A 72,089-nucleotide genomic window follows, 5' to 3' on the forward strand; every position below is an offset into this window, starting at 1 on the left:
AGTGTAGTAATTACGATGTAAACTTAAAATAATTGAAGTGGACTAAAAGGCATCGCTTCAGTTGGTGGGATGCGAACCCACAACCATGTGCTGGAGCTTATATTTCAACAAAAAATACCTATGGAGATAATGTTTAAACTGAACCATAAAGGTGGTAACTTCGATGGAAGGCAAAGTAATACTGATCATACAGTTCAGTATATATGTTTTCAGAGCTTCTAAAATCTGGCGTCAAAGCTAAAGCGTTAAAGCATAATACTGTCCAGCGAAATTCTGCGTATGAGATATGACAGTATGAATTGCAAGTTCTCAATAACTTGTACTAGTTTCATCAAGGCGTCTTTAGCTGCCCACTGCGAAGTGCCCTTGAAGGCGATCTACATAGAAAATTCCCACACAGAAGCTAAACCAGGGTTGATACTATCACGTAGCAGTGACGGCAGTTCGGAAGACAGGAGACTGAAATGCTTGCAAAAAAAAAAAGAACTCACAGGGTTCCTTATGCTTTAGCTTAAGACGACTGGAACGCGTGATTGGACCACCTTTGACCAAGCTACGATGTCATGTGGTGGCGCATCGTGCGACACTGCGTCACGTTATGTCAGTGACCTCATAATGACCTTCTTAAACACTTCGCAGCGCAGGAAAAACAGACACAAAGAAGACGACACCAGACAACATACGAGCGCTAACTACCAACAAAAGTTTATTGAACATCACATGCGTATATATACCATGCTCACACACCGTCGCACATGCGCACGCTACTTTCTTAGAAAGTACAACTCTTTATCTGAAAGGTGTACAGAGGGGGTGCTGACACATGCTGAACCCAAAGAAGATATTTTTTCAGCTTCTATAATCTCGCGAGTGAGCCTATCACTACTTTTGCTGACAACAGTACACTGTGCGAAAAGAGGTTCACAGCCACAAGATCCACAATGCATGGCCAACCAGCCGTCACGTGCCGTTTTCTTTATATTTAGCGCATGCTCTTTCAGACGTTCGTTTAGACATCGCCCTGTCTGCCCTATGTATTGTTTACCACAAGACAGCGGAATACTGTAAACTGCATTAGTAGCGCAGGCGACAAATGAACCTTTGTGCTGTTTTTTGCAGCCTCGCTGAACCCAACAGGCCCAATTCGCCACAATTCTGAAGCTCATAATGACGCCACACAATTCTTGCGATCTGTGACGTCATTGTGACGTCATCACGTGATGATGATTTTTTGCATCACTCGTCCGCGACGCTGCGCGACGCCGACGGTCAAATCCGGTGTTTAACGAGCCTTTCAAGGCTTTCGCCTTAATAAGAGAAGAGAATCCGTTTATTAGGCTGGCTTGCGCCCACTAAAAGAAACTGTACAACTTTGATGCGGCGGCAGCCAACGACGTGCACAGCTGTCGTCGAAGAACAGAGAATGCCCGCTGCAGTCGCACGCGCTCAATTTAAAGGCGGCAGAGAACATTCGAGATACGCCCCCCAAAACAGCTACTACATTCGGCAACGATCTGGAAGCAACGCGAAGCCAATGCGTGGGGCCGCGATCGCTATCACTCGTATCACGAACACGGATGATAAAGCCGCGGGCTGGCAGTTATTAGCATGCATAAAACGAACAGTGAAATGGTTCGCGGCACTACAAACGCTAAAATATTACGCAGACAGCACAGATCTTTTCTTGAGCCTTGACGTGGACGTCGCGCAGGTATGCGTACTATTTGAAGGAAGTCATCGCGTCCACACCAGCGCCCGCTCCCTTCGTTATGTGGTACTTGTGGCGCCACCGTATCTGCCACTTCGGTGTCGTCGACACTCCTACAAGGGACTTGAATGAATCGTCTGTCACGGCTGCCTTGGAAAGCCTAATGGTACGCGCAGTGATAGCGATCTAATTGAAGCAAATGTCGCAAATGTACTCTTGCCAAATGACTCATAGGTCCGGTGATAATAATTGTTGGGTTTGACGTCCCAAAACCGCGATATGATTGTGAGGGACGTCGTAGAGGAGGGCTCCGGCAATTTTGACCATCTGGTGTTCCTTAACGTGCACCTAAATACAGCTTAGAATAACAGAAGCTGAGCTAGTTGCTAAGTATTCATTGGATAAGACAGGGCGTGCAAACACGGACAGTTCTTTCTTGTGTCTGTGTTTGCACGCCCTGTCATTTAGAATGAACCTAAATCTAAGTACACGGTCTTCTAGCATTTCGCCTCATTCGAAATGTGGCCGCCGCGGGCGGGATCGAACCCATGACCCTCGGGACAGCAGCCAAGCACCGTAACCGCTGTACCGCCGCGGTGGAAAACAATTTCCTTGCGACGCGTTTGAGTGGCAGTGTTCTCACACCAGCCGGCAGCAGTCCGTCCGCAGGCCCCACTACTCTCCCACGGAGTTGAAGAACTCTGGCGAGAGTTGCGCAGTCTCTCTGCTCTAGGCAGTACTGCCTCTACATTTGTGATTGCATATAACTAGATAAAGCTAATGGCCCATGGCAGAGAGCGAAAATATTTGGGCATTCTGCCCTGATTTTGAAAGGGACAATTGACCACTGACCAACCGTTTGTAGCACGAAACCACAAGGAAATCCAATTACAACCCTTCCGTAAGCTTGCGGGATTCCGCATAACTCATTTGCTATATTTTGTGCACATGTGATTCGAGTTGTTGGCTGATTCGTCCTCGCGCTGCCTTTTGCTGGTATCCTAGTTAACTCTCTTGGTCGAGAGACCGCACCGGAAAGACGTTGGTTCTGGGTTCGATCCTCGGACCACGACGCATTTTTCTTCAAGACGCTTGCGTTTCTGAGAAATCCGTTTGGATTTCCTTGTGGTTTCCTGCTACAACGGGTGGTTGTCCAATCAATCAATCAATCAATCAATCAATCAATCAATCAGTCAATCAATCAATCAATCAATCAATCAATCAATCAATCAATCAATCAATCAATCAATCAATCAATCAATCAATGTCAATAAAAGTTATATTTCACCAGGAAAATTCTGGATGGTCTTCAGAGCTAAAAGCGGCTGAGGCAGCTTGACCCTGAAGACCCTTACATTTGATAATCCTTCCGCCGCATTGCTGGATTCGGCATAATTCATTTGCTGCCTCTGGTTTTGTTGCAGATTGCGGATAAAGTCACGGACCAGCACAGAGCTAAAGGTTACGTGTGCATCACCGTTTTTGCGGCAGTCATTCCGGATGACACGTGGGAAAACTACTACCTCGACGCATTTCCGTAGGTTCCACTGTCATCGTGAAACAGATCCGGTCGCAATAAAGAGAGCAAACGATTGTCTTTAGAGGGAGGCTTTATATGGGCAAAAGAAAAGTAGAACAACAATTTTCGGCCGAACCGATTACCTCGACTAATCGAGCGTTTCTGCGTCAAAAAATGCACATGACGTAGGAGTAAACATAAAGGTGTATGATTTAGGCGACATGGCAGGAGGACGTGAGCAGTTTTGCCTCAAAATCATTACAACGTGCGTAAGAAACGAACGTCATGGCACATTTTTTTTTTACTTTCGCAACAACTGGGTTTCCTATGTACTACAGGATTTCATTTTGAAACCGCCGTTGATGAGATAATGTTTCGCATGCGCAAGAGAAACGCCGGTATCTTTGAACGTAAATCTGTTTACTCGGTCAGTACAGTAAACAATGATAGTATATAAATAGACTGAGGCAACATGCAATATACCAGACCCACCATAGTCACAGTTTAACTGGCTTCAGAGTATTGGAAGGGCTCTGAATTTTCTCATGGTAATTCTGAAGTTAAAATATCTTATCTTGGAACACGACTGGAGTTTACGTGCGACCAGAGAATCCACCGTAAGCATTCGGCGCAACAATTACACGACCTCAGTCGATCAAAAAGAGTAACGAAAGAAAATTAAGCAACATACAATTGTAGACATTTTACATTTCTGCGCGGTGCGCTACCGTTGGGAGGAGCCAGGAACCTTGCACTATGATCATATACTGCATTTCACAATGCGAATTTATTTACAATACCTCAAAGACCCTAGTGACGGCTTTTTACATCAAGGGTGGGCTATTACAACGTTTAAATGTGTAGATGCTCGATTGCTGCTTTGAAGTTGATGATGCTGGTGTGGTGCACAACTTCGGGAGGGAGGTCATCACACTGTTGCGCTGTCTTGACAAAAAAAAAGAGATGAAAGGTGTGCGGGGGGGTGGGGGGAGCAGTAGGCAGGTACACAGATTTGTCGTGGTTGATGTGGTCTGAAGGACGATCGGTGGGCATCGGTGGCATGGGTACAAGGTGGTGCGTGATAGAACTTGAAGGATTGTTGTTTCATTGCTGCATTTAATGTTTAAATACCACAAAAACTTGCCGTACTTGCAATTTTTCCGGAACGAAATCTATCGTTTACTCTGAGGAGCGCCGTCTTTTATTAGATGCGAAGTATCTTAAGGCCGAGCTCAGTCCGGTGGTGGTGGTGTGCGGCGTGACCACCCTTACTGCGCATGCGCATACCGTCTCCACACACCTCCTCTCCACTCCCCCTCACCATTCCACATGTCATCTACCCCTCTCCCTTCCCCTCTCCACTTCCCCTCTCCCTTCCCCTCTCCACTTCCCCTCTCCCCTCCCCCTTTCCACTCTTCCTCTGAAACGCGGGCTAGACATGCCGAAATTCTCTCCTGCGCAACGCCGCGATGAGCTCGAGCGCATGCGCGTCCCCTCCCCTTCTCTCTCCTCTCCTACGCTGCCCCCCTCTCGCCCGCCTGTCGACCGCGTTCCCCGCTCGCCCTGTGAGAATTGACGGCCAGGCTAGATGGAAGATACGACGCGCGTAGCGTCCCTCTTCGCGTTCCACGACGCGAGGTCGGTAGTATGCCCAACGAACGCCAACGGAACGCGATCATGCAAGTGCTCCGGCTTCGCATCGCCTCATGGTCCCCTTTAGCGGGAGATGGTGTAATTTTTTTTATACTTTGAATGCAAACGAATTCGACAAAATGGTAGTACACTATGATCTCATTATAACAAAGTCACATCTGACGCAAGAAAATAGCTTCGTTATATCCAAAAATTCGTCATAAACATGCATTCACAACACTGTATGTAATGAGAGCACTATTTTTCATTTACTTCGCTCTAAACGATAATTCGTTATATCCGTGTTCGTTATATCGAGGTTTGATTGTATTGTGATTTGGCATAAGCCAGTGCAGAACACGGAGTAGAAGGTTAATGGCATCGACTCTCAGAGCAAATGAGTATAGTCATCGGAGCGTTTCGACGCAGTCGGTGGGTAAGGTTGGAATACTTTCGCACCCCATTGTTAAGCCTCTTTTGTTCCGCTTTGCAGGAATATCTTCACACCGCAACTGTTTATTGCTCTGGGACATTACGAATGTGGCGACAATACGTTCCGAGACTGTCACGTCGTTCCCCCGACGCTTCTGAGCAGGCCTGCGCAGCTCTCTGCAGCGAATAGCAGCTACCAGCACGACATGGTACGAATAAGGGCGAATTTACATGCGTTAAAGACCATCTGTACCATAGAACATTGCTTATTGGTAGATATTCGTTCGCCGCGGTGGAGCAGCGTTTATGGCGCTCGACTGCTGCAACGAAGGTCGCGGGTTTGATCGCGGCCGCGGCGGTGCCATTTTGATGGAGGCGAAATGCTAGTGGCCCGTGTACTGTGCGATGTCAGTGCACGTTAAAGAACACAAGACGGTCGAAATTTCGGGAGCCCTCTACTACGGAGTCTCTGATAGTTATATCGTGGTTTTGGGAGATGAAACTTATAATAGTGCAAGCTCTACTCGTTATCGAATAAAATAATAGTACAATAGCAACTCGCTGTACAATGATAGCGGCGAGTACGGATGTCGGACGTCAACTGATCTGATCATCGGCGGAACGCGTCGTCGCTTTTACATGAATGATCGAAAATTCCAGCGTTCTCGCTGGGGCTCGTGTTAGCTCCTGAATATACTGGACTATTGGTGTAGTGTGCGCAATCTTAATAGAGTCGTCTAAAGCAGTCTCGAAATTTCCGAAACATTGTGACGGGGCCGGTGCCGAGCGGTGGTAACAGTTTCTTGAGGGTGAAGTCCGATTACGTAACAATTAAGAAGTAAGTGCGCGTGGCAGTGCGCAGTCAATTCATAGATTTATGACACGTAGGGCCGGGGCAGGCACTGTGATCTTTTTTATTTGCTTTCTTGCTATCTGTGCAAATCAGCCACATTTTAAAATAAACCTACAGATCGTGACAGCCGACAGCGTAGACGAGATGGCTGCCCGAGGTGTGAAGGCGGTCTGGGCGATTTCCGTGACCATGAAAGGCCGCTGGACGGTGCCTGAAGAAAGGGAGACGCCTGGTTTCCTCTCTCGTTGTGCGTACGACCCCGAAGCCAAATCCTTCGGCAGCTACGCAGAGGTGAGTGACTCTGTCAACAGCCCACGCTGAAAGTTGCCTGGTCTCTTGCTGCGCCTGAAGAGTGCTGCGCATGAATGAAGACTCCTTGTCTCGTGCACGCTCCTAAACAATAGACAGAACATGCATAGAAATCTATCACTGCCTCTTTTAACAGGGTGCTCTTCTAGGGCTGGGCCGGACGACAGATGAGTGTCCGCGGTAGTCACGCTCCTGTTCCCAGATACACTTATAGATGGCGTAACCACCTCGGTCGCGGACGGAGCGGTGGCCGAAGAGTGAGATGGGGAAGGGCGGCTCGAGAGTGATTAGGGCGTGAAGTTACTCTAGCCGGGACGGGTGTGGCAGGGATTGCCACACGTCCTTTCCCGTGCATCCCTACTCTCCAAATAACGTAATCGCAAATACCCAAGCAAAATCACGAAGCGTCACCGAAAATCACTAGGGAAACAAAGGAGAGCCGCAGATCCGCTCTTTTTGCAGATTTCACGCTTGGTAGAACTACGGTAAGCTTCTTTTACATGCTGCCAGAAAACGTTTTAGGGAAACTGCTTGGAGGAATTTTCCAATAGTGCCTCAGCACTTAGGTAGAATCCTCATAGAAATTTTTTAAACTTTTTTTTGCTGCTTTCGCACTGTAGTGGCGCGATGAACACATGTGTTATGATGATCACTGAAGGTATTCACCTTGGTCATTGCATACGTCTTGTGTTGCGGACGAAGCTTAAGGCACAGCGTCTGAAGGCGCTGTGCATCATTTTCCGAGAAAAATAGCCCTAATAAAGGTTCAGTTTCCTTAGAGGCAATTCAATCAGGCCAATGGAATACCTCAGCGCTGGGTGCGCCAATACTTGAGAGCTTTAACTCTTTGTCAAGGAACGGTTTCATCATTAAATAAGCAGCATCTCTATGAATAGCCATGGGAAAATAGCCCAAGACAACTGGTAATAACGCCGGTAGAGTGTGAATGTCATTTTTGTGTATTTCTTGAAGTCCAATTACTAACACAAACTGCGCACTATGACGTCCAAATATATAAGTGGGAAATAATTTATGTGGCCCAGCCATCTGCGACAAAATGGTAATAAAAGCGACTTACCTGCTTTCAATTATTGCACTTGCTCCCATAGCCGACGTATAAGAAGTATTGCTCTCAAAGGCTACTCGAGAGCCAAATTTATAAGGCACAGTACTTAATGCGCAGTACTCTAATGTGTAGCAGTTTAATGGTTGCTCTCGAATAGTTGTACTCCACTCTAGCCGTAGCACTCTAATGACAGCACTCCAATGCTGGGGTGTAAATATGTCCTTGAACGAGAGACGAATTTAACTTCGCATTTAATAACGCTATAGCATTACCTGCCTCAGACAATCATTTTGGTGACTCGCTCTTCTGAACATGGCGCCTTCTAAACTTTTCGCATACCAGGTGTGCAATGACCCGAAATTCGGGCAGGAGTACAACTACAGCCTAGAACTACACGCGGCCCAATACTACAGCGCAACGGACCACCGGCTTTTCTCCTTCGACGACGAAGTGGGACTCGGGCAAAAGGTGCGCTAAAAATTGCCGAAGCTTGCAGTAGGCCGCGCAAGGCTTGAAATGGCGGAACTGGACGATTCTGGTTGCTTGTAGGTTGTTTCTAGGCCTTAGCAAGGTGATGCTAGGTTGTTTCTACGTTAATTCTCAGCGCAGAGAAGTTCGAGTTAAACCAAAAGACAGTCACAGACACGACACGGATATCCAAACTCCTGAGACAGAAACTCGCGCTGTCACCAAGCGTTCGCACCTTTAATAAATCTACGGCGCGTTGTCGCTGGCGTATAGGCCTTCCGTCCCTTTGGGGTCTTCTCGCAGCCGCCATTGCCTTTCCCGTTACCTAGCGCTTTCTCGTTGTTCGTATTCGGGCGTCTTCGGCTCGCCGCCGTCGGTTCGCAGCCATTTGTTACTGGGCGAACTAATGCCTTCTTCATTTTTAGTGGACCAGTGCTGAGTATTGGAATGTACCCAATTGGCTCAGTTGTTGGGCTAACTGTTGCGTTCTGCATTTTTATAGGACCAGTGGTGAGTTTTGGGATTTAACCAATTTCTTCGGCACATACCCGTTTATAATAATGATAGCGTTTGCTTTCTTCCTTTTTAGTAGACCAGTGGTGAGTAGTGGGAAATGCCCGATTTCTGTGACACATACCCGTTTATGAATCTTGATACGACATATAACTTACGGCTAGATTAAATAGCTTCGCTGTTAAAAGGGTTGCGCTAATGTTTTTCTTGCGTAGATCTTGGAGTAGTTCCAAATACCGCGCTTAATGCAGCTCCACTACCGTGAAAACCGAGGAAGTGCGAAGCACGGGCAACCCAGCGATTCCTTTGAGAATCGCGTGCTTGCCGGAGTGGTGGCGCCCCCTCTTGCGCGGTGCGGGTATCAGTCAAATCTTTCAGAATTGCTTGTCGCAATGTTAGGTAAATTATAGCAATTAATTCTTGCTTATTTTAGTAGTTTGTATTATTTTAGACCTTGTTAGTTTTTGAGCCAATGTTATTGAACTGGTGTTGAGCATTGTTAGCCTTGTTTTAGGTTTGTACTTATTGCACTGAGTCCTGCGTGACCACGGGGCATGAGGTGGTGGATCGACGACAAGCCGGGACCCCAAAGCGCTTAGTATTTTTAACATCGTTCCCGAATTCAACAGACATGCCTGTTAGCTGCCCTTGTAACTGTCGCTCTTCTCTCGTAGCCTACGGCGTATGTAAGGCATTGAGTGCATACGGGCTGGCGCCAACGCATGTGCAACTGAAATTATACGAACTCGAGCACATAGGATGTTGAGATGAAATCACAATCTCTGATGAACAATATCCATAGACGGAAACTTAGTTCTTAACAACGTACGCAGCTTAGAACAACACACCAAGGTGTTCGTATTAATAAGGCAGAAGGTAAATAACACCCATGGCAGCCTTAATTTGCAAGTTAAGGGCACACACTGCTAAAATATGTGCAGTATATTGCATGTCTGTAGTTGTTGGGAGTTCGCTATGACACGCGCTGAAGTTGCATGAAACACATCATGGGATCATTGATGGCATCAAAAAAAGACAATGTTTCCATCTCCACTAACCAATTCTTGCATCACATCAACACCAACACATCAACATGAGGAGTGGCCCCGCCACGGTGGTCTAGTGGTTATGGCGCTCGACTGCTGACCCGAAGGTCGCGGGATCGAATCCCGGCCGCGGCGGATGCATTTTCGATGGAGGCGAAAATGTCTGAGGCCCGTGTACTTAGATTTAGGTGCACGTTAAAGAACCCCAGGTGGTCGAAATTTCCGCAGCCCTCCACTACGGCGTCTCTCATAATCATATCGTGGTTTTGGGACGTTAAACCCTAGATATTATTATTATTAACATGAGGAGTGGTGAAAAAAAAACTATATGGTATCTATAAATTACCATTTACGAACGAACGCCAGTGAACTGCGGTGAAAAATACTTGAACAACGAACGTCGCTGGAGGCAATTATAAACAAGGGGACTTGAATTTCTGAGGGAAGCAACCGACAAAGACAAGTCCACATGTCGAACTGCTGGCTCCAGCGACATTTGCTGTTAACGACCTTTAATCACTGAAGGCCTCCATCTTGTCCTGCACATCTGTCTTGTCTGGATCGCTAGTGAACTGTGCAATTCTGCAAACCACGCCCGGATACACGTTAAGGAACGCTTGCTAAAGAAAGCTGCTCCACCGGTCGCGTGATGCCCATCTTAGGACAGGCAATTATCCTGCCACTCATGGCCACTTTTTGTTTCTGTGTCCACAAAGGTTGATTTGATTTGATTTATTTGTTTATGAGAACATATGTGATAGGAGTTGATGGTTAAATCCATTAAAGGATTACTTGAAGGAATCCTTCACCCCCGTATTGGGAAATACAGCAGCAATGGCACGGGTATTTTGTTTACATTGTGGCTTACTTTGACATACCATATTTGTAAACACAACGTTCATACGCATACGCTTTGACGAAACCAACAAATTGATAAAACACATCATTAATGCTTTAGCATGCATAATACACAACGTCATGCATTAGCATACATCCCTTCTGCATCATACACCAGCACAGCACCTGTGGCGTTTTCTTTTCCAAAAGAGTCAAGTCCACTTTAAATGAAACTGAGAAAAATGCAGTTTTTTGCTACTGAAAATATCGTCGGGCCTGCTCCAACAATTTTAGACCGCGTGCGCATGTCACAAAAATACTTCAAATCTGTATTGCGGCTATAATCTACGCAGCCCACTATCGTTGGCATTCAGGAGCAAAATTTAAATTTGGCTCTTATAGATTGGAACATCTCGGCTTGAATTAGCTCGTAAAAGTCTGAATCGCAGCGAATGAACGATATATCAATATTTTGCGACAATGATAAAACCATCCTTGTGCTTCCATCAGTGCCATCCCTTGTTGCATGGGCGTAATCGCCATGACTAGACTTCCAGGCAAAAGGCGCACCATTCTGGATTGTCGACAGCGTTTGCTTGTTCTTGTCATCTGCCGAAGCTCTTCAAAAAAATGTTTCAGCTCTTCTGCTTCTTCTTAGCTCGTTTTATATCGCGCCGTTTCGGATCGCTTCTGCTTCATCAGGAAATAGATAGGTGCCCAATATCTTCATTTGAGTTGTATTTCAAAATATATATACCGTCCGGGAGCGAACGAAGGACATGATACTATAGCGCTTTACGCTCCCGTGAAACTTAGCGAAGTTGCGGTTTCTGGATTTGGCGCTTTTAGAAAAAAAAACGCCACATTTCATTTCGGATTTCACATTGCAATATTGGCAATTTAAGCATTAAATGCAAATCAAAGCGGGCTTTAGAGGTCAATTTTAGGCTAGGAAGAAGCCATGCAGAAAAATCTATCAAATTTACTTCGCGGATATCGGTTTGTTTTTATAGCACTCACTGAGTAAACGTGGAAGTTTGTTGTGGAGCATTTTCCTACCGTGCTCTTCACATCCTCACCAGTCCTCTTCATTTCTACTGCAGCTGTGCACGGTCAAAGCGCGGCACACGTCCATCGACATCGGCATCGCTGTTTTCGATGTCGACTACGAAGACTTCGACAACGTGTGCGCTAGAACGAACTGGGGAGGAAAATTCTCCAGACTGAGAGCGGTCCAGCTGCTGCTAAACTTCTTCAGGACAAAGTTCAGTGACCCTTCGGCCAGTGACACCTGTCTGGGCCTCATTACGTGACGGGGGCCTGACCTATGTTCGCAAACACGCGTTATTTCTGAGATAATACAATGAATGTTTGAGCGAAGCGGGATTAAGAAAACAATAATAGCGAAATGAACTAGCACGTTTGGGACATTATGGCTTTTAGAATATGTAATAAAACTGATTGTTATTATCAGCTTGTTCAACTTTACCGCGGCCAAAAGCAGGTAGTTTAGAAGAAATTCATCTTAGAGAAAGTTAGACATGCATACACATATAATAATTTTGGGGTTTAACATACATGCATACAAAGGCACAAAAGAAAGGAAAAAGAGAAAATGAGACGTGTTGTCTCCTTCCATTCTATTTTGTCCGTGTGTGCATGCTTAACCATCAGTAGCGTTAATAGGGTGTCATCATATTGTGTTCAGTTTTCTTTTGCGTCGGGTACTTGGCAATCGTCGTGAACCTTAATCTGCCATATTTCGGTCAGGTCATGGGAGCGAGTTGTTAAACGGAGCAAAAATTTGCGATAACCTCGGAAGAGTGTAGAAAAAAGAGACTTTCGAAGGACATGGTAGTTATGTTATATCACATGCTGTAGTCCACAAGTAAATACGCCTATCTATGCTTAAGCAATTTATACAGTCACTACGTGGCAGGTTTGACGCCTTTGTGTAGCATGCGAGAGTTTATTGGTCACCTGCCTTTTCGTAAGTAATCGCGTGCTACGCAACGTTACTACAGAGAAGACTGATGTTTCACATTCGCTGCCATAGTGAAAGTGGCACTGACTAGCACGCTCAAAATTACGCTGTGGCTGCTGCCACTGCTGGTGATGCTGAATTACTGCTGTATCCTTTGTAATGGGTGAGAAGCTTTAAACTACTTACACGTTCCGCATACTCGTATGTTGTGAGGTCTGGTGCGATTGTGTGCTTCTGCCACATATTACTACGTCTGTTAACGTCACTTCTCACCCGACATAACGACTGTAGTGTCTTTTAACAGCGAAACTGTTTAAGCTAGCCGCCGTTTGTGCAGCCTAGGGTACGTGTCGTGCGGCCTACGCGAAAATTATCGTCATCATGAAAGGGTATGTGGCACAGAAATTGGGTAAATTCCACTACTGACCACTGGTCCACTAAAACAAATTCACAGCATATCCACGGGTGAATTATGAAGAGCTTGGGCGAAGCTCCTGAGAGAGAGAGAGAGAGAAAAACTTTATTAGCAAGTGTGTTTGGACCCCCCGGGTCCCTGGACCACTGCGCGGTCCTACGCCACGTCTACACGGTCATGCCTCTCACCGCGATGACATCGGCAGCCCGAGTCACCGCAGCAAGTAGCAACGCCGGGTCCCCAGACGAGAGCAGGACCTCCCAGTCCTCCCAGCTGGAGATGGCAGGCTGTCCCTGCGGGGGAGGATCAGCAGGGCAGCCGAAAAGAAGATGAGCAGTCATGGTTAGACCGTGAAATCTGCAGTGGTTTCGCCCAGCAGTAATCAAAGCGATAGCCCAGTACATCATCAAAGACGTGACAAACACTGTATATATTTATACAAGAAATTTTAGTAATCGTAAGTGGTAGCTAGACGTGGCTTCCGTTCCCCCTTCATTATAACGGCATTATGGTCGGTGAAGTGATGAATCGGTGATGGGTCGTAGGGGGATGTTTGCAATGACGAAGTAGTGGGCAGTTTGCAAAGGTGGCTTCCGTTCCCCCTCCATTATAACGGCTTTATGGTCGGTGAAGTAATGGATCGGTGATGGATAGTAGTGCGATGTTTGCAAAGACGAAGTAGTGGGCAGTTTGCAAAGGATCGGTGATGGGTCGTAGAGGGATGTTTGCAAAGACGAAGTAGTGGGCAGTTTGCAAAGGTGGTTACGCCGGACAACGGAGACGTGACAAGGTTAGACTAAGAGGAGCTTCGCCCTTAAAATTCGGCAGATCCCACGCCTTGTGGCGTGGGATCTGCCGAATTGCCGTGGCAGATCTGTCGGCAGATCCCACAGCAGATCTGTCGAATCTGCCGTGGGATGTGCCGAAGAAAGCGCGTGGTGCGTCCGTCTGCTGCGTGAGGAGGGGTACGAAAGGGGTAGAAACGTTGCGCCACCTACACAGGGTGGCCCGCATTTAAAGGCGTCATTCCGGAATTGGCCACCAGTTTATACATTCGTTTTCTAAAAAAAGTAAATGACTTACGGTAGTATAATTCGGCACATATCATCAGGGTAATAAAAAGAACAAATGTTGAAAATTTCCTTAAAATTGGTGAATAATAAAAAATCACCTTCTAAGGGCCCACCCATTACAAAGCGCTCAGGCATATCTAATCATCAGCATCATGAGCAAAAGCCTCAACAAAGTGAGCAACTGGTGGTTCGCGCGTTGTCTTACGGACGCGTAGTGGGTACTTCGCTGATTCGCAAAAGGAAGAATTATGGCGTAGTGCGCACTTCGCAACCGCACTTGCAGTAGGCATTTTAAGATAGTTTTAAACGGCCGATGTTACTCGCACAGACGTTCGTTTCCTCGAGACACGGTTGAGGTGTCCACCAAGAAGCGAAGTGAGGCTACCGATTCAGAGGGTGATGCGAACGGGGCCCGATTACGCTATCGCGGTCTACTCTTCAGGCGAAGCTAAAGCCTCCTCCAAGTTTTTGAATTTCATATCATTCATGTTTGTCGTACCTTTTCGAAGGGAATATTTCTGGGAATGTTTCTTGCTGTTCTTTTTATCCTGCCACTAAGTTTCATAGATGAGAAAAGCATGACCTTCACCAGACATTCCATCCCTCTGGGCGTATTCGCTGAGAATCTCCGAGATGATTTTCTTGCACATCGCAGCTTTATTAAACACACAAATTGGTTACCTTGTGAAATTTTCAATATAATATATTGGTCATTCAGTTTATGGTCTACTATTATTCATTATCTCAAAAGTGGGCACACCTTTATGTTGTTTGTAACATTCGTTTCTTGCACCCAGGCTGCGCCAGCACCTTAGCCACAGGGGTTTATCCAGCATTTCGATATTGGCGGGGTGAGTGCGTCTGTAAGGTGGGAGCGGGGAGTGGTTTGTCTGGAATAACTAGCTTTTTTCTTTGGGGGGGGGGGGGGGGGAGGTGTTGTCAAGATACTCCTGGGGCTGTTAGAAGAGTGTTAAGGGGATGTTGGGAATGGGCGTATAAGAACCTGCTTAATCCTGTTTATGAGCCTATTGAAAATGCATCAAACATTGCCTGCTTCTAGGACGATCTTCCGTAGTGGGTACGGGCCAGTGATAGGGAAGAAGAAGAAAATCGATATGGAACCCATGCCTGCCCCGACTCCAGGTCGAGTTGTTAACCAACAGGTATGACAAATATATCACCTGATTTATCTTGCCTAATATTGTCGACTAGTTCCCTATGACTAGCTGGGTTCCTTATTATCGGAGATTTGTTTCAGTCCGTTCTATGCACAAGCTAAAAGAATTGCACATGGAGGCCATGACTGATTGCTTTAAGGCATCACATTATGTGACCGTGTTACACGACTAGTGTTGTATGGCGACATTACCAATTTGGAAGCGATGAGAAATCGTTGAATAGGGAAGGTCACTGTAGCCAACACTTCAACAAGAGCTATTGTGTTCTACGAACTTGTCCTAGCGCGGGAATTATGAAGACACAGATACACAACATACACAGGCGCGTCTCTGTCCTTGTTGGAATTTCTGCGCTAAAGAAGTTCGTAGTATGAAATACCAATCAGCCCGAACCAATACCCTGCTCGGTATCGTGTTCGTAGGTGTAGCAATTGAGCTACGTGTTAACGCATAGCTTAGCCCATATCAAATGGGACCGACGTTACGATGCTCGATTTCGGGTATGCGCATTAACTTGGAGTGCGGCGGTTTGGGCACGTTGGTATTCCATCTTGAAAAATTATGAGCGCACAGAAAACACGGACGACAAAAAGACACACATATGCACACACGTAGGCGCTTACGTGTATGTAGCGCCTACGTGTGTGCATATGTGTGTCTTTTTGTCGTCCGTGTTTTCTGTGCGCTCATAATTTTTCAAGATTAACTTGGAAGGACTCTTGCATATCACTAGCTCACAAGTTCTGCGTCTTCGTAGTGTGCTAGCGCACGTTGGTGGGCTTGTTCCCGGTCTAGTTGCCGGGCTAGGCAAATTTGGTGTAAGTTCGCGTAATTCGAATCTAGCCGCGGAAGTACGCCACCACGTGATCTGTCTATCCCAGGGGTCTCAAACATGCGGCCTGCCGACTCTTTGCCAGCGACCTGCGGCCCGTTTATGATAGCCTTCGTCCAATATTTTATTTTATGACTTTGTGACTGTTCGTGACATTGCTAATTGGTGCTCGCATTTTTTTTTCGCCTATTGCGATTGGTAACGCTTTGTTCGGGCAAGCTACACAGACCCGCCTAGTCCTAAGCATTTTTTTTGTGAGGCACCCCGTGCGGTCACCTTGTGCCGAAACATAACCACGGAACAAAAACTCTACACTCAGGATTGGCGTCCAGAATTTAGACATTGTGGATATCTGTATCGATACTTCTCGAATCCTGACGCCAAATCCCCTTCAGAAATGACCGATATGTGAGATATGGGAAAGGCGTTCTTTGAAATGGCAACGTTAGCTGACATTTAGCTGACTTTAGCTGACATTTAGCTGACGCCGGCACAAAACACTTTCGTGTTAAAAATCTTAATCACGGGTCAACAGCTGTTAAGCTGTCAAAGCGACCGCTGTCTTTTGGTTATGGTACTTGATTACTGACTCGGAAGCGGCGGGATTGACTCCCGGCCGAGGCGGGCTCATTTCGATGGAGGCAAAATGCCAGAGGCCCGTGTGCTTAGATTTATGTGGAGTTAGGGAACCCCATGTGGTCGAAATTTCAAGAGCCCTATATTCCCTTACGCCTCCACTGCGGCGTCTGTCATAATCATAAACCCCAATAATAATAATAATTATTATTATAAAGTGACCGTTCTGTAAACTACAGTCGGTTACAACATAAGTATAAATGTAAGCTTTTCCCACAGCCGTCGCCATCCAGCCCAGAGAGAAGTGGCATAGATGCCCTATGCAATCCCATTTGCGTTTTTCTGTGACGTCAATCAGATAGAGTACTTCAGGTAGGAGATTTTCTCCCACGAGAAAATATCCTACCTGGTCGCTGGTTTTCGGTCGAATACTTGAATTTCCTGTCCGATTTGAGGAAAGACTCCGGCAGCTCTGCCAATTTTAATAGCTTGAGAAGGGTCGACGAACTCTTAATTCTCAGTACGCGTAGCATTTGCATTACCAGAGACAAAGTACTTAAGTTATAACGGAAATGACCTAGCACGACTCTTTTGCATAGACGAATGGCAGGCGCGCCTTTGTTCTGGAGGCTGAACTTGTATCCCGTCTTAGGTTGTAACCGAAGAAGGGATAGAAGCTCCGCCTCCAGCTTAGGTTGTAACCGACCCGTGTACTTAGATTTAGGTGCACGTTAGAGAACCCCAGGTGGTCGGAATTTCTGGAGCCCTCCACTACGGCGTCTCTCATAGTCATATCGTGGTTTTGGGACGTTAAACCCCAGATATATGATTAGGTTGTAACCGAGTATAGGTACTGATTTGATTTCTCGTTGAGTGTCGGCGCCGCGATAACATTTGTTCCTGCGCGCGTTCCAGGTTTTTCCCGAGTTCGTCGACGGTGCGCAACTGCCGATTGCTTCGTACAGCCACCCGGCAGCTGGATGCCGCGTGTCTTCGCCGTACATTGACGAGCCCTTCTTGATGCTCCCGCAAGAGCACGAGCTGACAGTCGTCAACCAATATACAGGACCAACTGCTAGTGGAACGAGTATGGAATTTTGCGATTGAACCTGCGAAATAAGGGCAGTGTAAAGGTCAGGCTGTCCTACTTCCGCGGACCCCTAAATGAGACGCGAAGTGAGGGGAAAGCGGGGGGGGGGGCGGTTTGCCTCAGGGGTGGCGCCAGAGGAGTGTAGGAGGGCGCCTCCCCCACGAAAAAAAATTTTAAACTGCCCCCCCCCCCTTCTTTTGCCCTCCCCCTTCTTCCCAACGAAAGAGCAAAGATAGTCAAAACGCAACGCATAAGTTGCCGAGTCGTATCAAACCACTATTTTCATTTCTGCCGAAGAAAATGTTCCTCTTAGACCAGGGGCGTAGCCAGAAATTTTTTTCGGGGGGGTTTAACCATACTTTATGTATGTTCGTGCGTGCGTTTGTATGTGTGCATGTATATGTACGCAAGCAAAAGTGAAAAATTTCGGGGGGGGGGGGGTTGAACCCCCCAACCCCTCCTGGCTACACTCCTGGCTTACACTGTACATACGACACCGTCGTAATGGAGCACCCCTTGCTTGTAACAGTCTTGCCGTGCTTATACGTTCATCATTGCCGGGCTATACGATGAAAGCGCACAAATGGTGCCGATATGAACATACGTAGCTGCGCTCAAAAAACCACTTTCGAAAAGGACTACGCAATTCGTGATGCCTTGTTTGCGTTTTTTTCTCGTCTCACCGCAGCAACCAGGCTGGGTTTTTCGTAAGTATGACTTTGCCACTCGAGTCCTGCATAGCTAATGTTATTGTGCGGCAAGCGGCGTACCTGTGGGGCATGACCACCATAAATGTTATTCATGGACTTCCCCAAACTGTTAGTTGAGAGTAGACACAGCCTTCTCTAAAAGGATAAGACTCGCTGTTCCACAGTTTTAAGTACAGTTAAACCTCGATATAACGAACTTCAATGTAACGAAATTTTTCATATACCAATCTGAACTGATAAATGATATTTTTGTTCCCTGTTGAAACGCGACATCAAGCTTGGCTCGCAAATGTTTAGACGTCGTTGTACAAGCCTTGGAAAAATGGCGCAACTGTTTGTACGAAGAATACATATATGACTGTTTGTATTAATTGAGTAAATATGAACTTGTATAACCGTGCACGGTCATGTCCATTCATGTAGGGATATTCATGTAGGGATATTCATGTAGGGATACCCGCCTTTTTTTATTGCGATAGCAATTATATGGACATTTGAGGCATGTTTTTGCCGTCGCCGCCATGTTCCGTATAAAGTGCAAATCGATAATGTGGCCCCGCACGTCGTATGTTGGATGTGCGAGTGAAAGCTTGCTAAGGCTACCGACGGGTGCTACGCAAGCAGAGATGAAACGTGCCGGCCGACTCCGTCCGGCGAAGGAGCATGGAGGCGCCGGTGGGTGGGGTGGGGGTGAGGCGCTGCGTCGCATTTTCATCAACTGCGAACTTCGATCAAAAGGGCGTGGTCGCGCACTATCTCGACAGACATCAGCAGGTGGCTCATAGCACTGCACATGGTATGATCTCACCGCTTAATTGGCGTTGGGGCGACAAACAGCGCGAAAACAGCTTTGCTCATTAGAGCGGCCGTATTCCCTTACACCAGCGTTTTCTTTAAGGGACTGTCTACCGTCCTTCATCGCTTTTCTGTTGTGTACCGCAATAGGAAGCGTACCGTCTGAAGTGTCCAACCTTGCAGCGGTTTCTCTGGAAAGTGAGTAGAAAATTTTAAAACACAATTTTTCGACCTGCGTTCGGTCTTCTTCCTTTGGCGTGAAACATGGCCACAACACTGGTTGGTGGACGTGATGACGATTGTAGTGCCGGTAAAAATTAAAACCGAAAGCACATGCGATTTCTGTAGGATGACCTTATTTTCGCTGAACACTATTGTAATGAACGTAACAGTCGTTTTCAGCGCGCTAGCGGTTAAATGATGCCTTATTATACGATTACAGAACACTTGTTTTCCTGTAATCGCAGTCTATGCATTTATTTTAGCACTGCTGCCGCAGTCCAAGCCAAGTCGATTCATCAAAAAGAGAAAATAATTGCGCGTCTTCACAGCGCAACACATGTGAGACATCCTAAAAACAATACAACGGCACAGTACGACCAGCGCGGAGAGCCGCATGGCATAGCGAATGAGTTGAATCAGGCGAAATCGAAGACTGTGCCGCAAGGAGCGCCACCGGGCGCCTTTTTGGATGCGTGAGAAAAAAAAAAGCAGAAAATTACTCTCTGACGCAACCGAAACGTGCCTCAAGTGCGTAAAATACAATTTCAAGTTATGCATGTTTGTTTTTAAGCAAAATGAGTCTACCTGCGAGGATTTCTTGTCCTACCAGTAGATTGAACCACATCGCCATTGGGTGACGCTAGCGGTCATTCTTTCACGATTTTCAACATCAAATTAAAAATATAATTCTTTTTTTATAGGGCAAAAGCATGCTCGTTGCTGCTGACATGACGAACGATCTTCTCATTTGCACCACAATCAGAAAAAATTTTCCGAGCGGTAGACAGTCCCTTTAAGTTAAGCCAGGTCAGATCGCAAACAAGTTAGCTGCTAGCGGTACTTCGTATATCCTTCCAATTTGTTGCTATCGCAATCATTGCTTCGCCCTTTCGGTGAAACTGACTTTTTTCTTTATAAGATACGCTGCACGAACACGTCTGCCCAATATACTTCATACAACCGATATACGAATGTATGCGATATATCGTGGTAGTTGATCTGATTGATATGCCTCTAACTGCGATGCAAGCGATTGTGTTAGTGTATGAAACAGTCACTGCGGCTCGCTAATTTCCTTTCCTCTGCATTCACGCAGAGGTAACCACCTGATATGGACTGCGGTGGCGATGCTCGTGTTGAATGTCTGCCTATGGTTCATCCTCATCACGATACTGTGGAACGGTACGCCGATTTCCGGTATGTCTTTTATTGCGGGCATCTGCTAATCTTCTAACCCGCTAAGCAGTGAAAAAAATCAGACGGAATGTCCCCCTTATGGCGCGTTCACACTTGGCGTCGAAGGGGGCGAAAGCGGCAAAGCTCACCGGAAATTCACTCGCTTCGCCGCCTAAGTGGCCCGAAAACAACGCGGCGAGCCGGACGCGAACAAATCGGTCCGGGAACGATTTTTCCGCCACGCGAAAGCGGATCACCTTTCCGCTTCACGTGAGGCCGTACTAGAGTGTATTAGAACAGGGGAGTGCTCGGAACGGCCGCACCACCAATGTACAGAAAGTGAAACCCAAACAAGGTCAATCCGCCTGTGGCGCTGCGATCGATAGTCTGCAATGTGTCGTCATTTGGGTCTTGCGCGCGGCTCCGCCAAAGTGGTGCAGGGGTAGAATGCCCACTTCCCGCTCAAAGGACCCGGGTGCGAATCGCAGATGTAGATGGTGGGTATTTATTCTTAGTGTCACCTTTTATAGCTGTATTGGTTTTCCTTTGTTTCTTAAAACTAGCCTCTGTTGCTACATGTTGCTACAAAAAGTGACGTAAAATGTGATATCTCGTTTCGAGTCTCGTATTCGCGAAAATCTCGGCGGCCATACTTTACATTTTTGTTCAATCTCGGGGTGGAGGTACTGCAAGTAACTGCGCTCGCTGCCAAATTTCTTCTATTTTACCTTACATTTTGCGTTACTTTTTGAAGCAACGCGTAGCAACTGAAGCTAGTTTTAAGAAACAGAGGAAAACCAATACAGCTATAAAAGGAGACACTAAGAATAAAAACCCACCATCTACAGCTGCGATTGAAACCCGGGCCTTTTGAGTGGGAAGCGGACATTCTACTCCTGCACCACTTCGGTGGAGCCGCGCGCAACTCTTAAATGACGACACATTGCAGACTACCGATCACGGCGCCACAGGGGGATTGACCCTGTTTGGGCTTCACTTTTCGAGGCTCGTTCCGAGCATTCCCCCCCTTCTAGTACGCTCTAGCCGTACTTTGGCTGCGCTAGCTTAAATCACGTGACGTATACGACGGGCCGCAAATTCAACATGGCGGCCAAGGCGCCGGTGGTGGCTTGCATCGGCGTGATTGCAGACTACTAAAGTCCCTTGATATATAGAAAGTAGCGACACTCTCCTCCATATCCTCTCCCAAGTGTCCAACCCTCCTCTCCCAAGTGTCCAAACCGTATCTATCTCTTCTCCCAAACGACCACCGTGCGGGCGCCGGCCCTATAACCCGGCTCGCTCCACTTTCATATCAAGAATGCTATGTCACGCTGATAACGCGCGCGTTTCCCAGGCGACGGCCCGTGAAGCGGGGAGGTGGAAGGCGGGAGAGGAGGGTGCTCGGCGTGGCGGCTCGGTTAAAAGAAAGACGGTACTTTCCCAAAAATATCCAGGGACTTTACATACTACCCGTGCAGCACGACAATACTCACAGCCTCGACAAGGACGCGTTCCTCGCGAACCTGGTTTGGATTACGATTGACGAGAGCACTGCAAGTAGAAGAAGGTGAAGCAGCAGCGAGTCGGCGTGCCCCAACGTGTCTCGCTTTTGCACAGCCGGGTGAATCCGCCGCCACCGGCGCTGCTGGCGTGTCCGCTTTAAAGTCCCTTAATATATAGAAAGTAGCGATACTTTCCTTCATATTGTCACGTAGTCGTGACGTCGACGAAGACAGCAGTCAGCAGGTCCGAGGTGAAACTGTTTATTTGGCCGAACTTGTGGCCGAGAAACTGATAGTCAAACTACAGCAATACACTGATAGCGGCGGACAGAACGTCGACCGTCGATCAACTGACATGCGATCAAGCGTGTTGGCTTTTATACAGGCGCTATCGAACTTTCCAGCAATATCGCTGGTGGCGCCGTTATCTCTAGACAAAGCTGGAACATTCGCGTGCGGGGCGCAATCTTAACAAACCGATCTACTACAATCGCGACGCTTCTAGAACACTACTTCGCGGACAGCGTCGAGCGTTGACAACCGTCCCTGCCGGTCAAACCCGAATACATCAAAACAAGACAAGAAGTGGGCGTGGCATTGCCCCCCTCTGAAAAAGCATCGTCCCGATGCTTGTGAAAGAACATAGAAGAGAAAAAAAAACAAAACAAGTGCATACACAAATAAAAAACAAAGGAAAAAATATAGAGTCCCCAAGCTCGCTAACGCGCAAAAAACGGCTTAAGGCGCACGACATGGACGACTTCAGGTCGCGCACGGCGCTGCTGAGCGTTCGTAATGCCGTCAGGGACAACCTCATAGTCGAGTGCGCCGAGGCGTCGAAGTACCCTGTACGGTCCGAAGTATCGTCGAAGAAGCTTCTAACTAAGTCCTCGTCGGCGTATTGGCGTCCATACCCATACACGGTCACCGGGTTGGTATTCCATGTGGCGTCGTCGAAGGTTGTAGCGGCGGCTGTCAGTCGTCTGCTGGTTCTTGATCCGTAGGCGGGCGAGCTGTCGTGCTTCTTCGGCGCGCTGTAGGTAGGTGGTCACGTCGATGTTTTCCTCGTCGGTCACGTTTGGTAGCATGGCGTCAAGCGTCGTTGCCGGGCTCCGTCCGTAGACCAACTTGTATGGCGTCATCTGCGTCGTTTCCTGTACGGCCGTGTTGTACGCGAAGGTCACGTACGGAAGGATGGCGTCCCACGTCTTGTGTTCGACGTCGACGTACATCGCCAGCATGTAGGCGATGGTCTTATTTAGACGCTCGGTGAGGCCGTTGGTCTGTGGGTGGTACGCAGTGGTGCGGCGGTGGCTTGTGTGGCTGTATTCCAAGATCGCCTGAGTTAGGTCAGCCGTGAACGCCGTACCTCTGTCGGTGATGAGAAACTCTGGGGCGCCGTGTCGAAGGACGATGCTCTCAACGAAGAACTTGGCTACCTCAGCGGCACTGCCTTTGGGCAGGGCTGTTGTTTCGGCGTAGCGGGTGAGGTAGTCGGTAGCCATGACGATCCATTTATTTCCGCAAGTCGACGTTGGGAACGGCCCCAGGAGGTCCATCCCGATCTGCTGGAATGGTCGCCGAGGAGGCTCGATCGGCTTGAGGAAGCCTGCTGGTCTTGTGGGTGGTGCCTTCCGTCGCTGACAGTCTCGGCACGTCCTTACGTAGCGAGTGACGTCGGCGACAAGGCGCGGCCAGTAGTACTTTTCGTGTACTCGTGCGAGCGTTCGGGAAAGTCCGAGGTGTCCAGTCGTTGGGTCGTCGTGCAGGGCATGCAAAATTTCTGGTCGCAGTCCCGAAGGTACAACGATAAGGTAGCTGGCTCGGGCCGGAGAGAAGTTCTTCCTTACGATGACGTTGTTTTTCAAGGAAAATGATGCCAATCCTCGCCTGAATACTTTTGGGACAACGATGGTCCTGCCCTCCAGGTATTCCACTAGACCCTTCAGTTCCGGGTCGGCTTGCTGTCGTTCGGCGAAGTCTTCGGTACTTATGGCTCCCAAGAAGCTGTCATCATCCTGGTCGTCGGGCGTTGGTGGGTCGACGGGGGCACGAGACAGGCAGTCGGCGTCGGAGTGTTTCCTTCCGAACTTGTACACGACAGTAATGTCAAATTCTTGAAGTCTTAGGCTCCACCGTGCAAGGCGACCTGAAGGGTCTTTCAAGTTAGCTAGCCAACAGAAGGCGTGATGGTCGCTCACAACTTTGAAGGGCCTGCCGTAGAGGTAGGGGCGAAACTTTGACGTAGCCCAGATGATGGCGAGGCACTCCTTTTCTGTTGTAGAATAGTTGACCTCTGCTTTAGACAGCGACCGGCTAGCATAACTGATAACCCTTTCCAGTCCACCCGCCCGCTGCACAAGGACGGCGCCGAGTCCTATGCTGCTTGCATCGGTGTGAATCTCCGTATCGGCGTGCTCGTCGAAATGCGCATGTATCGGTGGTGTCTGCAGGCGTCGTTTCAGTTCATGAAATGCTTCGACTTGCGCTGTTTGCCACCTGAATTCGACGTCAGTCTTCGTGAGTTGTGTTAGTGGCTCGGCGATCCGTGAAAAGTCTTTGACAAAGCGTCTGTAATAGGCGCACAAGCCGAGAAATCGGCGCACGGCCTTCTTGTTGGTGGGTGGCGGGAAAGCGGCGATGGCAGCTGTTTTCTGGGGGTCTGGGAGCACTCCAGTCTTGCTGATCACGTGACCCAAAAACAAGAGCTCCTTGTACGCGAAGCGGCACTTTTGCGGCTTCAGGGTGAGCCCGGAGTTCTTGATTGCTTGAAGTACGGATTGAAGTCGCTGGAGGTGTTCGTCGAAGTTCGAGGAATACACAACGACGTCGTCCAAGTAAACAAGGCAAGTCTGCCACTTCAAGCCAGCTAATACAGTTTCCATGACTCGTTGGAAAGTCGCAGGTGCCGAGCAAAGACCGAAGGGCATGACCTTGAACTCGAACAGGCCGTCCGGTGTTATAAAGGCGGTCTTTTCTCGGTCTCTCTCGTCGACTTCAATTTGCCAGTAGCCGGTCTTGAGGTCCATCGACGAAAAGTAATTGGCGTTGTGGAGTCGATCCAGGGTATCGTCTATCCGTGGGAGAGGGTATACGTCCTTCTTTGTGATTTTGTTCAGGCGACGATAATCGACGCAGAAACGTAGGGTCCCATCCTTCTTCTTCACTAACACCACGGGAGACGCTCACGGGCTCTTGGACGGCTGGATGATGTCGTCGCGTAGCATTTCATCGACTTGTTTCTTAACGGCCTCCCGTTCCCGCGTCGAAACCCGGTAGGGACTCTGACGGAGTGGTCGAGCATTTTCTTCTGTTATGATGCGGTGCTTAGCAAGGGGCGTTTGTCGGACCCGCGATGACGACGAGAAACAGTCCCTGTATTCCTGCAGAAGGCGTCGAAGCTGTTGCTGTTGGCGAGCGGGAAGACTTGGGTTTACGTCGAAGGGTGGCTCATCGATCGTCGTCGTAGCTTCGTTAGAATCTGAAAAGGCAAACGCATCGCTGACGGCCAAGATTTCTTCGATGTATGCAATCGTCGTGCCCCTGCTCAGGTGTCTGTATTCCTGGCTGAAGTTCGTTAGCATCACGCTTCCTTTTCCTTCATGCAACCGAGCAATGCCCCTTGCGACGCAAATGTCACGGTCTAGCAGCAAACGCTGATCGCTCTCGATGACACCTTCGATGTCTTCAGCTTTTTCGGTGCTGACGGAAATTATGACGCTGGAGCGAGGCGGGATGGTAACTTGATCCTCGAGCACGTTCAGGGCATGTTGACATGGACTCGTATCCGGCGGTGTCGTTTTGTCCGACGATAGGGTTATCAATTTGGTTCTTAAATCGATGACGGCGCCGTGATGGTTTAAGAAGTCCATGCCAAGTATGACTTCCCTGGAGCAGTGTTGCAAGATCACGAAACTCGCAGGATACGTGCGATTATTGATTGTGACTCTTGCTGTGCAGACTCCAGACGGCGTTATTAGATGGCCTCCAGCGGTGCGGATTTCGGGGCCTTCCCAAGCGGTCTTAACTTTCTTCAACTTCGTGGCGAAGGGCCCACTGATGACGCAATAGTCGGCTCCAGTATCGACGAGAGCGGTGATGTTGTGGCCGTCGACGAGAACGTCGAGGTCGCTAGTTCGTCGTCTTGCGTTGCGGTTGGGTCGCGGCGTCGGGTCACGGCTGCGTCGGTGTGTTCCGCTGCTTCCATGTTGCGTCGTCGGGTCTTCTTCAGTCCGCGAGATTTCGTCGTCAGGGGTCTGTTTGGTTCGCGTCGTATTCTGAAGGTTTCGTCGCGGCGTCGTCGTCGGCGGCGGAGGATCTTCGGTAGTTCGTCGTGCAGCAACCGCACCTCCATCGGTTGCTGCCCTTAGTTTTCCGGATACGGGCTAGGCGACCGGCCCCGGTTTGGGCCAGTGTACGGCCGGCGGTGCGGTGACATATAGCGGCCGGGCGATGGCGAGCGGGAAGGTCGTCTTCTTGCCACTGTGTTCCGGTGAGGTAGTCGTCGATGTCGCGAGGCCGTTCGCCTGGCTGCGGGCGCGGCGCGTTGATGGCGAATCCGCGTAGTCCCATCTGTCGGTACTGGCAGCGGCGGTACGTGTGGCCGGCCTCCCCGCAGTGGTAGCAGAGCGGGCGGTTGTCAGGGGCGCGCCAAACGTCGGTCTTCCTCGGCGTGGATCGCTGGCCGGCTGGCGGGCGATATGACGTCGGTGGTGGCGGCGGTGGTGCCTGGCGGCGGAACTGCTGGGGTGGCGCAGCGTCTTGACGTGGGCGAGGAAGGGGGCGTTGCGTCGGGCTGCAGCAGCATAGCTCATGGCTTGCAGCTGCGGCGGTGCCGGCTGAGGAACACCCAGTGACTGTGTGATTTCCTCGCGTACAACGTCAGCAATCGACGTAACTTCGGTCTGTCCAAACGGCGCAAGCTTCCGCAGCTCCTCTCGCACGATTGCTCGGATCGTTTCGCGGAAGTCGTCGGAGCCGAGGCCATGAACAGCTGTGCTGTCTTGAAATGCGCGGCGATTGTACTGCCGGGTGCGCATCTCGAGCGTCTTCTCGATGGTCGTTGCTTCCGAGACGAATTCTTGAACTGTCGATGGGGGGTTCCGCATCAGCCCGGCGAAGAGCTCCTGTTTGACTCCTCGCATAAGAAAGCGGACCTTCTTGTCCTCGGGCATGACAGGGTCTGCATGACGGAACAGCCTTGTCATCTCCTCTGTGAAGAGCGCCACGTTTTCGTTCGGCATCTGCACGCGGGTCTCGAGCAGAGCCTCAGCACGCTCTTTCCTGACGACGCTCGTGAATGTCACGAGGAACCTGGTGCGAAAGATGTCCCATGTTGTCAGGCTTCGCTCTTGGTTCTCGAACCAGGTCCGAGCGGCGTCTTCCAAAGCGAAATAGACATGCCGTAGCTTGTCTTCGCTGGTCCAGGCATTGAAAATCGCTACTCGGTCGTAGGCTTCGAGCCAGCTTTCCGGGTCTTCGAACGACGATCCGCGGAAGGTTGGCGGCTCCTTGGGCGTCCGGAGAAGGATCGGTGCGGCCGGCACAGCGTCTGTCATCGTCGCTGTGGTCGAGGTCAGGATCTTTGTTTGCTGGGTCTTTTCAGGTAGAGGCCCGTGCTCTGGCGGTAGACCTTGTTGCCTGCGGCTTGCTCGACGATCCGGGTTTTCTTTGCCGTCGTCCTCCTCGCGGCTTGGGCTTGGGTCAGCGCTTCGCGGGGGCGTCCGGATCATGGAAGAAGCAGCACCTCCACCAGATGTCACGTAGTCGTGACGTCGACGAAGACAGCAGTCAGCAGGTCCGAGGTGAAACTGTTTATTTGGCCGAACTTGTGGCCGAGAAACTGATAGTCAAACTACAGCAATACACTGATAGCGGCGGACAGAACGTCGACCGTCGATCAACTGACATGCGATCAAGCGTGTCGGCTTTTATACAGGCGCTATCGAACTTTCCAGCAATATTGCTGGTGGCGGCGTTATCTCTAGACAAAGCTGGAACATTCGCGTGCGGGGCGCAATCTTAACAAACCGATCTACTACAATCGCGACGCTTCTAGAACACTACTTCGCGGACAGCGTCGAGCGTTGATAACCATCCCTGCCGGTCAAACCCGAATACATCAAAACAAGACAAGAAGTGGGCGTGGCAATATCCTCTCCAAAGTGTCCAACCCTCCTCTCCCAAGTGTCCAAACCTTATCTATATCCTCTCCCAAACGGCCACCGTGCGGGCGCCGGCCCTATAACCCGGCTCGCGCCACATTCCTATCAAGAATGCTATGTCACGCTGATAACGCACGCAACGCTGGTGACCGCGAAGTCGGGTTCGGCGAAAAATGAAAACATAAGAAAAAAAAGAAAGATGTTTGCGCGCGTTTCCCGGGCGACGGCCCGTGAAGCGGGTAGATGGAAGGTGGGAGAGGAGGGTGCTCGGCGTGGCGGCTCGGTTAAAAGAAAGACGGTACTTTCCCAAAAATATACAGGGACTTTAGTCCGCTTATGTTGTTGCTGCTGGTGGAGCTCCCGAAACAGCTGTTTGAAAAGGTGAAAGCTATTTCTTTTCCGTGTTTGCATGCATAACTTGAATTCGGTACGAAATTAAATGATCACGAAACGTCAAAAGAGAATGAATTCTCGAAGTGGCGATGGCGGCGGCGGCCACGGCATGCAGTAGCGGTACAACAAATGTGAACATTTCCGACGCGCTCGAACACAGTTTTCCCGCCGCTCATGCGCTACTGCTTTCTGTTCGCTTCTCAAGTGTGAATGCGCCATTAAGGTGCTGTGAATAGGTCGGAGCATTTTCGAGCGAAGCTTGTTGTAACGCACATATTTCGGTGGCGGCGTTGCTGTTGGCGAGAGACGCGGCGCCGGTGAGTGTATGCAGAAATAGGCCCTCGAAGGTGTGCCGGTCGCGTGAGTATTTCTATGCGCCGTTTTCAAATAATCGATGCTCTCCCGATCGTGGGCGTGTAGGCGATCGGCCTTTTCTGATACGGCAATCTGATCTTTCATGGAGGTCACTTGCATTTCCACGTTGCCACGTTTCATTGTTGCCTGAATATGAACGCATTACCGTCGTTGTTGCCCGTGGCAACTAAAGTCACTGCGCTGCTAAAACGAAGGCCCACTTTTCGGCATGGATAAAGGAAACAGTTAGGATAGAATTTTGCACAATGCTAAGGAAAGAAAAATGGGTAGTATATCAGGTCAGGCACGCATGGGCCAAGCTTCGCTTGTCCCTATGTTCCCGATAGGGCAAGGGCTCATGAATTATTATTATTATTATTATTATTATTATTATTATTATTATTATTATTATTATTATTATTATTATTATTATTATTATTATTATCGTGCCACATGTATCTTGTGTGCTGAATGGTTTACTCATTGATTGTGACGAACCTTGATAAATGGCTTCCGAAGAAACACTATCTTCAGAATCTCCGCGAACTTCTACATTGCACTCCCAGCTGAGACGAGCGAGACTCTGTCCCTGGAGCCCAGAGGCATGACAGTCGTCCCTGCTGTTGTCTTCGTCGATCACGCGACGATCTTGGTGCCGCGACGGACAATCAACGTCGCACCGATGGCACGTACGACAACGACACACGTAGATGCGACCTCCGAGTTTACCGTGGAGCAGCGTACGACCACCTCCGAGACGACGGCAACCGAGATTAGTAGCACTACCGCAGCAGCAACGCCACCGACCAGTACCAATACGACAGCGTCTACAATACCACCCCAAAAAGGCGAGTCTGATCGGTAGAGAATGGATGAATGAAGGAATGAATGAATGAACTGATGAATTTTATTCCTCCTGTTTACAACAGTAATAATTTTTTTTTAATATCTGGGGTTTAACGTCTCAAAACCACGATATGATTATGAGAGACGCCGTAGTGGAGGGCTCTGGAAATTTCGACCACCTGGGGTTCTTTAACGTGCACCTAAATCTAAGTACACGGGCCTCAGACATTTTCGCCTCCATCGAAAATGCAGCCGCCGCGGCCGGGATTCGATCCCGCGACCTTCGGGTCAGCAGTCGAGCGCCATAACCGCTAGACCACCGTGGCGGGGCTGTTTACAACAGTATTGAGGCAGAAACTAAAGACCAGCTAATGGCCAGATACCGCGAGACTCATCTCTCGTGCCTCAGCCAGGCCATTCAGACGCTGAAACAAGTCCGTAAAAAAACTCTGTAGTCTATACAAGCCGTTGTTGCTCGCTGGGCATGCGTGCTGCTCCACGAGCAGAATGCACAGGACTATACGACACACGAAGCCAATTTTGTGACGTTGAATCCAATTACGATCAAGCTTTGTTTAGGGAGAAGCTCTTTTCCAATTAAGATAAAGCGGAAGCAATGAAATGCTTTTGTTAGACAACTGATGAACTTACCTGAATAATAATTATAAGTAATGCGGTAAGAATTACCTGCCATGCATATTCTAGGTACAAGATGCAGACGGAAAGATGGTCATTACATGAACTGACTCTAGCTTCCAACACCTGTGAGCGCTGTTGTATGCTCTACAGTTATAAAGGCGAAAGCCATATGTGTCTCATAAGTTGAAAAATCCGGCGCCCAGCTTTGTCAACATGAACGGTACCCATATTACGTCAAATGGCGAATTAAATGACGCCAGGTAATCATGCCATCAATGACGTTGTGATGCGACTTCATCACTAAATTTATGTCACGGCGTCATCTGATGACGTCTTCAATCGAAATCTTCGCTCTGTCAGAGATGTGTCCATCATGGACTTGGTGCCAAACTACGTGAAGTATAACACGCTTCAGGAACAGAGGGGGACAATGCAACGGATCGATAACGTTAGAGTAATTTATTGAGTGCCCCGTGAGAGCTTAGAGAGATTGATATTTTTGAAAGGGTATACTGTCGCTGGAGCTTTCGATGTAAAACGAGCCCGTGGGTTCCCCTTCTTTGTTTATTCAAGGAAGCAACAGAAGGCAAGACCACTTGTAGATACGTTGTCTCCAGCAACACCATTTGTTCAATAATTGTCACCTCATCAAGCCTCCATCTTGGGAACTTCTGTCGTGAGAGCTTAGGCTTTCGCCTGAGCTCTCTTTAGCCTTTCCTAAAGGGACCGTGGTTTTTCCAGCCAAGATTAGTTCACACTGTGCCGTCGTTGTCGTCGTCATAGTAGTAGTAGTAGTAGTAGTAGGCGTCACGAAGGTCACGTGACCAGAAGTGGGACTGAATAAATGAATAAATAAATTAATTAAATAAACAAAATGATGATGTTGATCATCGCGCAAACTTTGCCGAGACATAGGAGCAAATTGTAGTGGCTGACGAAAGGGGTGAAAGGTTCGCTGTATGACGGCTCTCACGGCGCGGAACTCGCTCGAATTTTTTTGCCTGTGTTGTTTTGTGCGAATATGCAGTTCTTTAGACTGTGTCATTTTGCGCTGTCCCTGTTATGACGTCACGCGCGATCGTACGGTCGTGCAGAGTTGAACAGAGTGCCCCTGGTGTGCACGATGGGCAGCAAGACGAACTCGTCGCGCACGTTCCCGACCGACGGCCTCTGCGAGTACATCTTCTACGACTCTGTGTACAAGGCAGGTCCCGTAGAGTTCGAACCTTACGATCTGGACGCCGACTTTCGCCTCTTCATCGATGAGCGCAAACGCTTCGCCGCTACCGAGTTCGGCATTGGCTACTCCTTCCGGTGAGTGCTTCCTGTTTACGCGAGTAAGCGTTTTAACAGCAGAGCTGTTTCAGGGCTGGGCCTAATGGCAGATGCGCGTCCTCATGTCCCGCTCCGGTTCTCAGATAAACCCATAGATGGCATAACTTCCTCGGTCGTGATAGAGTTACTGTATATGGTACCTTTAGGTAGCAGAGTTGCGCACAGGTCCGTCTAGCAACCACAGCTATGCGGTGAAGTCGCACTTAGTTTTTGCAGGCGACATGCCTACCATGTCGCCGATTAACATATCAGGCGTGTCGAAGACCGGCGATAAACATTGGATGTCGATGGCAAGTGTTAATTCAGTTCGCTGCCACGGCGGCGTCGAGAAATACAAAAAATGCGTGCGTCCCGCTGGCCTCTGTCTCGCAGGCTCTGGTCCCGCTCCACCAAGGCACGACATTCGCCTGTCAAAATCGCGTCCTTTCTGCAACGCGTATTGCAGCAGTTTTGTTAGTTGGTGCTCTCGCAATTGAAGCAGTCGGCGGCGGAGAAATCCCGTTGGTGCATGTGGAAGCTGCACTACTCCGATGAGCCGAAGCACGCTAACACGAAGCGAAAGGCAAAGAACGAACTGCGTCAAGGGTGCCTCGGCGACGCCAGCGCGGCCAGTGTACCTCGCTGGTATCGAGACGTTTTAACCATGGCCTCCGATATCGCACAATCTCGGAGTAAGCGCTAGTAAGTGTCGATCGTGAAGCATTACTTCTGTTCCCCTCTCGCAGACGGCGGCACCGCCCCGCTCCTCCCCGCTCCGCCCCGCCTACCTACACCGCCAACCGCCAACAGAGAGCACCGTGCGAAAGATAATGTGTGAAAGACATAAGGCGCGTTCGCGCCGTGTCCAGCATCTGACGAGTTAGCTTTGTCGGTAGGGCGTCGGGCGCTTGCCGTCGCGGCCTCAAGGTCGTGGGTTCCCCAGCGGGGGATCTTTTTCGTGGTTTTTTTCTTTCTCACCCGTTGGCGTCCATTTTATCAACGTCATATCCGTGACGGATGTACGTGGTGGACGCCGGCATAAAACACTTTCGTGTTAAAATTAGCCCGAGCGTCGGCTTCTCCGCAATGCATGGTTGCTAGCGGCAATTGGAAGACAGATGCGCAGTTCTGCTACCTAAAGGTAGCATAACAGTAACTCTAGGTCGCGGACGGAACGGTGTTTCTAGCTGGCGCTGACCGGAGTGGCCGTAACCAATGCGACGCCGCGCTAGGCGCGGGGAGGAGAGGCGCGGTGGAGACGAGGCGACAGGCTATGGGTGCGCCACGCCATTGGCGAAGATGGGCAAGACTTTTCGGACGCCCGATGAAATAGCGTCTCGTCGCGAGCGGCAGCGGGAGTGGACACGAGAGCTCCTTGCTGTTTCTACAGCTTTCACTGCGTAGAACTGGCTTTACTCTTTGCTGTAGAAGAGCTATGTAGTGTTAAGGACATCTTAGTTGCGATCAAGACTAAGAAGTGGACATAGGCAGGGCACGTAGCGATAAGTTAAGGTAACCACGTGTAAAAAATGAATTCCCAGAGAAGGGAAGCACGCGAGCGGGAGGCAGTGAGTTAGGTGGACAGATGAGCATAGCAATGTAAATGCGCTGAATGAAGCACAGACGAGAAACGTAACAAGGGACAGGACAAGTGGTGCGCAAGTGGTGGTCCTGTCCCTTGTTACGTTTCTCGTCTGTGCTTCATTCAGCGCATTTACATTGCTATGCCGTACCAACTAGCCCAAATTGAAGCTTTGCTGGACAGATGAGCTAAAGAAGTTTGAATGTTTAAAGTGGCCACAGCAAGCGCAGGACTGGGTTGGTTGACGGAACATGGAAGAGACCTTTGTCTTGCTGTGGGCATGGTCGGCCAGATAGCGTTGATGATGCTGTTTACTCGTGTAAAGGTGCGTGAAACGTAGAAATAGCATTAACAGGAAAATTGCATCATTAACCCTTTCCGATGCAACCTATGAAGTACTTACGATAAGTACGCCAATTTACACATTATTACATGAATAACTTGTACTACTTTCATCATGGCGTGTTTAGCTGCCCACTACGAAGTGCACTTGAAGGCGATCTATATAGAAAATTTCTACACAGAAACTAAACGAGAGTTGATACCGTCACGTGGCAGTGACGGCAGTTCGGACGACAGGAGACTGGATGGCTTGCAGAAAAACTCACAGGGTCCCTTATGCTTTCCCTTAAGACGACTGGAAGGCGAAAACCATCTTCGTGTTCGGACCACCTTTGACCAAGCTACGATGTCATGTGGTGGCGTCATCGTGTGACGTTAAGTCACGTTACGTCAGTGACCTCATAATGACGTCACAAATTTTTTTGCGTTCTGTGAAGTCATCACGTGATGATGATTTTTCGCATTACTCGTCCTGAACGCCGCGGGACGCCGACGGTCAAATTTCTTGTTTGACGAGGCATTTAAGGCTTTCGCCTTAATAAAAGAAGTGAATCACTTGATAGGTTGACTTGCGCCCACTAAAAGAAACTGTACACTTTGATGCGGCGGCAGCCAACGACGTGCACGCCTGTCGTCGAAGAACAGAGAATGCCCGCTGCAGTCGCACGCACTAAATTTAAAGGCGGCAGAGGACATTCGAGATACGCCCCGCAAAACAGCTACTACATTCGGCAGCGATCTGGAATCAACGCTAAGCCAATGCGTGGGGCCGCGATCGCTATCACTCGTACCACGAACACAGATGATAAAGCCGCGGGCCGGCAGTTATTAGCATGCATAAAACGAACAGCGAAATGCTTCGTGGCACTACAAATGCTAAAATGTTACGCAGACAACGCAGATCATTTCTTGAGCCTCGGCGTGGACGTCGCGCAGGTATGCGTACTATTTGAAGGAAGTCATCGCGTCGACCACAGCGCCCGCTCCCTTCATGATGTGGTACTTGTGGCGCCACCGCATCTGCCACTTCGGAGTCGTCGACACTCCTACAAGAGACCTGAATGAATCATATGTCACGGCTGCCTTGGAAAGCCTAAAGGTACGCGCAGTGATAGTGATCTAATGGAAGCAAATGTCGGCAGTGTACTCTTGCCAAATAACTCATAGGTCCAGTAATAAAAATTGTTGGTGTTTTGCATCCGAAAACAACGATATGATTATGAGGGACGCCGTAGAGGAGGGCTCCGGCAATTTTGATCATCTGGTGTTCCTTAACGTGCACCTAAATCTAGCTTAGAATAACAGAGAGCTGACCTAGTTGCTACGTATTCATTCTGAAAGACAGGGCTTGGAAACACGGATACTTCTTTCTTGTGTCCATGTTTGCACGCCTTGTCTTTTATTATGAACCTAAATCTAAGTACATGGGCCTCTAGTATTTCGCCTGCTTCGAAAGGCGACAGCCGCGACCCGAATCGATCCCGCGACCTTCGGGTCAGCTGCCGAGCACCGTAACCGCTGTACTATCGCGGCGGAAAATAAATTCTTTGTGACACGTTTCAGTAGCAGTGTTCTCACACCAGCTGGCAGCAGTCCGGCCGCAGGTCTCATCACTCTCGCACAAAGTTGAACTCTGGCGAGAGTTTTGCAGTCTCTCTGCGCTTGCAGTACGCGTACTATACGCGTACTATTGCAGTACGCGTACTACATCTGTGAGTGTATATAACTAGATAAGGCTAACGGCTCATGGTAGAGAGCGAAAATATTTGTGCATTCTTCCCCTTAATTTTGAAAGGAATAAGTGACAATTAACCACCTGTTTGTAGCACGAAACCACAAGGAAATATAATCGTTTTGTTGCAGATTGCGGATAAAGTCACGGACCAGCACCGAGCTAAAGGTTACGTGTGCATCACCGTTTTTGCGGCAGTCATTCCGGACGACACGTGGGAAAACTACTACCTCGATGCATTTCCGTAGGTTCCACCGTGATCGTGAAGCAGATCCGGGGCGCTATTCTGGACATTGTCAAATTTTGCCACGTTGTCGAACTGAGCCATTGGTCAAGTCTGATTGGCCCAGAGAGCCGTTACGGCCTCTCGGATTAGGTTAAAAACGCCGCCATTATGAAATTTTCAAAAGATGGAGGAATTTGACAGTATCCAGGAAAGCGCCCCCGGTCGCAAAACAGGCAACATAAGGTTGCCTTTACAGCAAAGCTTTATGTGACTAGGTTCTCGCGGATCGCGTCCTTGGGCAGAAGGAAAGCACAAAAAAAAAATTTTTCGGCCGAGCCGATTATCTCGACTAATGCAGCGCTTCTGCGTCGAAAAAATACACATATGACGTAGAAGCAAACTTAATGGTGTATGTTATAGCCGACATGGCAGTGTGACGTGAACAGTTTTGCCCCAGTCAGTGCAACGCGCGCAGGAAACGAACGTCATGCCATTTCTTTTAACTTTCCGAGCAGCTGGGTTTCTTATGTGCTACAGGATATCATTTTTGAGACCGCCCTTGATGAGATAATGTGCGTCATGCGCAAGAGAAACGCCGGTATCTTTGAATGTATCTCTTTTTGCTCACTTAGTACAGTAAACAATAATAATATATAAATTCATTATGGCAATATTCAATATACCAGACACATCATAGTCACAGTTTCGCTGGCTTCCATCTTCAGAGTAGTGGAAGGGCTCTGAATTTTCTCCTTGTAACTCTGAAGTCGAAATATCTTATCTTGCAACACGACTGCAGTTTACGTGCCACCAGAGAATCCACTGTAAGCATTCGGCGCGGCAAGTGTACGACCTCAATCGATTGGAAAGAGTAAACATAGAAATTAAGCAACGTACATTGTAGGCATTTTATATTTCTGTGCGCGGCCCTATCGTCTAGAGGAGCCATGAGCCTTGCACTCAGTTCTACTGCGTTTCACAATGCGAATTTATTTACAATACCTCAAAGACCCCAGTGAAGGCTTTTTACATGAGGGGTGGGCTATAACAACGTTTATTGTGTAGATGCTTGATCTCTGCTTTGAAGTTGATGATGCTTGAGTGGTGCGCAACATCGAGCAGGAGGCCTTTCCACTCTTGCACTGACATGACAAAAAAAGGCTGAAAGATGTGCAGTGGTGGGAGCAGTAGGAGGGTACACAGCTTTGCCGTGGTTTATGTGATCTGAATGACGTTGGGTTGGCAACGATGGCGGGGGTATGAGGTGATGCGTGATAGAACTTGAAGGATTGCTGCTGCATTGCTGCTTTTAATGTATAGATACCACAGAAACTTGCCGTACCTGCAATATTCTCGTAACGTAAACTATCGTTTACTCAGAGGAGCGCCGTCTTTTATTTTCACGCTTTGAGTGCAAACGAATTTGTCAGAATGGTAATACACTGCAACCTCATTATAACGAAGTAGCACCAGACACAAAAATAACTTCGTTGTATCTGAAAATTCGTTATAAACACGCATTCACAACACTGCATCTAATGAGAAGACTATTCCTCATTTACTTTGTTATAAACGGTAAGTCGTTATATCCATGTTCGTTATATCGAGGTTTGAGTGTAATGTGATTTGGCAGTAGCCAGTGCAGAACACCGAGTAGAAGGTTAATGGCATCGACGCTCAGAGCAAATGAGTATAGCCATCGGAGCGTTTCGACGCAGTCGGTGGGTAAGGTCGGAATACGTTTGCACCCCATTGTTAAGCCTCTTTTGTTCCGCTTTGCAGGAATATCTTCACACCGCAACTGTTCATTGCTCTGGGACATTACGAATGTGGCGACAACACGTTTCAAGACTGTCACGTCGTTCCCCCGACGCTTCTGAGCAGGCCTGCGCAGCTCTCTGCAGCCAACAGTAGCTACCAGCACGACATGGTACGAACAAGGGCGAATATACATGCGTTAACGACTGTCTGTACAATAGAACATTGCTTATTTGTAGATAATCGCTCGCTGCGGTGGAGCAGAGTTTATGGTGCTCGACTGCTGACCTTAAAGTGGCGGGTTCGATCCCGGCCGCGGCGGTCGCATTTCGATGGAGGCGAAATGCTAGAGGCCCGTATACTGTGTGATGTCAGTGCGCGTTAAAGGACACCAGACGGTCGAAATTTCCGGAGCCCTCTACTACCGGGTATCTCATAATCATATCGTGGTTTCGGGACATAAAAGCCCAGATATTATTTGTAGATAATCAGATAAGAAGAAAGCGTTTTGTTTAGCATCTGCTGAATTAGATTGGATAATAGTTGCTCTACACAGGGCACCAAATAAACGAAACTAGCTCAAACAGTAATGCCGAATAACCGGAATGCTCTCGTACCAAGCATGGTGGTCAACGCATACCGATGATGTTTAAGAGCATAGAATGCTGAATGAATACTGCCATGAGTTCTTAATTGTCACGTGGTTGTCACGGTGAAGTACGCAAAGCACAAGCTGGTACAGACAAAAACTCTTCATTGGTTAACTTGTTCCCATTAAAAGACAAAATAATAGCACAAGCACTACTCGTTGTAAAATAAAATAGTAGTACAAGCACTACTCGCCTTAAAATGATAGTGGCGGGTACGGATGTCGGACGTCGACTTATCTGATCATCGGCGGAACGCGTCGTCGTTTATACATGAATGATCGAAAATATCTGCGTTATCGCTGGGGCTCGCGTTAGCTCCTGAATAAACTCGACTACTCGTGTAGTGTGCGCAAACTTATTAGAGTCGTTTAAAACAGTCTCGTAGTTTCCGAAACATTGCGACGGGGCCGGTGCCGAGCGGTGGTAACAGTGTCTCGAGGGTGAAGCCCGATAACGTAACAATGAAGAAATAAGTACGCGTGGCAGTGCTCAGACAATTCATAGATTGATGGCACATAGGGCCGGGGCAAGCACTGTGATGCTTTTAGATGCGAAGCAGCGTTTGCTCGGGCATGGTGATGAAACAGCGCTAAGAGACGAGGACGCAAGGGGGCACACACACGTCCTCGTCTCTTAGCGCTGTTTCATCACCATGCTTCCGAACCAACTAGCCCACCGACAAGCACTAACGATTTTGCTTGGGGCTGTGTCCGGTGATATTGGTGGCGTCCACGCTCCACTGCGCATGCGCCTACTCTCTCTCCCACTCTCCTCCTTTACGCAGATGTACGGTCGCCTTCTCTCCTCTCCTCCCCCGCGCTGCAGCCGCGGCGCAGCCTCTCCTCCCACGTGATGCAGCCTCGCCGCAGCCAAATACAGCCTGTAGCCAACTCTCTCCTCTCCCTCCCCCATTTCATGTGTATATAAGCGCGTGCGCTCGGTCGGGTTCCGTCATTCTCGCTTCGTTCCCATTCAGATGAGTTTTAACGTCAACGTCGGCGCCACACGTTCACTTGGCTCTAACGGAAAGCAATGCACAAACACTAAATAGAGACCTCACACACTAACGGAAACGCCGAGTGAGCGTAACGGAAACATGGTGTGCGCCCCCAATGCTGCTTCGCATCCCCTCATGGTTCCCTTGAGTGGGAGATGGTGTAATTTTTTAAATGCGAAGCATTTCGCAGCGAACTTCTGCGAGTTTGAGCGTATCTATCTATCTATCTATCTATCTATCTATCTATCTATCTATCTATCTATCTATCTATCTATCTATCTATCTATCTATCTATCTATCTATCTATCTATCTATCTATCTATCTATCTATCTATCTATCTATCTATCTATCTATCTATCTATCTATCTATCTATCTATCTATCTATCTATCTATCTATCGAGCCGCCTACGACTTTGGGCTCTCCTGGCCGTTTCGTTAACAGGCTATACACCAAAATTGGTATGGCGTAACGTGACTTTATGACGAACATAAATGACAGTTCATAACATGAAAATCATGATATCCATGTCATGAACGACATGATTTACATGCCACTGTTTTGGTGCTCTTGCGGCCGTTTCGTTAGTTTGAATATTGGTATGGCGTGACAATAACGTCCCTCTTCGCGTTCCACGACGCGAGGTCGGTAGCATGCCCAATTAACGCCAACGGAACGCGATCGTGCAAGTGCTCCGGCTTCGCATCGCCTCATGGTCCCCTTTAGCGGGAGATGGTGTAATTTTAGGAGCTTGCTGGCTTGCTCGCCAAGCTTCTTATGCTCGCGCCTTGTCCTCGAATATGTGACCGTCGGCGCGGCGGCACACACCACGCTCGGCGCAGCTGCGCTCTCTGTGGTGATTTCAAGAATGCTCACTAGATGGCGCCGCCGCTCAAGGCGGCACACACCACGCTCGGCGCAAGCGCGACTGCTCGAGGGCCGCACTTCTCGCTTCGCTGGCTTCCTTTCTCTTCGCCGGGAGCTCACTAAGTAAACACTCTTCGTTGCCGCTCCGCAGCATGAACGGCAGCAGCGCGACGGGCTCGCAACGCAGCAGCAGCTTGGGAAGATCTCGCCTTGCCAATAACCAGCCAACACATGATGTCACGTTACGCTCTCCGATGCGTATCGTACGACTGCAAACATCCCACCACCATCAGGGGCACCTGTATCGATGTTGCCATATCGAACTTTCTATTGCGTCCCATCATCGATGATCCCTTGGCAACATACTTTACTGGTCATAAAGCAATCATCTTTAAAGGGAAACGAGTCCCCAAGCTCATCGAGGGACGCCCTTCTTGTGCTTTGTAAAAGAATATCTCTTGTGTATATATAATGTTTATTGTTCATTGGAATGTATATATACTTCATCAAAATGTATATAGAGCATCCAGCGTTACATTAATAAACATTGTGTATGTAATGCATATATGACAACGTTGTCACGTTTATATACATATTTCAAGTTTTAAGGCGCGAATAAGACACGGACGAAGAATAGGAACACACACACGGAGCGCCACTTCCAACATAGATTTATTTCGAAAAAGCACAGAACATATTTATACACCACGCGCGCCGTCAACGTGCCTCAATGCGCAGTCGTATTCAAGTAGAACAAGAACAAGTATGTAAGCTGTCAGAAGGGCGTGGTTTACGAGAACCCCTTGTCGTGTGTGGTAGAAGTTACGTTGGCCAGACCGAACAGTGCCTGAATGACAGGCTAAGACAGCATAATAATAACGTCAGAAATGGCAGAGAGGGCCACCTCGCGATACACTGCCGGGATTGTCATTGCGTTCCGAACTTTAGCGCTTGCGCGGTAGTCGGCCGAAGTCCAGATAAATCAGTACGACTAATTATTGAGGCTAAGAAAATAATTGAATCAGGTGATCTATGCGTCAGCGTTGTCTCCATTTCATTATCACCAAAAGAGTTACGCTACTTGAATACGACTGCGCATTGAGGCACGTTGACGGCGCGCGTGGTGTATAAATATGTTCTGTGCTCTTTCGAAATAAATCTATGTTGGAAGTGGCGCTCCGTGTGTGTGTTCCTATTCTTCGTCCGTGTCTTATTCGCGCCTTAAAACTTGAAATATGTTAAACCAACAAGCGCAGTCTGCCATTCTAACATCGTTTATATACAGTGATAGAGGAATGTGTTTGAACTTGGTAAAACAACATCTTTTGTGTATATATAATGTTTATAATTCATCCAAATGTATATATACTTCATCAAAATGTATATAGTGCATCCAACCGTGAATTAATAAGCATTGTGGATGTAATGTATGTATAACAACGTTGTCACGTCTATATATGACGGTAGAGGAATGTGTACGGAGCCTTCGCGGGTTACCCGATCATCTCCGAGCAAGCTCCTCTAACATCATTCAATTCGTGGATATGGCAGTGAATTTTTTTTCCCTTTCTCGCTATCAGTACAAAACAGCCACATTTTAAAATGAACCTGCAGACCGTGACAGCCGACAGCGTAGGCAAGATGGCTGCCCGAGGTGTGAAAGCGGTCTGGGCGATTTCCGTTACCATGAAAGGCCGCTGGACGGTGCCCGAAGAAACGGAGACGCCTGGTTTCCTCTGTGCTTGTGCGTACGACCCCGAAGCCAAATCCTTCGGCAGCTACGCAGAGGTGAGTGACTCTGTCAACTGCCCACGCCGAAAGTTCCCTGCTCTCTCGCTGCGCTGGAAGAGTGCTGCGCATGAAGACTCCGTGCGGCGTGCACGCTCCTAAAAATAGACAGAACATGCGTACAGCTCTATCACTGCCTCTTTTAACAGGGTGCTTTACAAGGGCTGGGCCTGACGACAGAGGAGTGTCCGCGGTAGTCACGTTCCGGTTACCAGATACACTTATAGATGGCGTAACCGCCTCGGTAGCGGACGAAGCTGTAGCCGAAGCCTTCTATATTCCCGGGAACTTTGTTTTTTCTTTTTGCCATGGAAAGACTTTCTTTCGAAAAATTAGGCCTTGCCCTCACCCCCACCTCCCCCGCCCCCCGAAAAAAAATTCTGGCTACGTGCCTGATGTCGGTGGAGTATGAATATCGTTTTTGTATATTTGTTGAAGTACAATTATTAATACAAACTGCGCTTCATGACGTCTGAATAAATAAGGGCGAAAGAATTTAGGTGAGTGAGTGAGTGAAAAGACTTTATTTGTTTATCAGGCGGCCCAGCCATCTGCAAATAAAAGCGACTCACCTGCTTTCAATTATTGCATATGCTCCGATAGTCGACGTATAAGAACTCAAGTATTGCACTCAAAGGCTACTCGCGAGCAGCTCTCTAAGGCGCAGTGTTCTAATGTGTAGTAGGCTAATGGTTGCACTCGAATGGCTGCACTGCAATCCAACGGTAGCACTCTAATGGCAGCACTTTTGTGCTGATGTGTAAATATATCCGTGAACGAGAGGCGAATTTAACTTCGCATTTAATAACGTCATAGAATTACCTGCATCAGGCATTCATTTTGATGACTCACTCTTCTAAAGTTGGGGTCTTCTAAACTTTTCGCATACCAGGTGTGCAATGACCCGAAATTCGGGCACGAGTACAACTACAGCCTAGAACTACACGCGGCCCAATACTACAGCGCATCGGACCACCGGCTTTTCTCCTTCGACGACGAAGTGGCACTCGGGCAAAAGGTGCGTTAAAAAATTGCCGAAGCTTGCACTTGCCCGCGTAAGGCTTGAAATAGAGGAACTGGACCATTCTGAACACTAATCTGGTTGCTTTTAGGTTGTTTCTAGGCCTTAGCATAGTGATGCTAGGTTGTTTCTACGTTGATTCTCAGCGCAGAGAGGTTCGAGTTAAACCGCAGACAGTCCAGACACGACACGGTTGTGCAAACTCCAGAGACAAACTCGCGCTGTTACCAAGCGTTCGCACCTCTCATAGATCAACGACGCGTCGTCGTTGGCGTAGGCCTTCAGTCGCTTTGGGGTCTTCTCGCAGCCGCCATTGCCTTTTCCGTCACCTAGCATTCTCTCGTACGTACTCGGGGTCTTCGGCTCGCCGTCATCGCTTCGCAGCTATTTGTTGTTCCACTAATTACTGCCTTCTTCATTTTTAGTGGACCAGTGGTGATTATTGGGATCTACCCAATTTCTGTGGCTCAGTTGTTGGGCTAACTGTTGCAAGGGCGCAGCTAGAATTTTTTTTTTTTTTTTTTGGGGGGGGGGGGGGGTTCAACCATACTTTATGTGTGTTCGCGCGTGCGTATGTATGTGCTATTTCTTGTTGAGCTAACTGTTGCCTTCATTTTTAGTGGACCAGTGGTGAGTAGTGGGATGTACCCAATTTCTGTGGCTCAGTTGTTGGGCTAACTGTTGCAAGGGCGCAGCTAGAATTTTTTTTTTTTTTGCGGGGGGGGGGGGGTTTCAACCATACTTTATGTGTGTTTGCGCGTGCGTATGTATGTGCTATTTGTTGTTGAGCTAACTGTTGCCTTCATTTTTAGTGGACCAGTGGTGAGTAGTGGGATGTACCCAATTTCTGTGGCTCAGTTGTTTGGCTAACTGTAGCAAGGGCGCAGCTAGAATTTTTTTTTTTTTTTGGGGGGGGGGGTTCAACCATACTTTATGCGTGTTTGCGCGTGCGTATGTATGTGCTATTTCTTGTTGACCTAACTGTTGCCTTATTTTTAGTGGACCAGTGGTGAGTAGTGGGATGTACCCAATTTCTGTGGCTCAGTTGTTGGTCTAACTGCTGCAGGGGCGTAGCCAGAATTCTTTTTTTTTTGGGGGGGGGGGGGTGGGGTGGTGGTTCAACAATACTTTTTATGTATGTCCGTGCGTGCGTATGTATGTGCGCGTGTATATATACGCAAGCAAAATTGAACATTTTCGGGGAAGGGTGGCCTTAATTTGCAAGTTAAGGGTGTACACTACTAAAATCTGCCGTGTCTATTGCATGTCTGTAGTTGTTGGTAGTTCGCTGTTACATGCGCTGAAGTTGTTGCATGAAACACATCATGGGATCATTGATGGCATAAAAAAAAAAAGACTTGTAATGTTTCCATCTGTACTAACCCATTCTCGCATCATGTCGACACCAACATATCAACACCAGGACTGGTGGAAAAGAAAAAAAATATATGCGGTATCTATTGTTTACCGTTTACGAACGAACGCCAGTGAACTGCGATGAAAAATACTTGAACAGCGAAGGTCACTGGAGCCAACAAGGGGACTTGGATTTCTGAGGGTAGCAAAAGACAGACAAGTCCACATGTCGAAGCGTAGGCTGCAGCGACATTTTATGTTAACGATTATTAATCACTTTAGGCCTCCATCTTGTCCTGCAAGTCTGTGTTGTCTGGATCGCTAGTGAACTGTGAAATTTTGCGAACCACGCCAGGATACACGTTGCGGAACGCTTGCTAACGAAAGCTGCTTGACCGGTCGCGTGACACGAGCAATTACCGAACCACTCATGGCCTCTTTCTGTTTCTCTGTCCACTAAAATTGATTTTATTTGAAATATTTGTTTATCACAACATAAGTTATAGGAGGCGAAGGGGAACGACATTCAATGATGGGCTTGAGGGAATCCTTCACCCCCATATTGGTAAATGCAGTAGCAAAGGAAGGGGAATTTTGTTCACATTGTCGCTCACTTTCACAAACCATAGCTATTAACACAACATTCATACATTGTCACGAAACTACAAATTAATAAAACGCATCAGAAGTTGTTCCCCTACACCGAACGTCATGCATTAACATGGGTCACATCTGCATCATACACCAGCACAACATTTCGTTTCAGCTTTCGCATTGGAATAGTGGCAATTTAGGAGTTAAATGCAAATCAATGCCAGCTTAAGAGGTCAATTTTAGGCTAGAAAGAACCCATGCAGACAAATCAGACAAATTTACTTCGTGGATATCGGTTTGTTTTTATAGCACTCACTGAGTAAACGCGGTAGTTTATTGTGGAGCATTTTCCTGTCGTACTCTTCACATCCTCACCAGTCCTCTTCATTTCTACTGCAGCTGTGCACGGTCAAAGCGCGGCACACGTCCATCGACATCGGCATCGCTGTTTTCGATGTCGACTACGAAGACTTCGACAACGTGTGCGCTAGAACGAACTGGGGAGGAAAATTCTCCAGACTGAGAGCGGTCCAGCTGCTGCTAAACTTCTTCAGGACAAAGTTCAGTGACCCTTCGGCCAATGATACCTGTCTGGGCCTCATTACGTGACGGGGGCCTGACGTATGTTCTCAAACACGCGTTATTTCTGAGATATTACAGTGAACGTTCGAGCGAAACGGGAATAAGAAGACAATAATAGTGAAATGAACTAGCCTGATTCGGGCATTATGACTTTTAGAACATGCAATAAAACTGATTTTTATTATCATCTTGTTCAACTTCACCGCGGACAAAAGCGTATAGTTGCGAAGAAATTCAATCTCTCGCCCTAAGCAGCAAGGGTGCCAAAAGAGGCACGTGAAACCTTTCAGACGTTGTGCCGAAGGTGTTGTATATGAAATTTCCCTGACCTGTGGCAAGACCTACATCGGTCAAACGGGTCGGTGTATCAACGACCGCCTCAGGGAGCATGCCAACAGCATTGGTAAGAGTGATGTCAGGTCATGCTCGTGTGTGCCACATTTTGCGCAAGCTAGAATTGTTGGCAAAAGCAGAGATCAAACAGCAAGAGAATTACTAGAGGCGTATCATAATAGAAGTAAAGGGTCCGCTTGTGTCACTGACACATCCATTGTTCTCTTTCAATCTGAGTTGTCCTCCTTTAATGAACTGCTCACGTGATGTTACGTTTGGGGTAACTTTTCCACGCTACTGCGCTTGTGTGGAAGTGTAACGGTTTTTCAGCCTGCGCTGGCAATAAACAGTCGGTAGTTTGGCGCTCTTCTGTCTCTTTTCTCCGGCTTTTTTTCATGTTTCTAGCTTCGCGCCTGTTACGATATGTTCAGCAATTTAAGGCACCAACTCGCCCAAAAACAAGTTCTTCTGATGTCATCATAGTATGCTCACTTATCTTTTACGTCGGCTACATGTTGTCGGCAAACGTCGTGAACCTTAATCTGCCATAATTTTGGTCAGGTCATGGGAGCGACTTGTTAAACGAAAAAAAAATGGCGATAGCCTCGGAAGAGTGTAGAAGAAAACGAGACTTTCGAGGAACATGATAGTTATGTTCAATCACATGCTGTAGTCCACAACTAAATACGCCTATCTATGCTTGAACAATTTATACAGTCCCTACGTGGCAAGCTTGATGCCTTTATGTAGCATGCGAGGTTTTATTGGTCAGCTGCTATTACGTAAATGATAGCGTTCAACGTAACGTTCCTAAGGAATATTTCACATTCACCGCCATAGCGAGAAGTGGCGCTGGCTAAGACGCTCCAGATTTTGCTGTGGCTGCTGCTGATAATGATATGCCTATTTAATCTTAAAAGTGGCATACTTGCCGCCTTTGTGTAGCATTCGAGAGTTTATTGGTGAGCTGCCATTTCGTAAATGATCGTATGCTACGTAACGTTAGTACAGAGAAGAATGTTTAACATTCGCCGCCAGAGCGACAAGTGGCGCTGGCTAACACATTCAAGATTACGCTGTCGCTGCTGCTGATGATGATACGGCTATCTATGCTTAAAGAACGTATACGGTCTCTACGTCGAAGTCCTGACGCCTCTATGTATTATGCTGTGGCTGCTGCTACTATTGGGGATGCTGAATTACTGCTGTGTCCTTTGTAACGGGTGAGAAGCTTTAAACTACTTACACGTTCCGCAGACTCATATGGTGTGAGGTCTGGTGTGATTTTGCACTTCTGCCACATAATACTACGTCTGTTAACGTCACTTGTCACCCGAAATAGCGTGTGCATAAGGTCTTTTAATAGCGAAGCTGTTTAATCTAGCCGCCATTTGTGCAGGCTAGGGCATGTGCCGTGCGGCCTACGCGAAAATTATCATCATGAAAGGGTATGTGGCACAGAAATTGGGTAAATTCCACTACTCACCACTGGTCCACTGAAAAGGAAGAAAACTATCGTTATCAAAGGGGTATCTGCCACTGTGCGGCATAGTGGCAAACTGTCATCATAAACGGATATGTGTCCCGGCCGAGCCCCGGCCGAACCTAGCTAATACGAAGTTCAACCTAGCCACACCAAGTTTAGCCTCGATATACTTAAGTTCTACCGAGTTCAACCTAGCTACAACCAAATCCTGCCTAGCTACAACTAGAATAAGCAGCCCGCAGATCTATAAGAGGTGCGAACGCTTGGTTTCAGCGCGAGGTTCCGTCTCTGGAGTTTGCACATCCGTGGCGTGTCTGTGACTGTGTGTTTTAACTCAAACATGTGTGCGCTGAGAATCAACTTAGAAGCAACCTAGCATCATCTAGCTAAAACCTAGCAACGACCTATAGGCAACCTAGAAAAAACCTGCATCACCTAGCTAAGGCCTTGAAACAACTGAGAAGCAACCAGATTAGTCTTCAAACCATCGTCCAATTTCGCTGTTTCAAACCTTGCGCGGCTTAGAGCAAGCTTGTGTGTATGTGTTTATCTCTGTATATGTTATAGATACTGTGTTTTCTACGTTGATGAAATTCGAATTTCGATGGATCATAGTGCAATCGCACCCCATAAGTTTTTTTTTAACCACCAGAAATAGCCGCGAAAACTGAGTTGCGGGAGTAAATAAATACTTCTACTTAATCCACAAGAAACTGTCGACCGAGAAATAACTCTCAGAAATCACCTGAAAAACATTTTATAGGCAGTAAAAAATTACTATGACTCTACTCGCAGAAAACCTGAGCGAGATAAAAAATCACTACAGTTTCTGCGTTCAAAATCAGTTAGCATGAGACTAAATTTTTACCTCGACTGATACGTAGTAAAAAAAAAAACAGAAAGGGGAATGCGCTAGAGGACAAGCGGTTTAGTCCCTTTTCTGGTTATTTTTGTTTAGTGTGTACCGATCGGCAGTGTTTTCTGACTTTGCTCAAAGAGTGTTTCAGGACCCTTTTAATAATAACTGCGCTTTAATGAATTATACGAACAACGCCACCTCTAGTGCTCTTGGCTTCATTATCGGCTGAATTCGTGATAATGAATTTTGTGTTTAAGAAAACGCGTACATCCATCCGTATAAATTGGTAACACTGGTGCTCGTATGCCTTTGGCTTCCCCATGGGTCACCACCGACGTGATAATGCATAACGTACCTTTGTAAGACGTACTACTGGTCTACTTGTTTCGTCACGATAACTTATGACAGCGCGCATCCGAAATGACACAGAAACATAAGAATAGAGAGAAGACTTAGGCGCCTACGACGTTTCTCCATTTTGATGTTTTTTTTTTGTCATCATCGTTATTATTCCCGCTGATTTGAGCTAACTCTAAGAACACCGGGGGTTCTAGCATGTTACCTCTGTCGAAATGCGGCCACCGCAGACGGCATTCCATCCCGCGACCTTCATATCAGCAGCCGAGTACCATAGGCACTAGACCACCATGTCGGATGGCAATGATTCTTTCACAAATTTTTCCCAAAAGTATAGGCTGGCACGCATCATGAGAAAGATGCAGGATTTTTCGAGAAAGCTTTTTCAAAAGGCAAACACGAAACGTTTGTTGATGAGGCAGCTTCTCGAAGCCAATGTTGAAGGCCACTTTAAGCATTTTCTAGGCACATTTTATTCGAGCCAGTCTTCCCTTCGAGGTAAAAATTCAAATAGGGGACATTTTCCATCCTGCTGAATTTCCCACGAAAGACGTTCTTGGGGCAAACGTTGGTCATATAGTCGTATCCCACGTCGTATGCAATGAGGTCAAAGAGAAAGTTGTACTCCGGCAACCGGACCCTGCAGAGCTGAGGAATTGGTAGAAGTGAAAATTACCTTTTTTTTATTCTAAGTGAATGAAAACCTTAGAACATCAAATACTAAGGCAGAAGTAGAAGGAAGCACCACAACACACGTGGAGTGTCGTATGCATTCGCCTGAGGCGACAGGAACCCGTAAGCATTCGGTGCGACTGCTTTATGGTCGTCGTTATCATTATCGACGCTTGAGAGATAGATAGATAGATAGATAGATAGATAGATAGATAGATAGATAGATAGATAGATAGATAGATAGATAGATAGATAGATAGATAGATAGATAGATAGATAGATAGATAGATAGATACGCTGAAAGTGCGAAAGGTTCGCTAAGAAATGCTTCGCATTTAATTAAAAGAATCGCGTCACTAGCGCATTCGCGCGCACAGACGGCACAAATAGTAAGATTTCTAGCCGCAAATCCCACCAGGGGCGCTTGCTTCGTGGCTGTGAGTGGTACATCGTGAGCGCGGTGAAATTGAATGGGAAACATCGTAGGGACGTGATGATATCACCTTTAGTTCTTCGTGCGTGTGTGCACAGTCTGTGCGATGAAGCTCATAGATGAATCGTGCCACTCGCTGGTGTTGCGGCGTGAGAGAGAGAGAGAACAACTTTATTGGTTCGATCCGGCAAAATAGGGGAGGGGATAGGGATGGAGACTCTTGCGTGCCCGCGTGAGCACTGCTCTTCGGCAAGAGAAAACGTGGTGGGCGGACGCGATCTTCGCCGCGGGCTTCTGTCAATCAAATTGATTGAGGCGCGAACTCGGGTACAAACACCTTGATTCTGATAAGGCCCCAGTTCAACTCGTGACTGTCATAGTGCCGGTCTGCCTGCCAAGCGTTTCATGCGGCGGACGCTAAGCAGCAGCTTCTTTGCATATAAAGTAATGTGGTCAGCTTGCACTACTTGTGCAAGGCTGGAGCCATTGGAGGAGCTTGTGATCACCTGGCTTCTTCCAGCTTTTTACGTGGCTCGTCTACTCAGTCTGCTTCGGAGTGAAGACCACGTTAGTTCGGTCTCAATTCTGATGCTATTGATTAGCTAGCTCCTAATTAACAGGGTACTGAATAGTTCTGTCTTAATTTGAAGTGTTTCAACAAACATGGCATTAATTCAATCAGGTTTAACTAGCAAGGTCTCAGTGAGTATGGAGCTAATTAGCGTAAGCCTAATTTGCACGATACTAATTAGCATGATATTAGTGAGTAATTAAGGCTCTGATTTCCTTGGTTTTAGTTAGCGTACTCCTAATTAGCGTCGTGCTATTTGATATGGTCCTAATTAGATTCGTATTAGCCTTGCGCGTGTTCATTAGCATGGCCTTAATAAGATGTGGCTTAATTAGCGTGGTTTAAGAAGGGCGGCTTCATTATCATGGCCATAGCATGTCCTGACTTAATTAGCTAGGTACCACCGAGCCAATTAGCTAATCAGCAGGGCGCACATGCTCGGGGAGCGAGCAGACGATGAATAAGAGGACAAAGAGGGCGCACCGGCCGAGCAACGCGCTAGAATGTACAGGCCGACCATGATGGTTACATACTTGGCCTCGGCGATTAGCTCCGGCCGCGGTGTTACAAGGCGCTCGCAAAGTGAAGTCTTCAAGTTACGTTAAACCACGTTTAAAGTCAGAATCTGGAAGGCAGCGATGTTACCCTACCTTTTGGAATAAAGCTGAACAGGCTGTCGTAGGAGAACACCCGGCCGTCCGCCTGGTTGTAATATAGTTCGCCGTAAACTCCCGATTTGTTGTGAATCTCATAACTGAAGCTCGGATCTTCGCACACCTGAGCCAATGAGTGTGAAAAAGGCCAAATACACGGCGCACTGAAACACAGGTGCACAGATTTACCTTCATGCGAAAGGTATCGAAAGCAGTCGAATAGAAGTAACATACTGCAGTAAAGTAAAGAGGTGGGCGAGTTGGAACTGATGCATTCTTGAAAACTTTACAGCGCGAACTGGACGGAGCACAAAGAAGAGGACACAAGACAAGACGAAAAAAAAAAAACAGCGCTCGTCTTGTGTCCTCTTCTTTGTGCTCTGTCCAGTTCGCGCTGAAAAGTTTTCAAGAATGCAGAAGTAACATGTACACTTGGCTTTGATCACGGCAAATGTGACCGTGATCAATTGTACTGTTGTGACCTAACAGTACAAGTGCAGATGCTGCTGCTGTTATCAATGCTTCTCCTGAAGCCGTCATTATAGCTTCAGCAGATGTATCAGTGAGGCGAGAAAAAAGACGCTTACGCTGAATGCAGATAAACAAAGAAAATGGCTGCTTCCCCTGTAACGGAGAGTAGATGTAAGCATGAAACGGCTTCCGGCGAAGAAGACCGGTTGGAGATGATACTAGCCACAATCTTGAAATTGGTGTGGTGCCTACTCCCAAGGGCACACCCTACCCAGCCACACCACACCAGACTGTGCAATGGTCTGTTTGGACACCGTTCCTTTTGGTCACGATGTGAAATAAATCTTCGGCTTTGCCTGGCGCATGCAGCAACAACAGGACGCCATGCAAGTGCGCCGCACATAGTGTGGCGCCATGTTACTTAGGGTGTGGCAAAACCCCTGCCGCGAAACTCTTGACTCATTGCCCGGATGATTTCGTTTGGGGACCGAGATGACGGTTTAGGCTTTTGGCTCAGGGACACTCGAACGTCGCCGAATAAAGAAGTAAAAGTATGTCCCGCTTGATATATCCGTCCATTAGACAACGCAGACAATTATCCCTAACCCTAAATTATCCTTCAACTCTCAATTATTCCTAACGGACAAGAAAGCCACGCAAAGTATGGGGGATGTTATTTTGTAGTAATTATATTGTAAATGTGAAGAAAGTAAAGTGTACTATAAGTTGCCGCTGGCAGGGACCGAACTTGCGACCTTCGAATACGCGCCCGATGCTCTACCAACTGAGCTAGAGTGGCGGTCATCCGGGTCATCCCCCCGTCCACTTTATGGGGTATATCTGTACATTTCGCTAGAAGCCATGACGGTTAGTGTGCAACACTCTTTCTTTTCTGCCTACCGGCGTCACAAAGCACCTGATCTTTTTAGGAGCTGGCAGCTGACAAATAATCCCTCGCGTGCTACCAGAATGCTCCCAGTCTGCCAGAACGAGACCCTTGGTATGAATTAACGAAAGAAGAGGAATTTAAAGGGCTTGTTTCCCTTTGCTAGACACAACATCAATTATAGCTAACATACAAGCCAAGGAAAGTATACGGGATGTTATCTGTAGTAATTATGATGTAAATGTGATGAAAGTGAATTTGACGAGAAGATAACTTGCCGCCGGCAGGGACCGACGCGTTATTCGAAGGTTGCAGGTGCGGTCCCTGCCTGTGGCAAGTTATCTTCTCGTACACTTTACCTTCTTCACATATACAGCGTAATTACTACAGATAACATCCTTTATACTTTCGTTGGCTTTCTTGTCTGTTAGTTCTAATTGATCTTTTGTCGAGCAAAGAAAAAAAAGCCCTGCAAATTCCCCTGAAATATTCCTGCAATAGCCGCATCAACAGGACTATACGCAAAGGCCACGTCGCCAATTCCGCTAACTGCTTGTAGGTAACCATCGCCCCGCGAAGCTCAACGACCTTCGCCAGGCATGATAGCTGGTGAGCGCGCTGCCAGGGGCCAGACGACGGAAGACGAGCGGCATGTGCTGGACAGCTCCCTTTCCGGTGGCATCGTCCAAGTGTCTAGGGACATATCCAGGGCTGCTGGATTATGGCGGACGTTGCGAGCGCCTCGAAAAGGTGACATGGCAGGCAAAGGTGGCCAGGCTACACAAGAATGACGAGAGAAGCTGTGCGGCGTCTCAGAGCATGGATGCTGTCAAGGACAACGAGGATACTGCCAAAGGCACCCCACTAAGATGGCGGCCGTGGTGGTCATCTTAGCAGGGGCGTAATGAAGCACTATCGCTCAGCGAAGAAAAGGCAGCGTTTTCTTCCGACGCCCTACTAGTTTAATATGACAAAGTTTTACAGATATTGCTCAAGTTGTGGCGTTGTGTCACTGTATGGTTTCCTTAGAAAGGCTCAGCCATCCAAAATTTTTATCCGAGATCAACTCATCAATATCTAACTCGATATGAGACTTTCTTGGGGAAGAAAGATGTCTTATGTTTAATTAAGCTGGTAGTGACACCAACAGACCAAAACCGGGTGGTCTCAAAGCAGGCACCACCCGAAAAAGCCATGTTTTTGAGGTTGACTAGAGAGCATGGGGGGGGGGGGGGTAGGGTTTACAGACGCTGGCTTCTCTTTTGCTGGTGAGGTGTTGCGATAGTGTCCTCTACAGAATTATTTCGTAACCTCCTGGTGGGGCAGTATGGGGATAGTGGCAAGAAGGCCGCCTCGGAGACCAAGAGAAAACAAGACGTTGTGCGCTTGTGGTGCGGAACGCGCGGGTCCTGGCCGAATCTGGAGCTGTGTGCTAACGGATGCAACTGTGCAAGGGCTGTGATGCAGCTAGGGCCCCGCACTCATTGTGAAAGGCTACTTCAGCAAACACCTCTTCAACAATCTACAGAAGTTCGTCAAGTGGTAAGGACTAATAAGGTATTTCTCACGAAATGGGCATAGCTTTAAAGGCAACGTTGCTGTGCCTTGCGAGAAACTTAATTTAGGATTAATAATTAACCAGAAACGGCTCATCAACGTGATGTAATAGAACGACACTAAATCGAAGTCGCCTCATCGGCTTAGCACTTAGCTCTGAATGATACATCACTTCGTGCATGAAATAAACTAACACGCTAAAATGCTTATAAAAGAACTCACTTCTGTGACACTTCCGAAGGACTCCGCACTTGGATCATACACACACTCGGAGAGAAAGTCGGTTGGTTGTCCGGCTTTGAGGACAGTCCAGCGACCTTTCATGGTGACCGTGAGCGCAAAGCGAGCCTCCACGCCTCGTGAAGTCATCCTCCTTATGGACTCCGCCGCCATACTCTGCGTGTTTTAACATCCGACTTGTAATTGCTATTCGATAACCTCTTGCGACACGGCGTCCTCGTTAGGAGACGCAAACTACTTTGGCCGTTTCTTAGCACTGTTGGCAAGGAGGAGACCACAAACAATTTAAAGAGCTAATGGTAAATTCAGCATGCTTTTGGTTACCTAAATTTGTTCTGTATCACTTGTGGCTGAAATATTTTGCTACACACTATCGTTTCGGTCAAGGCAGCACCGTGTTTAACGAGAGGATGGACGTGGGGCGTTTGGACCGGAATTTCGAAACATTTGATGGCGATGGCATCTGGACAATTTTTGTGGGCTTTCGCCGTCGGCGTCGGCGCCGTGCCATTTTATATATATATATATATATATATATATATATATATATATATATATATATATATATATATATATATATATACATATATGTATGTATTTACATATATATATGTATATATATGTCTGGTGTCGAAGTCTGGTCCACCAGACGAAACGTTAGTGAAAATGCACAGTGCCAAACCAACGAAACTCGTAGTCTCTTTCTTCATTCCTTATTCTATTTACGTGACAGGGGATTCGACTCCGCTAGAGCGTACAAATCCTCCAGACTAACGGCAAAGTGAAGCTCAAATAGGGTCAAGCAGCTTGTGGCACTGAACTATTTAGCCTGCTATGTGTCGTCGTTTAAATTCACAAAGGTGGCGCCGAGGTATAATACCCGCTTCTTGCTTAAAAGACCCGGGTTCAAGTTGCAGCTGTAGATTGTGGTATTTTTTTTAGGGTCAGCCGTTACACCTGTATTGGTTTTCGTTCACTTTGTTTCTTAAAACTAACTTCAATTACTACGTGTTGCTACAAAAAAGAAGCGTGAAATGTCAAGAAATATACCAGAAATTTGACAGTGAGTACAATTATTTGCAGCGCCACCACGCGAGATTTAACAAAAACTTGAAAAAAATTTGGCCTCCGAGATTTCTGCGAATACGAGACTCGGCCGGCATGTGTTCGATAAGCTGCTCTCCGTTGCCGGTGGGTGGCTCCCCGCAAAAGACAAAAAAACGTAGTCGGCATTCGGTCAGCGGTAAACGGTGAACATTGGCTCCAGCGATGCCCCTTATTCAAGTATTCTTCATCGCTTCAAGATTCCATGTTCCCCTGAACGTAGTGCCCTATTTTGACCAATACGAGGTTTCTGGATCTAAGTTTAAGTAGTTGTCTCCCTACAAAAACGTATAAATGTTTCGAGAATAGGCATGCACTGGGTGACAAGCGCATTTTCTCACCAGGTCATAACTGTAGCTGCTGTTTGTACTCAGTGACGCAGGCCTTGTCAGCATAGTTGGCGGCACTACGCGGCAGTCCTTGAAAGTGTTGTCTCCCTCCACGTAGTGACTCAGGAGGACAACGATATCCGGCGTGAATATTTTCCTGCTCGCGCATGCGCAAGGAATGATCATTACGGCGAAGCAGACACGGGAAATAAGTAGATGGCATGGTGGCTGCCATATTCGCCAGGAAAATGTGTGACATCAGTTGAGGCCACCTGCAAATTTATATACCGGGTGTTTCAAGAAATGTGTCCAAAATCCTAAAAAAATCAGGGAAATGCGATATTTGTTCAATGCCTTCCGAATGACTTCTTCTGTAGCCGCAGGGAACTTAAGATGGCTAAATACATAATTAAGGAAAGTAATTCAAACAGTTAAAATAATTAACTCTAATTCGTGGAGTTAGGCGGTTGTGTCCAATAGAACAATTCAAATTCTTCATGCGAAGAACCCATCGCAGCTTTCACATATAAACAATTCGTTCTCTACTAATTATTGCAGCGTAATGAAATTCATCGTAATACACGGCGAAACCGACATCGAAACACTGATGAGCGCAACAAACAGACTACCAGAATGACGTCACTGTTGAGCACAGCCATTACGGAGGTGTAGTTCTCCCGCGTTCGTGAACGTATGTGCGTCATGCATGCTATAACTGCAAGTGCCGCCCACATACCCACACAACGTTCTCGGTTGATCGTTATTATAACGACACTCACTCATTCCGGACGTCACAGAAGAATATGCCCGTTGCGCTGTTCAGCGTTTCGGCTTCGGTTTCGGCACTGAATTTGGGTGAATTTCAGTACTTCGCAATTATTTCTGCAGGCCGCTTTTTTATAAATCTCAAAGCTGCAATGGGTTCTTCGCATGGCGGACTTCAATGTTCTCTTTTTACAGATCCGCTCAACTCCACTATAAAAATAATTATTTAACTTTCTTAATTACTGTCCCAAATGATGCCTTTAGCCATCTAAAGGCGCCTACGGCTGCACAAGAAGTAATTCTGAAGGCATCAAGTAAATATCACATTTCCTTAATTTTTGAGAAAATTGGGCATATTTCTAAAAACAGGCAATACATATACCAGGTCCGAGCTATCTTTAGCCAAGGGTTAAAAATACAATATTAGAGGCAGGCGAGTTAAATCAGTTGTAAATTGCAGACTGTTAGCTTGCGCACTACAGGCATTTCTTTGTTTTGTAATTAATTATTTGTTAATTATGCTTATTTAACTAAATTGCTAATTTATTGACTTTATGCAAGAAATGCGGATTAGAGCTGTGCACGGGCCGTATTTCCGAGCCCGAGCCCGGCCCGGGCCCGCTGACTTTGTCGAAGGCCCGCCCGAGCCCGACGGCAAAGGACTGCGAGCCCGCCCGGCCCGGCCCGACGTACAAAAACACAATCCCGGGCCCGGCCCGGCCCGGGCCGGCTTTTTGAAGGTTCGCTGCGAAAACAAAACATCGTTTTCCGGTAATTTGGCATATTATTGAGCATATCAAATATGGTCAAACGACACACGACGAACAGTCTCTATTACACAGATTACAAATTGTCGTGCAAAAACCGCAAGCAGTCCAAGGATTCCGGCTTCAACGAAGTGCGGCGCTTTTGCATTATGTAGCCCGCCGAACTGAAGTTACGTTCGCTGCTTGCACTCATCAGCGGAATTGCTAATATCTTTTTTGCCAGCCTGGCAAGCTTGGGATATCTCTGGTGCTTCTTCTTCCAGAAGACTAAAACTTCAGATGGATAGGAGGGCGATTCCATAGAGATAATGACACGTGCATACAGTGGGTCTTTGTCTGTTGTGCGAGGCAGTTTTGCTATTTGTGCGTGGCGGAGTTTTTTGGCGGCTAGTAGAAGAGGACAACGACGTTCAGCTCGATTGTAACTGACGTGCTGAAAGCCGGGCTGTTATTGACTTTCGTTTTTATTACCGTGACAAACTGGTGGAGGTGCTGGGTACGACCCTTTTGCGCTATTTCAACCTCAAGACGAGTTCCTACCACCATTTCCACGATCCCGGGGAAAACCGGCCACTTCGGCACAGCCGTCGCTTGCTAGGACTACCTCCCGAGTTCGGCCCATTGAGCTCAGCAAGAATGTTCGCCACAACGGCAAGTCAGACGCAAGAGAGCGACGTAGACCGCCTCACTGCCATCCCGAGTGTGGTCTATCCAGCACGTGTCCCTAAGTCCTTTCATGGCGATGTGTTCGAGGATGTGGACGATTGGCTAGACCACTTCGACCGAGTCGCAGCAGCCAACGAGTGGGACGAAAGGAGGAAACTGCGCTATGTCTACTTCGCCCTCGAAGACTACGCTCGTACGTGGTACGAGAATCATGAGAGTTCTCTGAACACCTGGCAAGAATTCGAACGACAGCTGCGTGACGCATTCAGGAATCCTGAAAGAAAAGCGAAAGCCGAGCAGGCCCTGGAGAGCCGAATTCAGAAGCCCAACGAAAGCGTGGCTATGTTCGTTGAGGACATGTCACGCTTGTTCAAACGTGCTGACCCAGAAATGGCTGAGGCAAAGAAAGTCCGTTTCCTAATGCGCGGGGTGAAGGAGCAACTTTTTGCTGGACTCATGCGCAATCCCCCATCTACCGTCGCTGAGTTCATCACCGAAGCGATGACAATGGAACGGGCGCTTCAGCAACGCTTTCTTCAGTACGAGCGCCAAAGTACTGTCACCGCCGTGTCATCCTTCACGGGTGGACACGACGTAGCAGCGCTCCGGGAGCTTGTGCGGAGCATTGTCCGCGAGGAGCTTGAGAAAGCTCGCCACCCTACTCATCAGCCGACCGCGAATGTTCTTGGGGACATGATTCGTGACGAGATCAGGAACGTGACCCAGCCATTAGTGACAATGCCCGCGGGAGCCCCAGCTCTGACTTATGCCGAAGCGCTACGGACCCCTCAACCATCTATGGGACGTCGCCCACCCTCCGCTCTTCCTGTACTGCCACGACAATTACCTGCTGCGGCTGCAAATGCCTATGACTTCGAAGTCCCGCGCGAAGTCACCCGGAAGTCAAACGTGTGGCGCACCTCCGATAATAGGCCGCTTTGTTACCACTGCGGTGAAGCGGACCACCTCTACCGCCAGTGCCATTATCGCAGAATGGGCCTTCAGGGATTCCACCCCAACGCACGTCGACCAAGCAATGGTGAGCGCCCACGCGAGATTGAGCAGTACCTGGCAGCTCAGCAGTCATACCCTCCTGCGCCAAGGCACCAGTCCCGTTCACCGTCCCCTCGGCGCTTCACCTCACCCAGTCGTTACTCCACGTTCTCTAATGTTCGCCAAAGGTCCCCAAGTCCTCGCCCACGTCAGGAAAACTGAGGACAGCGACCTCTGGGGGTAGGGCCGCTGTTGACCGACCAGACAAACATCCTCCGACGCGACCCAGTAACGACGACGACGCCGATTTATCCGCTACGCCATCTTCTGATAACGACGCACGACTTTCCGCTGATATTGCTGTAATTATCGACAATCTCCAAGTAACCGCTCTCGTGGATACCGGCGCCGACTACTCGGTTATGAGTGGTGAACTCGTGGCTGCTCTTCGAAAGGTGACGACACCATGGAATGGTCCCCAGCTGCGTACGGCGGGTAGTCACCTGGTGACACCGGTTGGTAGATGCACTGCCAGAGTGCATATAGGTGACTCAACCTTCACCGGCACTTTTGTCGTACTACAGGAATGCTCGAGGCAGGTCATATTAGGAATGGACTTTCTGAGAGAATATGGGGCTGTCATAAACCTTCGAGAGCTGCTGGTGACATTTTCACGCGACACGGACTCACACGAAAGCGAATCCCGCACTGTCGCGCTGCGTGTATGCGACGATTCCGTGACGGTGCCGCCCCGTTCCAGTGTGCTGGTTACTGTGGTGAGCGACAGCGACCGAATGGCCCTCGGAATTGTGGAAGGCGATGTATCTGTCCTCCTGTCTCGTCAAGTATGCGTCGCCCGCGGCCTCATGGAACTGACGCAAGAGCCCGCTAAGGTTCTACTGACGAATTTCAGTCAGGAGTACCAGCACTTCATAAAGCAGAGCGTTGTCGCCTACTTTGAGGAAATCAGCGACTTCAGAACCAGTCCATTATTTGCAGAACTATCCTCCGGTCCTCACGACGACAAGCAGTGTACAGTCCAGTTAGATGTGAGCTCCAAGCTGTCGGCTCCGCAGCAAGATAGTCTTCGCTCTCTTTTGCTTTCATTCAGCGACTGCTTCGCCACTACGTCGAAAATCAAGCAGACATCCGTTACCAAGCACAGAATCTTAACCGAACCCACCGAAAGACCCATCCGACAGCACGCCTACCGTGTCTCCCGACGAGAACAGGACGCCATTCGCGAACAAGTTCAACAAATGCTTGCAGACGACATCATCCAGCCGTCTACAAGCCCATGGGCGTCACCAGTTGTGCTAGTTAAAAAGAAAGACGGCACACTGCGTTTCTGCGTAGATTACCGCAAATTGAACAACGTTACAAAGAAAGATGTCTATCCGCTTCCTCGCATCGACGACTCGCTCGACCGCCTTCGAAACGCCAGATACTTTTCATCCATGGACCTGCGCAGTGGTTATTGGCAAATCGAAGTCGATGACCGTGACCGGGAAAAAACTGCGTTTATTACCCCTGATGGGCTTTTTGAATTTAAGGTGCTTCCTTTCGGACTATGCTCTGCCCCTGCAACTTTTCAAAGAATGATGGACACAGTCTTATCCGGTCTTAAGTGGCAATCATGTCTTGTTTATTTAGACGACGTCGTCGTTTTTTCGGAGACCTTCGAGCAGCACCTTCAGCGTCTTCGTACAGTACTTAATGCGCTTCGAACGGCTGGTCTATCACTGAAGCCCGAAAAATGCCACTTCGGATACGAAGAGCTCAAATTTCTCGGGCATGTCGTAAGCCGCGATGGAATTCTGCCGGATCCCGAAAAAACAAAAGCCGTTTCTGCCTTCCCAGCTCCTACGAACAAAGGCGAGGTCCGTCGCTTTTTGGGACTTTGCGCCTACTACCGTCGCTTTGTACCAAACTTTTCTAAAATAGCCGAACCCTTGCACTATCTTACAAGGGACACCGTCCCTTTTGTTTGGGGCCGAGAGCAACAACATGCTTTTTGCGAGCTGCAGCGACGCCTTCAAGCTCCACCGATCCTGGGTCACTTTGACGAAGATGCCGACACTGAAATCCACACGGATGCCAGCAATGTTGGCCTCGGGGCCGTCCTTGTGCAGTGGCAAGAAGGCAGCGAACGGGTGATCGCCTACGCTAGTCGTACCTTGTCATCGGCTGAATCCAACTACTCCACTACAGAGAATCCAACTACTCCACTACACGTGCATACAGTGGGTCTTTGTCTGTTGTGCGAGGCAGTTTTGCTATTTGTGCGTGGCGGAGTTTTTTGGCGGCTAGTAGAAGAGGACAACGACGTTCAGCTCGATTGTAACTGACGTGCTGAAAGCCGGGCTGTTATTGACTTTCGTTTTTATTACCGTGACAATATAATCGGAGAGCTCATCTTTTGTAACTGCTACATTCTCACCACTGTCGCTCCACTCGCTGAACTGCAAGCATTGCTTTTTGGGGCAGGTTCTTCCTCACAATTCCCGCTCATTCTCTGCATTTCGGGCTTGAGTCGGGCTTTGCGCCGGGCCCGAGCCCGGCCCGATAAAACTCCAAGTAGCCCGAGCCCGGCCCGGGCCCGAGGTGAAAACACGTCGGCCCGCCCGAGCTCGGCCCGCGGGTCGGGTCGGGCTCGGGCTTTCGGGCTACCCGGAGCCCGTGCACACCTCTAATGCGAATTGCAAAGTTCGAGAGCGTCTTCAGAAACCCCCATTGCATTATTTGCAATAAATAAAGTCTCACGTATACCATTTTTTCGAAGTTGTAAAAAAGCCCGCGGAATACAAAAAGAACCACGCGACTAGCGCATTCGCGCGCAGCGAACGTGCTGCTCTCAGCTGTGTTTGAGCGAACATAATCAGCTGCGGCCGCGACTCGCCGGCCCCGTTGCAGCGCTAGGCCATTAAGTTAACGGTGGTTTCTTGACCCGCGCTCGCTACAACTTGCACCGTCACGCGCGCCAAATGGCTAACGCGGACCATGAAACCACGCCAACTTATCGGCCTACCGCTGCAACGGAGCCGGCAAGTCGCGGCCGCAGCTAATTTCGTTCGCTCAAACCACGGCTGAGAAGAGCACCTTCGCTGGGCGCAAATGCGCTAGTCACGTGGTTTTTTTTATTTTGCGGGCTTTGCAGCTTGGAAAAAATGGTAATTCGGTCGCATTCAAGCACCATTTGAGTGCCTGTGGATCTATCTACATGTCATCCATAAACTCGGCGCATAATCGTTCATTCGAATGAAGCAGTTAAAAGCAAGTGTCGAATCAACGAGAGTTTGCCCACCAACGGAACTCAAACACCGTTTAAGAAACGCTATTATTTGCAGCTGTAAGCCAAACACTTAGACTAGTTACTCTTGCAGCTTCTAGAAAATACGTGCGATTTAAGGAATCAACGTTTATCGCAGTGCTAGTCCTGTGCATTCTTGAGAATGTCGGGTGGTGATTCTCATGAAGAGCTCTGGCTTCGCTTCTAAACATTTTCGAGCGTACTCTAGACAGAAAATAAAACACTTTTTGTGTAAGCGAACTGCTTCAAGTATACGTGCTGCACATCTCAATAACAATGGTGTAACTCCTGGGAACCAAGTGCCTCCTTGTATCAAACATTGAGAAAATCGAGGTCCACAGGCGACCAGCCAGCTTTCGATTAAGCTTGTTCTTATGGCAGCACTGGAGAGTTGTACACCAGACACAACCATAGCAAATTAAGTGTACTTAATAATTATCCCTTGCCTTTCTTCGAGCGTGGTTACAACTGTTAAAGGGTTCGTTTTTCCTCTTTGTAAATTAACGTCATTAGGCGCTAACTTACGAAAATTTTTCAACGTAGATGTTTTCCAAGTCAGTATCCGGAATCGGTAAGGAGAGAACGCTGAGACAAAATCTGCTCCAAGATCTCAAGTCTACCAGAAAGCGGTCGAGCAACTGTAAAAAGACGCAGGAGTCATTGTCAGCCAAACACGTAATGACATGCAACAGCATGCACTCTGAACTGCAGAACTTCAACGGAACCGAAGCATACGTGGTAGTTAAACTTCCTTCTAGAATGCGAGGATGTGGGCATCATAAATGAGAAAAATGATGTGGGCATGCTATAGGCTTTCAAGTTAACATTTGCATGAATGTTTAAGCACGTAGTAACAAACGCTTCTCGAACCTACTCGAGAGATCGCGCTGTGATGGCACAACATACTTTATGCCAGCAAAGAGGTATTAAATGTATGCCATAGCAAGCTAGTGTAACGAGGTTCGGTGCTCATATTGAACCTAAAAAAATACGAAAATCTCAAAAGAACTCATTTTTTTAGAATAGTCGCACCTTCAGGCTTTGAAGCATTTCTTCGAATGATGATTTATTGAAGCCATGTGTCGGAGTGTCTAAGATGCCAAAGTTGCAAATATTCTGGTCCAAGAAATGTTGCACCACGACTGGTTTTACCCCGGATTTTGTGGTAAGTTGCGACTTTAGGTGCTGTCTGTACCTGCGTGATGTTAAGATTGATCGACGAGTTCAGAAGACTTATGAAAATCAGTGTGCTGGTCTTGGTCATGCGCTTTTGTGAAAATAAGGTGAAAGTACCATTGACCTTCATTTAGTTCATTGCAGCGGTTCATTAAACATTCGCGAGTTCATCCGTTTGAGCTCCAGTGGTACGTCTCAGCGATGCGAGAAATCTAGCTTTTTCGTAACACTTTTCGCAGAATGCTAGCTTGACGGATGTACGAGCATTCGGTGCATTTACCGAATCCTTCTGCTTCGGCACTAATATACACAAAAGCTTCGTACTCTTGAGTGCAATGCTACCAATCACTGACACTAGTGCATGATCATGGCTGGTCACTGCAGTTTCTTATCTTCATGCCTCCTAATATTCGAATGTGCGCGAGGGATGGCGTTAAACACTTAAGTGCTTCTGGCTGTGCTTTTAACTGCCGGGAATTTCGTAATAGCCAGTAGGCGACTGCCAGTCCTCTGCATGTTGGAAACAACGCGGCGTGCAGTGCATTGTTTACGAAATATCTAAAATGCACAACTTCGCCAGAGCCATGTTGCAGAGAGTCAGCGAGTACAACGCCACTCTCAGATATTAAAGACAGAAAAAATATCTGAGCCTTTCAAGTAAAATTTCTTCTTCAGTCACTGCAATAGTAATTCTCATCATACTGGCATGTCGTTTGATTCAGCCAGAATATTACGCCCCCACAAATGAATGTAGACATGTTAGCGAATGTTCATGTATTGCAAGAGCACGCACGGCTGTGGACGACGGCGCAATCAACGAGGAAAGTTAGCAAGGGTTGACGCTTGGGCAAGTTGGTGTGGATTCATTTCAAAATGTTAACAGCGCAAGAATTTACCTTTGTTGTCTCGTCCCTTCCTTTTATTCTTGCGCTGTTAACATTTTGAAAGGAAAGTTAGAACAGACAGACAGACAATGAACTTTATTAAGATAGTCCTGAGGAGCACCGCAGCCGTTCAGGGCGGCAGCGCCGCGGGCCGCTCCCACGTGGGGACGGGGAGGCCAAGCCTCACCGCCGCGTCGTGGGCCCTCTGGACGGCCCTTAATTGGTGTAGTAGATTCGAGCTCCTTAGCTCGGAGCACCACTCTTCTTCAGTGAGGCGTTGAGGGCCCCGTAAGGAGGGACACCGCCAGAGCATGTGATCTAAACTGCTTCTCGCGCCACAATCGGGACAGTCCGGTTCAAAAGCATCCGTGTAAGAACTTAGGGTTGATAGACTAGGATAAGACATGGTCTGCAGCATGCGAAGCGTGGCAGCCTGAGGCCTGGAGAGTTTCTCGTGCGGAAGAGGAAACGTTCGCCTAGACAGCTGGTAGTGCTTACAAACCTCGTGGAACGTGAATAAAGGATCTCGAAAAACCTCCCGACCAGTCCCCGAGGTACCGCCACCGTCCAACCCGGCGCGGTGGGTTAGCTCGCGTGCGCGGGTGTGGGCGACCTCGTTGAGGTTAGTCAGAGAGGATAAGTGCGACCCGAGATGAGCCGGAAACCACGTGATGGTGTGTGAGGAAATGACTCTGTCACCTAGGATGTGTGCGACCTCGGCGCAAACGGAACCTGATGCAAAGGCTCTGACAGCCGCGCGAGAGTCGGTGTAGATTTGATGCCTATTCTCGTCAAGTAAAGCGAGAGCCACCGCGGCCTGCTCGGCTCTAGCCGGGGTGGTATTCATGAGAGATGCAGAGTTGAGAACTGCGCCACTGTGGTCCACTAGGACGGCCGTGAAGTTTGCCGATCTGCCGTACTGCGCGGCGTCCACAAAGCATGCGGAGTGCGGGTCATCGCGAACTTGTTTTAGTAAGGCCTCCCCTCTGGCCCTTCGCCTGCCTGCATTGTGCTGTGGGTGCATGTTGCGGGGAAGCGGGAAAACAGTTATACTGGCTCGCTGCTCCCTAGTAAGGCTAAACTTGCATTCTTCCTCAAGAGATGGATTACAACCCAAAACCGCCAGAATCTCCCTGCCAGCGGGCGAAGTAGACAGCCTGGCAACCTGAGCCGTGTGCTGCGCCTCGATAATTTCCTCTAACGTGTTGTGAACCCCGAGCTGCATTAGTCTCGCTGTGCTGGCATTCATCGGAATACCCAGCACCCGTTTGATGCTTTTTCGAATGAGTATATTAAGCTTCGCCTTTTCGTGATTCTGCCAGGAGTGCATGGCGGCCACGTATATGACGTGACTCATCAAGAACGCGTGGAATAGCTTCAAGAGATTGTCCTCCCTGATTCCACCTCGACTGTTCGAGACCCGAGTAATTAGCCGTACCATGCTGTTCATCTTCGCGGTAATTTTGGCGATGGTATGCCCGTTGCATCCGTTGGATTCGATGAGCATACCGAGAACCCTGATAACCTCAACTCTGGGAATGGAGTGTCCTTCGCTGGTGTGGAGTACAATGTTGACCTCCGACAGGGGGACCCAGCCCTTAGGCTTAACCCCCCTTCTACTAGGTCTGTACAGAAGGAGCTCCGACTTGCTCGAGGAGAGGCGGAGCCCCGTTCCTACGAGGAAATCCTCTGTGCGATCCAGCGCTTCCTGAAGGGCTTCCTCCACCCTACCCTCGCTGCCTCCGACACACCATACGGTGATGTCGTCTGCGTAGAGGGTGTGATTGATGCCCTCGACCTCCGAAAGCCTCTGAGACAATTTGTACATGGCGATGTTGAACAGGAGCGGGGATACCACCGAGCCCTGCGGTGTGCCCCTCGAGCCGAGCTCGATGGGCCCTGACCGGAGGTCCCCAATATTTAGTGCAGCCTTTCTGTGTCTGAGGAACGAGCCGACAAATGCGTGGAAGTTCTGTCCTAGACCGAGGTCTGAGATGCAATCGAGTATGTGGGCGTGCGAGACATTATCGAAAGCCTTCTCTAGATCTAAACCCAGAATGGCCCTGACGTCCCTCGTGTTTCTATCGATGATCTGACATTTTATCATCTTCATGGCGTCCTGAGTGGAAAGGGAGTGTCGAAACCCAATCATATTATACGGAAAAAGACCGCGGTCCTCAATGTGCTTGGATACACGGTTGTTAATCACATGTTCAGCCACTTTGCCTATGCACGACGTGAGTGAGATCGGCCTGAGATTCGTCAGGTCAGGAGCGCGCCCTGGCTTCGGAATTAGGACGACCGACGCCAGCTTCCACGATTCTGGAACCGCACCCGTCTCCCAAACCCGATTTATTTCGTCGGTTAGGAATGCGATCGACTCGTCGTCCAAGTTGCGAAGAAGTCTGTTTGAGATGCCGTCCGGACCCGGAGCAGAACGACCATTGAGACCTTCGAGGACCTCCTTCACCTCAGGGACGCCAAAGGGCTCGTCCAAAGTGGCCATCGGAGGGCCCTTGTAAGGCGGATAGACCACATCATGCGCAGTGGCTAAAGGTAGATATCTTTTGGCGAGAGACTCTAGTATTGCCGTATCGGAGTTGTCCTGGCGGGCCAAATGTAGAATTTTATCAGTGGCGCGTCTCTGATTAGTCCTGGAATTGGATTCCTTTATCAAATGCTTGAGCAGGTTCCATTTACCGCCAGTTCGCATCTGTCCGTCCACCGAGTTGCAGATTTCATTCCACTGTTGCTTGGAAAGCATATGACAGTGCATCTCTATGGTGCGATTCAATTCCGCGATCTTTTTTCGCAGTCTGCGGTTCAGCCGCTGACCTTTCCATCTAGCCAGGAGGGCCCCTTTAGCCTCCAGGAGGTGTGCCAGTCGGCTGTCCATCCTGTCAACATTCATGTCGGTGGCAACGGACTTGGTGGCCGACTGTACATCCTCCTTAAGCTGCGCTACCCAACTATCTAGGGAAGTGGGTTTTTCGGCTTCCCTCTCCTCCCTGAGTTTACGGAAAATATCCCAGTCAGTAATCGTAAACTCCTTAGGCGACCTCTTACGCACCACCAATGACGTGGCCAGCACGCAGTGATCACTGCCCAAGGTCTCATTAAGATTACACCACGCGGCGTTCCCGACGTTTGCGACGAAAGTAAGGTCCGGCGTGGTATCTCTGCTGCACGAGTTTCCGATCCTAGTTGGAAAGGACGGGTCCGTGACCAGGGTGAGACCGTAGTCGGACGCCGCCCGCCAGAGGTTCGCCCCCTTGGCCGTAACGCGGTGGTATCCCCACTCATGATGCGGAGCATTGAAATCACCAGCCACTACAAGCGGACAACCTGCCGCCTTGCGTACCGCCTTAGAAATGAGAGACGAAAAACGCTGCCTCATATCTCGTGGGGAGCTGTAAATGTGAAGAAGAAAAAGGCTATTCCTGAGCTGGCCGCTAGGAATGAGCTCGATTAGCGAGTGCTCTGTTTTACTGTGGTCCATAAGTAAATTGTGTACGACGAAGGTGAGCTTTTTGATACTAGCGTACAGATACCTCTTTTGCCCTGTCCGTATATCGAATGAGACTCGTATCCCGAAAGAGAGACCGAGTCAGCCAGTGTCTCCTGTAGTAAAATGACGTGAGGGCTATTAGGATGGGATCTGACAAACTGCTGCAGGACTGCCTTTTTACGTTGGGAGCCGCAACAGTTCCACTGCCAAACAACTATTTTACTATCGTGACCCGCCATGGTTGCGGCCGTCGATTAGCCTGTCATCCGAGACGCCGTGATCAGACGCCAGCTGCGGTGAATTTTGGAACGCCCGGGCTTTGGAGCTACCTACTGATGGAGAGGCGGTGCGCACGACAGAACCGGACAGCTGATCCGTGATCGTTATCTTAGATTCGACTGAATCGACTCTCGCGTTCATGGCAGAGACCGCTTCGCTGAGGGCATTGAGCGCGTCCCTCAATTCGGACTGGAATCCTCTTAACTCTGCTCTGAGCTCGTCGATGCCCTCATCTAGTATGGGTTGGGACAGCGCTCTTTTTTTGGCGGGACGCCGGGGCGCAGGCGTCTCGGCAGGTATTTCCATCAGCGTTTCTATTGGCGTTTCGGCTCTTTCGGTTACAGGTGGCAGAGGGCGTTGAACCGATTGTCCCTGACCAGCCCTCTTCATCTCGTCCATCTCAGCCCTCAGCTGCTCTAAAGCGTTCCTGAGCGAAGCGTTCTCGCGTTCTAGCTGTAACAACCGAGCCGCGCTATGCTCTGGCGGTGGTGATGAATCCCTCCTTACCCTTGACGCTGTTCCCTTGACTCGATCGGCCCACTCGGTCGGCCCGGGCGCAGGTGGCTCATGGATACGCACAGTTGGCGGCCCCTTGGAGCGGGAACGGCCTCTGGAACTCGAGCGGTTCTTGGAACGAGATCGTGGCGTCTCGGAGCGTCCCCTCGAGGATGACCTGCTCTGGGCTCGTTCTCTTATGGGCGACGCAGGTGACTTGACTTTCTGGCGCTCCCTCCTTCTTCTGCGAACGATGTACGGCATATGAAATCGCTGCTTACATGACTTGTCCGCCGTGGGATGAGGGCCCCCACACAGGGCGCATTCTGGTGTACAGACGTGGTCTTCGGTCGGGGATTCAATGCCGCATCCCCTGCAGATCGTGTTTTCGGGTGTCGGACAAACATCGGCCCGGTGTCCCAGTCTGCCGCAGGCGTAGCATACGTCCGTTTGTCTGCGGTAGAGTGTGCATCGAAGCATGCTTGGTCCACACACGACGTAGTTGGGTACCTTTAGTCCATCAAAGAGGACAACGACCGTAGTGGTGTTCCTGATGCGCTTGACCTCCAGGGCCGTCGGATTCCTAGGGTGTACAATCATGCCTGTGATCTCTTCTTCGCTGAAGTCGAGGTCGACGCCCTTGACGACGCCCTTACATGTGTTGTCCGGCGCAGCCAAATAGGAGCCGACTTCGTAGTTTGCCCCTCCAACTGTGATTAACTCAACTTTCGAGTATGCCCGTGCGTTCTTCTCCTCCGGCGTACTCACGACGAAAATATTTTGCATGACGTTGGAACACACAATATCATTGGCGATGCAGTAAAATTCGTGCTTCAGCGAAGTAACGAAATGCATATTTAAGAAAAGCATTTGCTCACCTGTATGCGAAACCAATACCGAACTGGTTGCCTGCGTGTGCTGAGCGATACCGCTGAAAGGCGCTCACGGCGGAATCCAGATGGCTGCGGTCAAATGTAGGGCCGTTCTTGTAGATAGAGTCGTAGAATATGTTTCGGCACACATCCAGTGGAAGCCCTTTTATCACGCTGATCATCGTGCCGATCGTGCAGATCAGGCCCAAGTGTGCGGCTTTGTTGAAATAAGGGTTGTTTTCTGCGTAAGTCCGTGAAAATACGAGGTTCGAAAAAGAAATAGTTAACTATCGTTCATAACCATGCACTGCGCACAGATGCTGTGAGCACGACCATTGAAAGGAGGGCTAGTGGGTCTATACGTTCAGCAATTGCGTGTCGCTACTTTGAGATTAATGTCGTCATCTTCATTTAGTCCACTGCAGCACGAATGCCTCTCCGAATGATCTCCCGTATACCCTATCCTGTGCAAGCTGATTACATTATACACCTGCGAACTTCTTAATTTCGTTACACCACATGACACTCCGCCTTTCTGGACTGCGCCCACCATCCCTTAGGAACCATTCTTTTGCTCCTGCTGTCCGCCGGCTGTCTGACCTACGCGTTACGTTGCCAGCCCAGGTTAATTCTGTAGCTTAATATGTCAACTAGGATATCTACTGGCTCTGTTTGTTGTCGGACCCATTGTGCTTTCATGCGATATCCTTATGTTACTCCTATCATTTTTTGTCCCAATGCATGATACGTGGTCCCCAACTTTCTCTTATTTGCTTTGTTACCCTCCATATTTCCGCCTCATATGCAGGAACTGGCAGTGAACAGTGACTGCATACTTCTCGCTTTGATGACAGTGACAGATTTTCTGACATTACGTGGGAGTGCCAGCCGAAGGCTCTCTAGCCCATTTATATTCTTGGGTGACTTTCCTTTTCGTGAACTAGCCCTCCTGTTAGTACTTATCGTAGGTACACATATGCTTGTATACACTTAATGTAGTGAACTTAATGTATTGAACTAAAACCACAGTGCACAGTACAGCAAAAAAGGGGAAATATCACGTAACACGCAACATCCATACGTTAATAGAGTTCGAGTGATCTTCAATATTCATTTCACCAAAACTCATTGGAGGTCAATTTGCCGTCGTATAAGATTACATCGATTAAGTTAAAACCATTATTGGAATCGCTCCTTTCAGAATCAGTTGTCTCTATCCCCAGCTTGATTGGTAAAGTGATTTCACTTGGCCAATAGCGCGTCTTTTCGGTCACACGTCGAATGACGTATCAAGGAGTGCAATAAGCACCGTGTATTTGAACAGCGCTGCACATTAAACTTCATGAAGTGTAATTGATGTAAAATGGTCAATAAATCGTACCGGTATGTATTATTGCTTATTAGAGCAAATAAATATGAATGTGTATATCGGAAAGACCTACAATCACATCGGGAAATGATATGCTGAAGCAGGATCACTCAACTTCGTGAGCTTGAAAATCATGCTAAAAACACATTGACTAATTTTGTGTGGGAATCTGTGTAAAAATTAAAGAATATGTGTGATACAGTGACGCTGCTGCGTCAGATCAAATTGAAATTTAGACAAAGGCATTCAGTGTAACTTCTCGTTAGAGTTGCGATTACTGCAGCTGTTTTCTATATCACATTCATGCGATCCTTTGACCACCCATGTGACCCAGGTTTTCTTGTTACAATAAGAATAAGAGTAAGTACAAGAAGATTTAGGAGATACAAAACATTCTGCGAACTTTCTTTTATATTTGAAGCATTTCTTTTCATGCTTGTGGAAATTCGAGACTGTAATACAGTCAAATTCACTTATAGCGATATTACAAAACCGGAAAATTTGATAGTTATAGCAGGTTATCGCTATATCTAGACCGGCAAAATTAAAGTACCCCATGCATGTAGGCGTAGTTACTAACCAACGATAAGGTAATCGGGCCGAACAATGCAAGACTCGGGAAATAAGAATGAACACTTTATTAAATGCTACATAAAGAGCCATAAATAGTTTAAGCATGCTGAAAAGAGACACAAATTTGGGATAAAGACGGAATTTTTTAGGGAGCTTCCAGGTTTGAAAATCGTTGAAATTGCCGACAGGGAAAGCACGTTTTTTTGGGTAAGGCTACCAACATTGAGACCCTGCCGGAAATCTCGATGAATTTTCTGCCTCCCCGTAATAGGTATCACCTTGGCTTACTCGGCGCCATGTTTCACGAACGCACAAACGAGCGTATAGTCGTGTTAGAAACCGTTTCTGCGCGGTGCGCGGCTGCGACCAGACAAGCTTCTCCTTACAGCCATTGCGATGATGATACCGCGACACTGATGCCCGCAACACGTCCTCATATTTCTCCGTGGCGGCCTGCTGGCGGGACTTGAGAGGAGCTTTCGCGTCATCCTCTTCAAAGTATTTCATAACAGACAGAAAAGAAAACAGGAGGCGACGCGTACGACGCTAGGTAGCGCTCATACGTCCGCCGTGACGTCTCCTGTCTTCTTTTGTGTCTGTTTCCTGCGCTGCAAGGCGTTCCTGATGTACAGCTAACAGGCCCAAATCGCCACATTTCGAAATTGACCGTGGACGACATCAGCGCAAGTGATGCGGCAAATCATCATCACGTGTGATGACCTCACCATGTAACATCGTCATGACGTGAAATAGCGCCAAAATTTTTGGCGGCATCATGGCGTTAGTGTGACGTCACATGATGACGTCATCAGCTGACATCGTCGTTTGGTCAAAGCTGGGCCGATCAAGGAGGCAGTGCAACGCCAGGCGAGGTGCAGAGAGCTTGCAATGCCTCTCACCCTGGAGGCAGTGCGAAATCACGTTAGGAGCAGACATTTTTAGGAGGGTGGGGTGTCAGTACACCGACTGTGACGCGAAAAGAAGATAGAATTCATCTTCCAGTCGTCTTAGGCGAGTGCATTAGGGACCTCTCAGTGTCTTACAGCTTCTCACTATGCTTCTCACTATGCTTAAAGCTTCTCACTATGGCCTGCAGTACCGACAGAAAACTGGGCAGGTATGAGATGGAAAAAGCAGGTACGTGCCTAGCAGCTCCTAGCATAGCATCACCATGCATAGCGTAATATGTCAAGAGGGTGGAAAAAGGAAGTGATGCTTAGGAGGACTGATGTAAAGACCTACTGACGTGACACGTTCTCGCCAAAACTAAGTAAAGATAGTCACACAACAAGTTCCCGTCAAAACCACGTAAAGCTAATCATATACTTTAAAAGGAC

General features: G+C 48.3%; 1 protein-coding gene across 1 annotated transcript; it reads left to right on the top strand.

The window, feature by feature from the left end:
* The first annotated feature begins 1,690 nt into the window (after positions 1-1,690).
* On the top strand, positions 1,691-45,309 carry LOC119400951 (uncharacterized). The gene is made up of 5 exons (XM_049418040.1): positions 1,691-1,874; positions 3,133-3,245; positions 37,314-37,461; positions 41,418-41,591; positions 44,962-45,309. Exons 1-5 carry the CDS (start codon positions 1,770-1,772, stop codon positions 45,169-45,171), a joined length of 750 nt encoding a protein of 249 aa, XP_049273997.1. The 5' UTR covers positions 1,691-1,769; the 3' UTR covers positions 45,172-45,309.
* Positions 45,310-72,089: the final 26,780 nt, after the last annotated feature.

The sequence above is a fragment of the Rhipicephalus sanguineus genome, chromosome 7, assembly GCF_013339695.2.
Source record: "Rhipicephalus sanguineus isolate Rsan-2018 chromosome 7, BIME_Rsan_1.4, whole genome shotgun sequence".
NCBI classification, from domain to species: domain Eukaryota; kingdom Metazoa; phylum Arthropoda; class Arachnida; order Ixodida; family Ixodidae; genus Rhipicephalus; species Rhipicephalus sanguineus.

Bases quoted from the DNA above. Each gene is read 5' to 3' on its own strand.
- LOC119400951 (XM_049418040.1), top strand. From the start codon at position 1,770: ATGTGGTACTTGTGGCGCCACCGTATCTGCCACTTCGGTGTCGTCGAC. The intron at 37,462-41,417 runs GTACGAACAAGG...ATGAACCTGCAG, and splicing joins GTAGCTACCAGCACGACATG to ACCGTGACAGCCGACAGCGT. The intron at 41,592-44,961 runs GTGAGTGACTCT...TTTCTACTGCAG, and splicing joins CCTTCGGCAGCTACGCAGAG to CTGTGCACGGTCAAAGCGCG.